At 41.8% G+C, this 72,089-nt stretch overlaps 1 protein-coding gene across 1 annotated transcript; it reads right to left on the bottom strand.

The window, feature by feature from the left end:
- Positions 1–3,881: 3,881 nt before the first annotated feature.
- On the bottom strand, positions 3,882–47,833 carry SI (sucrase-isomaltase). The gene is made up of 48 exons (XM_056498585.1): positions 47,739–47,833; positions 46,170–46,290; positions 44,894–44,967; positions 40,888–41,008; positions 40,128–40,237; positions 38,895–39,046; positions 37,481–37,652; positions 35,964–36,063; positions 35,243–35,355; positions 34,135–34,260; positions 32,990–33,121; positions 32,708–32,827; positions 31,996–32,109; positions 31,678–31,762; positions 30,965–31,082; positions 30,432–30,603; positions 29,794–29,910; positions 29,227–29,381; positions 28,858–28,942; positions 28,101–28,157; positions 27,608–27,732; positions 27,155–27,243; positions 25,855–25,904; positions 24,463–24,633; positions 23,868–24,011; positions 22,425–22,631; positions 21,506–21,657; positions 19,739–19,907; positions 18,999–19,095; positions 18,481–18,593; positions 18,268–18,393; positions 17,444–17,572; positions 17,229–17,339; positions 17,069–17,131; positions 16,689–16,820; positions 15,985–16,069; positions 14,969–15,107; positions 11,710–11,843; positions 10,801–10,835; positions 10,593–10,709; positions 9,240–9,388; positions 8,654–8,738; positions 8,507–8,563; positions 7,778–7,902; positions 7,501–7,589; positions 6,763–6,812; positions 5,422–5,592; positions 3,882–4,520 (listed from the first exon to the last, which is right to left on the bottom strand). Exons 2-48 carry the CDS (start codon positions 46,288–46,290, stop codon positions 4,458–4,460), a joined length of 5,421 nt encoding a protein of 1,806 aa, XP_056354560.1. The 5' UTR covers positions 47,739–47,833; the 3' UTR covers positions 3,882–4,457.
- Positions 47,834–72,089: the final 24,256 nt, after the last annotated feature.

The raw sequence follows: 72,089 nt of genomic DNA on the forward strand, positions 1-72,089 counted from the left end.
TGGTGCTTACATTAAAAAAACAAAAGAACAAAGTGAAGCCATCCTTGTGAACAAAAAAAAAAAAAAAAAAAAAGTTATTTCAGCAAAGAGAGAATTTTATTTTGATTTCTGAGGTTATGCAAGAGCTGCAGGAGAAGTGGGACAAGGATAACAAGGAGGGGATCGATATCCAGAGTTCAAAGGTAGGCAGCTGATCAAAGGTTAAATACAAGAAAAGAAATTATTCCATTCAAGTTAAATATAGGACATTGTAACCCAAATAGGTGCTTGGCTTCAATTAAAACCCTTGGAAAAGGCTTTTGTGCTCAGGGGAAGTTCTCAAAGTCAGGCAAACTTTGTTTTTCTTGCTTGGAAAGATGTGTGGGAAGAGATTAGGCTCTCCAAAGGATGAGATATTTCCATTTTCACTCCAAAACGTTTCTGGTTATAAGGGGCAGAAGTGGCATGGAAATATTTCCTGTTCTAATGTAGGGATGGAATAGCAGAGCCTGGAAAAGCATTTTCTGCAGCTCAGAGCACAGAGCAGAGCCAAAGGGGGCAGGAAAAGTGGAAAAGGGAGAGCTGAGGGGAAAGGGATTCCAGGAAAGGAATATTGAGGAAGGAGGAGCTGCCTGGGTGGAAAACAGCAAGATGCCCTTCCCAGCATCCCTGCACTGGAGCGTGGGTGGGGAGATGGGATGGCACAGAGTAACTGGAGAGGGTGGCTGTGCAGGGCAGGAAATTCTGGTTTTCTTCATTCCTGAATATGAGAAAAATGTGGGAGGAATTCTGTGTGGATCAAAAATGGAGACATTTGATCCACATGTTTTTTGTGTGGATCAAAACAGAAGATTTTGTCTTCAAGGGATACCCAGAGTTGTGCTGTTCTAGAAGTGTCACTACAGAGAGCATTCATTATTTATCTGGCAGTGCAAACACTGATAAAACTGCTTTTAGTTTCTCATTCATTTGTTAAAAGTAATAACCAATAGAATTAAATCTATTAGTGAAAGCAATAACAAGAAATTAGACTTGAAGCAGAGCCCAATTCTCTGCAGGTTTCCCTTTGGTAACTTTATTCAAACACATCCCAGTTTGTTAATCTCCAGTACCTTCTAATTCAGGAGAAAATGACACAAAACTGCCAAGTTCTGTCACTTTGAGGCTGCAGCTCTTTGGGATTCCACCCAAATCCAAAACTCCCCAGTCCTAGACTTTTATCCAGTTATCAAAACTAAAATCCCAAGGCTGGACAGGGCTTGGAGCACCCTGGGATGGTGGAAGGTGGAACAAAATGAGCTTTAAATTCCCTCCCAACCCAAACCATGATTCTACAAAACCACTAGGAGGATATTTTACTCCATGGATGCAGGATGTCCATTGGAAAGCTGTTACCTCAGCTCCTGGGCACACCTGATTTATGTCCAGTAGCTGTGTCCTGATGAGGTGGTTTGGATTTCTGAATATTTTCTCTTTTACACAGAAGCTTCTTCCAGTTGTTCCCATGCAGGCAAAGAAAACAGATCTGGAGGGATCCTCTTACCAGATTCTTTGTTCTTCTCCATCCCTGTGGTACTTTCAAGACTCAGTTAATGGCAAATAATGTTTTTAACAGGTACTTTTTGGCACATTCTGCTTAAATGTCACTTTTATTTGCCTGTCGTGCACTGGGTACTCAATGCAAATTATATCCATTTTTATAAAGAGCTGGAATATTTCAGTATCAGCTGCTTTCTGGGCTGACCCCAAGTGTGGGTTTTATCTCAGGGGGAGGAAATGGGGCTCTGCATCCACCCAAAAGGTCTCCTGAGATTATTAAAAAGGCCCCAATGGTCAGGGAGCATTTCTGAATCTCTTATTCCATAATTATTATAATGTGCACAATGCCTCATATGCATTAAACATTCAACTGAAATGACTCTGAATGTGAGAGCAACCATATAATAAAGGAAAAAAAGCCCTTATTTTACATAACAGAGTTTGAAATATTAATAATGTAAGTAATATACATAGTGTATGGAAGTGTGTACACTTAACTATGCAGTTATGAATTATATATGTAAATACAGCACATACCAAAAGTGTATTTAAACACTCAAACTTTCCACGTGGGCTAACTTGAAGTGCATTGCATTGGATTAATTTTTAACATTTTACTTGCAAATAATCATAATTCAAAAATTCATATTGCAATGAATTTGTATTGGTGGTTGGAAACATCACCAAACTTGGCTGAATCCTTGGAATGACAGGAGATTGGTATTTCCAGGAAATGCAAAGAGGAATTTCCAGCTCTGCATCATTTATCAAAGATTTCCTGGTTTAGCTGAAAAAAAACCCCAAAAGTTCCTCAGCTGAGAGGACAAAATCACAAAAGTGATTTTTTTATTTGGAAAGGGAAAGAGAAAGGGAAAAAAAGGAAAAATCCCCAGAGGTGCCAAACCCTCTCTCTTCCCAGCCCACCATGCTCCAGCTGTGCTGCCAGATGTTGCCATCCAGCTGCTCCTTCCAGCTCCAAGGAAAAATCCAATTATCTGTGCAAGTGTGGCAGCTTCATTAGAAGAAGCACAGCCAAGTGTGACAGGGTTTCATCTTTTCCATGGGTGGAATTGTAATTCCAGAGCCATCCACGGCCCTGGTGCAGCAATACCTGCTCCTGTTCTGCACAGCTGCCCCACCCCACCCAGTCACTCCCAAATTTGGGTCCAGGAGGAGCCTTTTCAGGGCAGGGAGCATCTGGAACCTTCTGGAATGTCACTGATGGAATGAAAGCTGATTTTTCATTTTTCCTCCCCACACCAGTTAGCTGCCACAAGTGGGCATTTCTCTTCAGCTGCTCTCAAACCTCAAGAGTTCCAATGAAGTTCCAAGAGTTCCAAAAAGTTAAGCTCAGAAAAAAAAATATGGGAATGCAGAATTTTATGGTTTTTTGCCTTCAGTGAGGGTTTTGTGGTGGGATGCACAGCAGGACTGTGTCAAACCTCTGGGTGTTGTTATTTTACAAGTGCTGGAAAGTCAAACCATGAGGAAAGTTAAAAAATCCCATCCCAGCCCAAGCAGGATGTTTAATTCTGTTGGAAACTTCCCCACTGCCCAGGATGATGGGTTTTAATGGGATTTCCTGGGCTGGATCCAGGGTGGCTGAGGGAATGTGGGGTGGGACAGAGCCAAGGGAACAACCCCAGGAGTGGCCAAGTGAGTTTGAAGCTGGGATTTCTCAGCCTGGGTGATTTCCTCAAGAATTCTTGTCCTGGGAAATCAGTAAAACTTTCCCCTAGGGCTGAAACACAGGACTCTCAGTGCTGAAAAACAGGAATGAGATTCCCCACATTAATAAGGAAAAAAAAAATTTTTTTTTGAAGGTTTTCAAAAAAGCTGAAAAAAAACCAATACCAAGGTTCCCCAAATAAATAAGGAAAAATTGGTTTTTTGGAAGCCTTTGGCTGTCCCTGATGTTTCCAATGTAAGATGAGAGGTGCAGAATGGTGGGACAAAGAGGGAGTGGGTTGAAATTTCTGTGCCTCCTCACCCTCACAAAGTATAAGATGACTCCTAAATAATAATTTTCTTTGCCAACTTCATTATCATTTCACAGTGAAATCTCAATAAATTCACCCCATAATTACATTAACTCACGTGTGAGATGTTGGTTATTGAGTTTTGTACCCCAAAGTTTTAAAGCAAAGAACAATCCTTTAAATGAATGTAAAGCACTAGAGATTGCCACTACCTCCTGCAGCAGCTTATTCCCATCAAATTTAATTGTAAATATGTTTTCCCAGCCTCTTAATACACTCTTGGGATAAAAAAGAGGTTTTAAGGTGAATTATTATTATTATTATGGTAAACACACAACAACAACATTTCTTTCAGTGAAAGAAACAGAGACCAACATTCATTAATTAACCTTAAAATTTCAGGTTTAATTTTACAACTTCAGGTTAAAACACAAGAAACACAAATGTGGCTGAAGTCATACAACAGCCCCACCCCCCCCAAAAACTTCAAATTATTTTTTCAAGTATCTGAATATTTTATAGACCAACAGCTTGAAACATTATTTCATGCTAAATCAGTCATCTGAACACATTTGCATCTATTTTATCTGGCCTTAAATTCTTCTCCATAATAATGGCTTGCATGGGTGTAATTAAAATTAAAATGGAAGTTAAACATGGGCTAAATTATGGCTTCAACTCCACTTCAGCGCATCTTTTTTACAAAATGTATCAGATATGAAGTCAGACAGGAATTCTACTCTGAAAAAACAGAGTTTTCCCCTCCACTTCTCAGATTTGAAAGATGAATTTATCCTAAAGTGCCATTGCTGGAATGGCAAAATACCTGGGTGTGAACTGACTGCACTGGGGTGGCTGGAAGGGAAAAAGAATTCCAGGTGGCAAAAATCCCTTTGGAAATTGAAACCTAGTTCTAAAGCAGGAGGAGATGCAGGGGAGTGGCTGATGCTGTTTTCCATCTCAGCTCCACTGCACGGTGTAGTTCTGGCCCAGGTTCAGCTGGAGACTGGAGATTGTCAGGAGCTGCCATAAAACACAAAATGCACATTTAGTAACTGGGCCCTGAAGAGTCACAGGGTTTTCTGTGTTCCTTGGGAGAAACTGGCTTCTCATTTGAAACTGCAAGAATTTATTCCTCTGTTTTCCTAAGTTTGTGTTTGTATCACTCCAAGCAGTTTAACCAGCACAGATTTGGGAGTCTGACCATGACTCTGATCCCTTCCTTCATCCACAGGCTCTTCTAGAGCTGAGGCTCCTTTGGTTTCAAAAATAAAAGAATTTTTAAGAGGCAGCAAAACTTGGAATAAGCTACAATTCAACAGTGGATGTGAATTTTTTTCCCATCAAAAAGTCAACAGCAGAAACTCAGAATGCTCAGAGATGCTTTTGCTCCTGTCACACCTCCCAGGTTGCAAGGAAGCTGAACAAAAAGTGGCATTAAATGGTATTAAAGAGTCATTTTCTGATGATGCTTGTGGCATCTTTCTCAAATATGGTATATTTTAAATATGGTAAATATATGAATGTTTTAAATATGGCAAATATGCTAATATAATTTTTAATATACTAAATGTATAGATATTTTAAATGTGACATCTTTCTGAAATATGGTATATTTTAAATATGGTAAATATATAAAATACTGTAAATATGCTAATATAATTTTTAATATACTAAATATATAGATAATTTAAATATTGTAAATATACAAATATTTAAAATATGCTAATATAAAAATTTTAAATATAGTAAATATCTATTTATTTTAAATGTGGTAAATATACACATATTTTAAATATGATAAATATAAACATTCTAAAAATATAATTATTTTAAACACAGTATCACAGCTGAATCTCCACAGGTTTAAGAGCACAAATGTGGTGGGAAACCTTTTTTTTTAACTCTTCAAGCAGCATCTCACCTTTGTTTCAGGGTCATAATTTAGGGTGGGGTTTGATGGGATTGTTTGCCCATCCTGTGTCACTGTCACCCGAGTGTAGTTGGTGGGAGCTCCCAGGACTTTGATGACAGTAAACATCAGGTTGTTTGGGTCAGTGTAATTCTGGTGAGTCACTGTGATCTCCAGAACAGTCTGAAAGGAAAAGACAAATATCAGAGACTGGGGTTGGTGCAAATGCAGAGCTGGGGCTGCCCCTGGATCCCTGGCAGTGTCCAGGGCTGGGAGCACCTGGGACAGTGGGAGGTGTCCCTGCCATGGAATGACATTTTTAATGTCCCTCTCAACCCAAACCATTCTGTAATTCTCTGAAATCCACTTGAGCTTTTCATTTGCTGTCTTCACTCCAGGTTGGTTATTTTTCCCAATTTTTTTTTCCTAATACCTGAGTGTTGTTACTTATTTTTCAAATACTGAAAGCTTTTCTCTGCTTTTTTTACCCTGGCCAAATCCTGGGCTCTGCTGTGCCTTTCATTGCCACTGAGCTGCTTGATGTGAGGAGTGAAAAAACAAGAAATTCTCAGCCCCAGGAATGGCAGCAAGAGCTGCAGGAGCAGCCCTGCCCAGCCTCACCTTCCAGTGCTGTGAGAGCTGCTCCAGGCTCTTCTCCTGCTGCTTTTTGCCCTCCCAGAACAGCTCCTGCCTCCCCATCACAGCCCCCTCTCATTCACTTACTCTGGTTTTAAGTAGATTTTGGATTTTTTAGGATGTACCCAGATCCCCCACAAATGCTGTGACACAATTCCACGTATTCAGTGCTCCCAGGGTGAGTGTTTCCCATTGTTGGTTGATTCAAGACCTCTTTAATTAGGCTTTTCCTTACTCAGTTTTTGTAAGAGCAGGGAAAGGTGCTTTTATTTTATAATCTCCTTACAACTGCAAATATTGAGTGTTAGCAAAACAAACTCCCTTCCTTAGCAATTAACACCCTTTTATTTGACAAAGACAGAATTAAATGAGAAGAAAGAATAGTGTGGATAAAATTAGAAGACATTGTGGCACACTGGAAAATAATGAAATAAGAAAGTGTGTTTTCTCCTACAATAGAAAGAGCTTTTCTTTTAAGCCAAAAGTCCCTATAATTAGAGACTAATTTATTTCCACATATTCCAGTGGTTATGGCAAGAAGTGAAATCTGACTATTGTACTTAACAATACTCTTCAGATTCACTCCTAAATTCATTCTTAGCCCAGTTTAATCACATGTAAGGTTGGGATATGTAGACAAATTAAAATACCCAGAGCTAAAAATACAAAAAAATCACCTGAAGTGACTATTAAATAAATATGAGCTAATGTGATTACCTGATTAACAGTAAATGATGTCAGCAGGTAAACACCATCTTCATATGCATCTGTTAAAAAAAAAAGAATGAAATTGAATAAAATGTCTTTGCTATCCACCTTATTTAACACATAATCAAAATTTCTGCTCAAGGGTTGTGTCTATGGACAACTTACAAATATAAGAGATGTATTTATATGTAAATAAAGAGAAATACCAGGGTAGTGCACTCTGGGTGGGGAGGAGAAATGACAACTCCATGTCTCTTATCTCAGACAATTTAAATTTAGCCATGTTGAGGGGATTAGTGAGAGCTCTCACATGATGTCTGGTCATGGTTCCCATCAGTTTGAGGAGGAATCTTTGTTATCTGCCTTGCCTCTGGCCCAGGGCAGGATTTCATTTATACAATATATTAGTTCTATAAATCCAGCGTGGTGTGGCTTCAGTCAGGAAGAATCGTGTTTCTGTAATGTTGGTGTGCAGGTTTAATGTCAGTTTTGCCTCTGAAGGTGAGTTCAGGTCTGTCCCCCAGAAATGGGGTGGCTTTGGCACAGGTCCACCCCTTTCCTCTGCTCCTCCTCTGACACCCCAGAGTTTGTTCCCTCTCTCCCCAGCTCACATCCTTGGGTTTGCTTTTGTCTGCTTGAATTTGGGCTTTGAGGATCCCCAGGGATGGAGCCTCACTTGGCAATACCCAACCAGTCTCAGAGCAGAAGATAAAAGGGTTTTAGGAAGGGCAGAAGCCCTGGACATACCAATGTGAACCCCATCATCCCAGTAAAGGTGTCCCTCTGCAGACAGGGCATCATCCAGGGCCACCGTCAGTCCCATCGGGTTTTTCCGGCTGTGGAAAACACAATTTTCTCTCCATTTCCTCACCTAATCACATTCCACACTCCCCAAATTGTAATTCCCTTACAGAAAAGTTGTGTACCTCCCAAGTGAATAGCCGTCTTCCCATCCCATGCTACTAAAGACCCGAAAAAACCACCAAAAAGCCAAATTAAAATGAAAATTTTCACTTCTTCCTACCTGTAGGCAGTTGTGTTAGCAGGTGTTTGCCAAGGCAGGATGTATCCACCTCGGATGTGCAGGTTGATGTGCTCCAAAGGAGCTGATAAATTTTGGAATTGTCCCCTAAAGCCAGTGTCTATGTTCTATGTACAAAAAAAATAGGGATTTTTACAGGGTTTTCCTTCAGAATGAAATGATAATATTTCTCTAGACAGGTTAATTAGGAGTTGTTACTGCAAGAGTAACTATTAATTAAGAGGAGCCCTGAAATTTTGGCTTCATGAAAGCCTGGCCTGATGGGTGATGGCAGCTGAACCAAAGGGCCAAGAGGGTGAAACACAAACCTGTGATGAATGAAGGGAGTTTTGATCCTGCTCTTCCTAGTTCCAAATCTGCTATTATTTTCCAGATTTAATTATGCAGCTAAACTTGTTTTTTTTTCTCTCTCTTTATTAGAGCATTCCATTGCAAAAACTTTCTGTGTATCATTTGAGGGTTACAAAAAATGAAAAGAAGTCTAAATTAAAGGTATTACTTCACCTTTTCATTTATTATAACTCTGCTCATGTTATTATTCATTATTATAAAGGAATCGAGGAATTTTATTATTTCTTTAATCAGCTGGGTAGATTTTGTTTCTAAGAAATTATATTAAATGCAAATTAGGAGGAGAGTGTTCCCACCTCCCTGTCTGTAAAAAAGGCAGAAAACACAAGTTTTAAAATACAATTTTTTAGGATGACTTACTGTGTGGTAATCATACCAGCGGGCATTGGGGAAATAAGCGTTCACAGTCCGATCATTCTGCAATTAAACACACAAATTTCAGGCACCCCAAGTCAAAAAGTGAAGCTTAGTTGAACTGACTTTAGTCAGAAATGCTGAAAAGCTCACCTGTTTCAACACAGGGCTGATGAGCAGGGCGGCGCCCCAGAGGAACTGCTCGTCGATGTCCCACGTTACCCTGTCTTCCACAAACCTGTCAGGAGGAGAGCCAGAGCTGAACTTCCCCAAAGAGTTCCTCCTGAAAACCCTGCTGTCACTCCTTTCACCCCTCCATCTAGCCTCTATTTCCTCGTTATTGCTGTTAATAATGCAGAGATCAATTAATGGTTGCACAAAGATCCTGATGTGACGCTCATTAGAGAATTGCAAGTTACTGCTTAGCTTTAGGGCTTTTTGTCCCTTTCTTTGCTTTTGCTTTTCAGTACATTGGGACAACAAAACTCTGAAGGTCTTATGATTAATATTTACAATAATAAAATTTTGGACAGACTTTTTAATTCGAGCCACTGCTTTATGAATTTCTTTGAAAAAAGCAAATCGCAAACTTCGTTTTCCCAGCCAAGACTTTTTTTTTTTTTTTTTTTAATTGAACTAGGAAATGCTGCAACAAAGAGAACTCTGTTGTTAGGGGGTGGCAGCTGTAGGAGTTTTATTTGGGAATTCTTGGTGAGGAGAGCAGGGGAATTGCACTTACTCGTGGAGAAGAGGGCGGACCACGGTGCTGCCGTGGGCGTGGGCATCGTGCAGCAAGGTGTAGAGGTAAGGCAACAGGGTGTATCTGATGTTCAGCACATGCCTGGAAATGTCATGAAAAGTTGTATTCCAGAAAGCAGGATCTTGCCTCTGAAAGAGAAGAGGGTGTTGTTAGAGAAGCTGGGCTGGACTGCCTAAGAAAGCTGAAAACACAAAATCAACACAGCAAAACAAACCAAGGAAATTTCTCCTCTGAAGCAGAGCATCTTCATTTATTTATTCTTCAACTCAGGGGCAAGTGAAAACTTGTCACTGTCAGCCCCAGGAGGGGAACAAAAAGAGGAAAACTGATAAAAACCCAGGGGAGCACAGTAGAAATGGTGAATGCAGTGTCCCCAGGGCGTGGCACGTCCCAGGTCCATCCCCAGCTGCCCTCTGCTCCCAGACCCAGCAGGAGCCCGAGGCGCCCAGGACTGGCGTCAGGAGAGCCTCAAACCTTTATGAAATGGATGGAACAATACCTTGGTAAATTGGGTGAGACTGGGAGCACCACGATAACCCTGAATCTGCATTTTGGAGGCTTTCACAGGCCTGGGGAAGGTGTGTGCTGCGAGATAAAGCAGCCGCCTTTCAAAAGGAGACTTTAATCCATGAGATATTTGCCATCTAAATAGCTCCACTCTGCTAGACCTGAAGCTTTCCCTGCCACAGAAGTGCTGTTTCCCTCTTTTAAATTTTCCCAGTTATCTTGTTTTACAGCTTTCTCCACTCCACTCCTTAGCCTACATTTAGGCAATTATTTCCCTTTCCTTTTAGCAGAAATACAATATCTGATGGTGACAAACGTGCAGAGCACAGAAATTCCTGAGTCTCACTCCAGCATCTTATTACACTGGCCCATTTTCTCATTTGCTGTATAATTATGGGCAATTAGGGCTGAGAGCACCGAGGTCAGTTCTGTTTCTTGAAGTGTCTTTGCCATAAAACCTCCATTTTAGCCCTGCTGCAGTTCATTGAAATCCAAATGGCACAGAGAGGAAAATATGTAGAGTTTGATTCAGTGAGAGCAAAGTTAGAACTTGCTTCAAGTCCAAATCCCAGAGCACTAAGCTCTGTGGGCACAAAATCTCCCAGGTGATGGGGAGGCAGAGCAGAGCCAGCATAGAAATAATGACAATTTTCATTTGGTAAAGAGCCAAAAGTGTTTTTTTATTTTCTTTTCCATTTTATTTGGAATGTACTTTTTTTTTTTTTTTTTTTTCCAGCCAGGTCAATTGTGCCTTGTTCTGGCTGGTTTTGCCTGTGTGTTTCAAAGGCCTAGCTGCTAAGAACTATTAAAAAAACTGCAACTCACCATTGTTCCTTTCCCATTGTGATTCCTTGAAAATGGGTAAAATGCACCCAGCTGCATCCAGCGGGCACACATCTCATACTCTGCATTTCCAAAGAAGCCACAGATATCAGCTCCTGTCTGAAATTTACAGAATAACCCAAATGGAAAACTGTATTATTGTGTACATCATCACAGTAATTAAATATAAGTTAATAACTCATTAGCTTACATAAGATATTCCAAAGAGACTGAACTCCATCATGCCTGAAAAAAGAAATAAATTGGAATTACTGGCTGGGGTTTTTTTACATTATGGTTACATAGACAATGTTTGTTATACTACTGAATCAGAAGAGAAAAAAACAAATACAAGCCCCACGGTTTCTCTAATGTGTCGTGTTTTCTGCTACAGAAGGAGATGGGATGTGGGTGGACAAGAACAAAGAAAAAGAATGAGTGGCTGGACACAGGGAATGGAAGGGTCTGGTCCCAAGGGAGTTAAAGGAGTTCCCAGCACCTGGTACAGAAGGAAATAAGAAAAAAAGAAGAATTGACCCCAAATTCTGGTTGCCAAACCAGTTTTTTCAGCTAAAAATCACAGGAATACAGAAAGCAAGGAGGTGGAGGAGAAGCAAAGCCAGGTTGGACAAGGCTTGGAAGAACCTGGTCTGTGGAAGGTGCCCCTGCCACGGCAGGGGTGGAACTGGATGAGGTGCTATGGAGGGCTTGACAGCTGGCCTGTAAGCCAAACTGAGTGAGTAGAGGAAACAGCAATTGATGAATTCCTAATGTATCCATAGCAAGGCAGAAGACAAGGCCATTAGCATGGAAACTGATTTTAAAAGATACATGAAGGATTTTTGTAGCTAGACTACGTGCACGTGTAAACGTGTACGTGCCTTATTAACTTCTGCAAAACTTTTGCCAAATATATTGAGCTGATTGCACCAATGAATATAATAATTTATTGTGATGTAGTCTACGACTTAAGATCACACTTTATCAAGAGCACAGAAACTGAGGATCGTGCGGAATAAAGATTCGCCATTGTTCCTCTGTTCAAGTGTGCGTGCTCCCAGCCCAAGCCATCCCATAATCTGACCATCCCAGGAGTGCAAACCCTTTTGCTGGCACCTACCAATGATGGATTTGTGCAGCTGGTCCCAGGCTGCCGTGTTGTCCCCCAGCCAGTGCCCTGCCCATGTCCCGCTGCTGGGGTAGGTGGAGCGGGTGACGACGATCCCGCGCTCGTTGGTGGCAGCCTGCAGAGCCCTGGGTGGAAACAGGCACAGCAACAGTTACAGGAGAAACACTGCACGAGGATTTATTGCACAAGAGCCTCTGGAAAGAAATATATGGGTTTGTATTATCACAGTGAAGGGCTGCATCATATACATCCAATCCATTCTGCTTTTTATGGCAATGCAATATGATCCAGACACAATCCCAGCAAAGCTGCCCAGCTGCAGCTGCAAAGAGAACTGGCAAAAGAGGGATTAAAAAGGAGTTTTCCAGCTCAGGCTAACTCAGGAACGTAGAAAAACTTTCCTAAGCCCATTTTCTAAGGGCTCCACATGGCATGTCATTCCTTAATTAAAGTACCCAAAAACTTGAAGCAACAACTGGAAATAATTTAGCAAAAATCAAAGCAAAAGTCTCACAAGAATGAATCTTTGAGCCTCTCAGGGTAAGCTTAGTTGACTAACAGTGCTGAAGAAATAATAATAATAATAATAATAATAATAATAATAATAATAATAATAATAATAATAATAATAATAATAGTAGTAAAAGGGATTTGTAGTCCCTTCCAAAAGGCCAAGGTGACAGGATATCAATATGAATATTAGTCAGAAGATCACCCTGATTAAATCCCACTGCTCTCCAATGACAGCCCCATAATTGCCTAAACTGCTGCTCCAATAAGACACTATTTCCTTATTTTTCTATAGGATTTGCAGCTTTAGTGACACCACAATTACAGCAGAGACACTTCAATTACTGCAGCAATTAAACCAGACTAATGTGCCACAATTATTTACTCCCAGACAAACAGTAACTTTTCTAGGATCCTTGATTACTTTGGAAGTGGCAGCTAAAATCTCAGAGGTGCAGACAGTGAATGTCACGTGTAGAGCTGCTCAGGACCTGAGTGTGCTGTGGCTGGAGGCTCAGGCCTGCAGCTCCATAGCTCTATCCATGAAAAACAATTATTCAGGTCACAAAGGCTTAATTTACCTCCAAACAGTTCCTGTGTTCACTAATAAGGGCTCTGGCTATGCAGAAACCTCATTACAAAAGAACAGCATCAAGGCAATATCCTGAAGTTCTGTGTCTAATGGATGGAGAACTGAAATGACACCAGGTTACATAAAATGTTGATGTTCACTTTTCAGTTACAGTCTTTTGTGTGTTTTGTGTGCAAATAATCTTTCTGTTTGGATGGTTTAGTATCAAAATAAATTATAGCATTTCTTCAGTTTCACAAGTACCCCTTCAGTTACTGCCAAAAAATAAATTTGATACTGAAATATATGTGTATATATATTTTGTAGATAACATTTGCTCTAAATTTCCAGTGTGAGAATATCTGTGTGAGCTGTGAGATTTACTGCAGTGATTTCTGTTGCAGTGCCTTGCAAAAGAGAGGAGAATATTTCAGTTTGTGCTTAAAACACAGAAATGATGGTGGTACTCCTTTTCCTATCAAATTCTTGTCTGCTCCACTGGGTTTGCACAGAAAGGTTTTGGCAGGGGTGGCTCCAGTGAGAAACTTCTGAAGCTTCCTCCTTTCTGATGGAGCCAAGAGGAACCTGCCCCTGGCTGAGCCCATCAGCAGCACTGAGTGACTTGGGATAACAGGAATAAGAAAGGGAAGATGTAGATCCAAGAGTTGGAGAGAGGAGTGAGGAATGTGGGAGAAGCAGCCCTGCAGAGCCCCAGGTCAGTGCAGGGGGGGCAGGAGATGCTCCAGGCTCCGGGACTGGGGTTTGCCTGCAGCACAGGGAGCAGAGATCCACCTGCAGCCCCTGGAGGAGCCCACAGCTGAGCAGGGGATGCCCAAAGGAAGCTGTGATCCCGTGGGGTGCCTGTGCTGGAGCTGGATCCTGGCAGGAAGCTGTGGAGCCCTGGAGAGAGGAGGAGGGAGGAAAGAGCAGCAGAGACAGCGTGTGATGGACTGACTGCAACCCCTGCTCCATGTTCCCTCTGCCTCTGCTGGGGAGCAGGGAGAAAACAGGGAATGAATGAAAAAAAAAGAAGACTTGGGGGAACTAAGATTTGGGTTTAATTGTCATTATCCTCTCTGATTTCATTGTAAATTAAACTGATCTCCACAACTGAGCTGTTTTGCCCGTGACAGTAATTGGTGAGTGGTCTCTCCCTGTCCTTATCTCAATCCATGAATATTTGTACTTCCCTGCTCTTCCCAGCTGAGGAGGGGAGAGTTGGAGGGGCTTTGATGGGCACAGGGAGCTCAGCCAGGCCCCAACATTTTGTGATGCCCAGATCCCACCAGACTGGGCTGGCAGCACAGGGATCAGACATTCCCTCCTGTCCTGTCACAATTTCACCCTGCCTTGCCTGGCCTGCTGCCAATGCAGCATCCTCTCACAGATGCAAACATGATATTTTCTCTCTTTATGGCAATATCAAAGTTACCAAGGGCGTTAGGGTGGTTAAGACCTGCACAGGAAATCTCTCCTTGCTCACTGCTGAATTGTAAATGAGGAGCCCAGCTCTGTTATCATGAGATCGGGCGTTATCTAAAGCAGCTGGGGACAACTCAGAGGGACAGATAATGGCATTGGCCTTGGAACTGGGAAGAGAAATGCTTCAAAGCAAAGCTTTGCACTCACACTTTGCATTTTGAAAGTCACCATTCCCCCTTTTCACTTCATTTTAAATAGAGAACATAATGGAGTTCTTCTGAAATTCATACGGTTGAAAAACTGTCTTCATTTTCTCTCACTGGATGTGGAGTGTGAGGAAAACCAGAGTAAGCCAGGCAAGCCCAGCAACACCCAGAAACAAGAAGTGAGTGATGTTTTAATGGCAGCAATTCTGTGCAGAAGGGATTTCTTGCTTGGAACCATGGAAGCACAGCCTCAGCTCAGCCCTGCACAGACCCTCCCTCACCTTCTCCTGCAGCTCTGCTCCCACCACCCTTCCTGCACCACAGGAGATCCCTGACTGGAATAACTCCAGCAGCTGCCCAGCCCTTGGAGCATCCACCTGCTCTTGGAGCTGGATTGAAAAACCAGATTGGTCAGAGTGAAGAGAGAGATCACTCAAGCATCTCAAATTAACCAGTGGAAGTTTTGGCCCTAGGAGTGCAGACATGGAATATCCATCTGGAATGCATTTTGGAGGCAGCATGGAATTTGCAAAGCACTTACTCCAGGGTGATTTTGGTTTGGGACCATCCATAAAGGTTGTGGACGTCGTAGTGTCTGACTGGGGTCCCATCTGCAAGGTACTGTTGAGCTTCCATGCATGGAGCTTTGTAGGCTAATCCTTCTGACCTATATGCCAAATCTTGTGGAAAGGGAAGAAATATTTATTATTAATAATAAGCATGTATTAATCACTTGAGTTACTTTTTTTTCTTAATTTTCATAATTTGTTAGGTATTCAGTCTCTTTATACTGTCACTTATTTATTTATAATAATAAAAATAGCATTTCCAAAATAGAATATTTCCAATATTCCTATGCAGGTATCTGTGAATGTTTTAATAGTTCAGTTACAGATTCTTTTACTACAGAGGCTCAAAGAATAAACAGAGTATATCAGAAAAGATCTCAAATCTTTTTAAATGCTGTCACACTAACCACATAAACAGAAAAATGGGTGTGGTGGGGGTATGATCTGTGTCTGAATATTAATTTCCTGGAAATTCCTGAGAAACCACTCATGAAACCTGAATACAACAGTAAGCAGTGAGAGAATGCTAATAAACCATTAATAAATAATTCCTAATTAGTACTACATTACACCAGTACTTCAGGAAAGCTGAGCTAAGAAAGCGAAGCATTTCAAGCACTTAACTGCTCACATAAATGGTAATGAGAGGAGACACATGGATATTTTCTAAATATTTAATTAATTGCATTATTCATCTGAGAAAACTGCAAAACAGAGAGCTCAATTCTCTGCTGTGCCTCAAGCACGGCACTTAGTCACAAAATAGGGATCAAAATCCATATGCAGCAAGGAGCTGGGAAGAACTTTATTTTCACAAAGTGCTGCACAGCTGCTGGAATATCTGGACTTGCAGCGTGTCCATGTTCAGTGAGAAGCTGTGGGTTTATAAACCCATCCTTATTTTGGCTTTTATACCCCTCATACCAGATAAGAATTTATGTAGGAACCAGAAAAACCTAAAAGTGTTTTAAGGAGGGATCAGACTTACTAGGCATGTAGGGGGGATTATTTAGGAGGTCGTTCTTACAGCCACCCATGGCGCCATTTATAAAAGATGCTGGTTCATTCATGTCCTAAAAACAGAACAAAATCCCTTAGGTAGCTACAGAACACCAAAAATTCTGAATTACACACAAGCAGCATGGTAGGGTTCCTCAGGAGCCCCTGAAGCTGCTTTCTCAGTTGGACATCCCATGTTCTTCCATAAAGGGACTGACAAAAAGGCAGGAAAAGGACTTTCCATGAGGGCATGGAGTGATGAAAAAAAGGGGGATGGCTTTGAATTGAAGGAGGGCAAGACTGGATGGGATATTGGGAAGGAATTGTTCTCTTGGAGGGTGGGGAGGCCCTGGCACAGGTGCCCAGAGCAGCTGTGGCTGCTCCTGGATCCCTGGCAGTGTCCAAGGCCAGGGCTTGGAGCAGCCTGGGATGGTGGAAGGTGTCCCTGCCCATGGCAGAGGATGGGAATAGAAGATTATTAAGATCTCTTCCAACCCAGACTATTCTGTGATTCAGCAATTCTTTGTTTCAAGGGAACAACCTCCAAGATCGTCAAATCCAACATTTCCTTGATGGGAATTTTACATGGATACTTCTGCCAGAACAGTGCAGCTACTGGGAATTAGGAATTGAGACCCTCTCCACCAGTGTCAGGCAGAGAAAAACAGTCCAGAAATCAGGTGCATCACTTACAATCCACAGGCCATCAAACTTGAGGCTTTTTGAGGCATTGGGATTGTTGTAGACCTCCAGGATTTCTTTCTTCCACCACTCCGCTGTGGAATTGCGGAAGAAGTCTGGGAAAGCACAGTGTGCTCCAAATCTCTGTAGAAACAGAAGGAAAACAAGACAGATAAGGGGATTGAAGGTATTCAATAGTTAAAATTCTGGAATTAAAAAAAACAAAAACAAAACAAAAAAAAATTGCTTGTTCACTAAAGTTTTTGGCTTTTAGGAAGGCTTAACCAGTTTCTGAAACTTATCCCTGCCATGAGATTATCAGTGAGTTTGCTGCTATTTTAATTGGTTCATGTCTATATTTGAGTCCAGAACCAAACCATGGCATTGTTTACCTCTACTACTTGGTCATGAGGCAGTGACTCATCGATTTCGACATTGGGAAGAAATGGCCAGACCTAATAGAATAAAGAATATTTAAAATAATCAAACCTCAGTAAATACAAACTGAGCATCAACACCACACATGTTTAAATACTCAGCCCTGGACAGTACCTTGTTGTACAAAATTTCATTGCTATCAGGCCACGTTATGAAGACATTGTTTTCCACACCTCTGCGGAAGGCAGGATAAGAATCGGTTTCATTCCCAGAAATGGCTGGATCCTACAGTTAGAAACACTTTTACTCTTATGCTCAAAACTCACATTGAATGTATTTTCCATTTTGTCATGCTATATGGAAATTTAAAAGCAGTATTCCAGACTGACCAGGATAATGATAAATCTCATTCCTTCTGCTTTGATTTTGTTGATAAGAGCCGGTAATCCAGCAAAATGTGGGGAAAGGGTGAAGTCCAGGTTCCTTTCCATGTAGTCAATATCTGAATATTGGACATCCTGCAGTTCAAAAAAAAACTCAATTAGTTTTAAGTTATTTTCGCCCCCTTTTTGCCAAATATTGACAATAGGCCAAAATAACTAAAATAGGGAACTTTTGATGTGTAAAATTGGAAGGAGTGATAACTTCAGGCTGAAGTTGTTAAATGAATATTACACAATCCATGAGCAGGTCCAAATCAAAATAAACCTTTCATTGCTGTATCTAAACTGAGGGGAGAAATTGAAACAAAACAGAGAAAAAAAATAGATTTTTCCATAGGTATGTACTGCACCTATATTTCCACAGCTGTAAGGAAACAATGGAAATAGTTGTTCTCTATTGAAACATTGATATTATTCTATTTAAAATGAAGCCACATTTGATTTATAGCATAATTTTGTTAGATCTAGGTGCTATTCCTACTATCCCAACAGCAACCTGGGCCAAATCACAGCTGACTTGACACAGAGCATTATGGCAATGAAATTATGCTGCTTCATTCTTTTTCCCCTGCTGGTTTTTCTTGACCACTGCTCCTTCCTGTCATTCTTTGGTGGGAATAATAAAGAAAATTAATTAATCAAGAGTCCGTGGCACAAAACCTTCTCTACCACAGTGAGTTTTTTTTGGTTGGTTGCTGCTGCAGTGTTTAAATGGATTTAAGTCAATGCTAGGAAGCCAAAAGCTCAAATGTTGTTTGCCCCCAACGTACGTAGGGAATCCGAGCCTCCTTCATTTCCTCCACCAGCTGGGCGATCTCCGAGTCGTTGGCGTATCCGTAGCGGCACAGCTGGAACCCCAGGGACCAGTAGGCTGGCATGACTGGGCGCCCAACCAGCTGAAAAAAGGGGAAAGGTGCTGGTGGTGAGGAGGGGAAGAGGAACCAGCCCAGCCCAGCAAAGCCCAGCGTTAGTCAGGCTCCTACTTGGGTGTATTCCTGAACCACGAGCTCGGGCGTCGGGCCCAAGACCATGTAGAAGTCGAGGATTCCTCCGGTGGTGCGGTAGGTCAGGGCAGGGGTGGGCTGGAAAGTCACATCTGGAAGGGAAAGGAAGGAAGTGAGAAAAGGAGGACTGGATGTGCCACCAGTGCAAAACACTGGCTGTAAAAATGGAACACGTGGAGGAGGATGGAGAGAGACAATTTACAAAGGGCTAGAGAGACTGGATGGGGGAAATGGCTTCAAACTGAGAGAGAGGAGGCTCAGATGGGATGTTGGGAAGGAATTGTTCTCTGTGAGGGTGGGGATGGAGTTCCCAGAGAAGCTGTGGCTGCCCCTGAATCCCTGGAAGTGTCCAAGGCCAGGTTGGATGGGGTTTGGAGCAGCCTGGGACAGTGGAAGGGGGACTGGAACAGGACGAGCTTTAACGACCCTTCCAGTCCAAACCATTAAATGATTTTATGAGATCTAAGTGAAGAGATTTAAGGGAAGGTTTTTCTTACCCATTGCATTGCTGTTAAGCAAGAGAACTCCGTGGGCATTACCATCTTCTTCAAGGGCCATATAAAATGGATGGAAACCATAGGAATTCATCTTGTACTGCAAATAAAATAAAACACTTTTTACTGGGGAAATATTGCACACGTTTGCTTATTAACATTTAGTAATAAATTTAATAAAATGTGAGACAATTGCCAAACATAGCAAATAAACTCTGTACATCTCAAAATGTGTTCCAGCCTGAACTGGAAGTTAGAGCTAGAATTAGCTGCTGCTATTTTGTTGGCCATTCCCTGATAATTGGAAACTTGCTATCTTGTAGGAATTACGACAAATAAACAGTGATAAGATTTCTGCTTTACCTGTGTAAGTACTAAATTAATCCCCAAGCAACAGGAATTGTTCTGACTCATGTCTAATTTTCAAAACAATGAGCTGAGTAGAATAAAAAAAAAAATGGAGGAACTTGCTGTTACTCCTAAGCCATGTGTCACCTTCCAACCTCTGGCTGAGGGCCTGAGCTCCTCATATTGTTCTTGCAAGTCACAAATAAAGGATTTACAGAAGACCTTTGCCATGGAGACACCATCTAAATTCCAAACTATGATAATTATGGTCAGAATCAATGCCCAGCAACAGCAGACATCCACTGGATTTTAGTATTTCAACATGCTTTCATCCATTTCTCCAGTCATTGGTTCAAAAAAAAAAAATCACATTTTCATCTTCTTTGCCTACTTACACCTGGAGGCTGGTCCCTGGTGAACATTCCCCAGGTTTCCCAGTTCATGTCGTGTCGGAACTTGACGTGCTCAACTTCCCCAAATCCGTAGATGTACTGGGATGGCAGGCGGGTGGAAATCTGAATGAACATGTCGCTGAAGGTGAAGGTGGGCAGGCCTGAATTCCAGCTGAAGTGGGAAGAGGAAAGGGAAAATAAGAATAGAGCATCCTCAGGGCTGTGTTTCTGGCAGATATTTTCTTTTGGGCCACTTTTTCTCTGGAAATCTCACTCCTCAGTAAAAGTGGATGAAAACTGTTGTGGTTGTCAAGGAAAGTTAAAGGACATGAAATGGGGGTGTGTAAGAATTGCTGAAAGATTTAAGGACACCAAGTCCTCTGTGTCTCCCAGAGAGGAATTGCACACAGGCATCAAGCACTGCAAGTTGTGTCCTTTTTCAGCAATTCAGTGAGAAAATGCATTTCAGCACACTACAATCCTATTTTCCTCCCAGACCGAGCACTGGAGCCACATGGAATGTAGTAAATAAAGAGCTTTTTACAGTTCACTGAACATTCTCTGCAGATTACACTAAAACTGCATTCACAGGTCACATTTATTATAAATCAGCATCTTTCCAGTTAGAAATCAAACTGCAGCCTAGTGGGCTCTGCCAGAGAATTTCATTGTTCCAGGAGCTTCAATTGCAGGTTGAATTGTTATTCTGCCTAGGAAAAGGGAACTCGACTTGCAATTAAGTCTTGAGTACTTTAAAAAATTAAATAAAATTGGTTTTTTTTGTATAAAAAACATAACACACTCAACTGTTGTCTGTTTTCTAACTCTGAGTTAATCAAGGAAAAACAAAGCTCCTGCCAGACTCATCTGTTGTGTTACCAAAATCCATCTCATGTTAGTTGGGACACTAGTTTCTTCTATTTTTTTTCCCCCCTAACCATTCCCCCAAACTGACCCAAATGGCCAATCATTAATGAACAGTGCTGTGGTTACCTAAGGAATATTTTTAGGAAGTATGGAAAAATCATTGTGCCTCCCAGAAATTTGGGAGGCTTCAGAGCTGCCAGTGCTCTTCACTCCAACACATGCACAGAAAGAAGTTTTGCAGTGAAAAACAAGCTGCCAAAAATGTGTGAAATAAAATTGTTGGAACCCAGAAACTTGGGAGTTTTGAGCTTTCTGTGCTTTCTGACACTGACCCCAGGAGAACACTGCTTTTGATTTGAGACCTTGGAGAAAGCTCCCAAATTTGAGTAATAGAGTCATGAGTGTGTAATTAGAATAGAAATTAGAATAGAATAGAAATGTGTAATTTGACATGGTGAAAGGTTTGGAATTTGGGATTTTTACAATATAGTAATAGGTATGGGACAAGATAGAAGTTCTTGGGTGTTGTCTCTTTCTGTCTTCTTCATTTTTCATGATTTCAGATAGTAGTTTTTGGTTGGTCAGTTAGTGCTACACTGCAGGTCACAAAGATTTAGTTATTGGGTCGAAAGTATAAATAATAAAGGTGTTAGTTCTCTATTGGACTGTTTAGCTTTAAAATCCCTTGTACTAACTAGATTCACCTCCATTTTTCTCACTTTTAGCTGGTAGCTGGAAGTGTTGCAGAACTCTCTGTACTTTAGATAAGATTTAAAAACACGAAAAACGCGTCTCCTTCGTGTTATTAATCGTAACTCTACAGACAGAAAAAGATGGAGAAGCCCCTGCTGGGTGGTGCAGTTACCCCATGCACACAGAGTGCCAAAGAGGGGCAGTGCTCACATGACTGTGCCCGTGCTGCTGCGGCGGATTTGGATCCCAAAGGGCCGATCCTGGATCGAGACCTCGTAGAGCCGCTCCTGGCCCGAGCTGGGGGAGCTGGGGAGGTTCAGGGGCACTGGCACTTCATAACGTGGGTTCTGGGCATCAGAGATCTGGGAAGAAAAGTCAGTTCATCAAAACAAGTCAGCTGTTTGAAATCTGAATCTAAAAGTTTTAAAACGTTCACTGTGGTATTTTCATTCAAATGTGTATTCTTGAACCACAGGATTTTGTTTTGGGGGGAAGAGAATCCCAACCAATGAACATTAAAATTTATTTTGGACCAATAATGGCTCATCTAATTATCTACATAAATTTAAAGAACATACTTATATTTAAAATACAGGTGTATATACTTTGCAAATGTGATAAATAATTTTCTAGTTCATCTTTTACTCAAGCTTTGGGATTCTTTTCCAGGTTTTCCATATTTTGAAAGCTGATAGAAGTTAGTTTTTGATGTCTGATCACTTAGCTCAATATTATTAAACACATGGCAATAAATTACAGTTAAACAACAGTGCATAGAGAGTTTTAGAACAGAAGTGCAATGATGAATGTTAAAATAAACTGTAGAATTGTGAGATCACTTACAGATAAATTTACCTGAATATTAACAAAATACTTTCAGTTTCAAAGTTCCTGATTGACATTACACACATACACTGACATTAAACATTTGATTAATGTAATTTCTTTGTAAAATTGATTGCTAGGATTCTAGGACAAAAAAAAGATGCAAGCTAAGAGCAACAATAATTGGCTAGAAGGAGAAACATTTACACGAGGCTGCTTCTGTCTGTGAAATATAAATTTGGCTATAAAAAGCCCATTGAATCTCCATAAATAAAACAATTGAGGAATTCTGGGATGGAGTTACCTTGAACTGCAGCATGTTGTTGAGATGATATTTCACCTCCAGGCGCAGGGTGCTGATGGGGGCAGTGTAATTATCATTAGCTCTGACCTTGGAGCTGTCCACCCTGAGGGTGGCTTCAATTCCAGAGGGGGAATAACTGATATTCTCTGCAGAGTAAGGATTGCTGGAGGTGTAGTAGCAGGCAGGAACTTTCCAATTTTCTGCCAGCTGGTGCAAACAGAAAGGAGTTTCAGGTCAGGAGTCAGCTGGAATTTTTATTAGGTATTAGCATGGAATCCTGTTTTTATCAGGTCTGTGTCAAATGTAGAATTTGGGGGGGAAGGAAATTAATGGAATCCTGAATAAAGAACTAAAGCAGAATTATCTCTCCACTGACTCAGGTGTAATAAAGCCATCCAGTGAAGGTTGTACAAATAGTTCAGTCAGGAAAGCGAATCCTTGTGCAATGAACAAGGATTTAATTCCCTCCTCGCTGTGATCTTCAGATCAATCCCTCAACATGGTTTAATCTTGGCTTGTGGAAATTCCTAAAACCTTGTCCCCTTTAATCCCATTGCTCTCTGCCCACCTTCAAGATGTGCCCAAAACCCATTTCACACTCAGGCAACATCAGAGCAGATCTTTCCACTGGCTTTATTCACATAAATTATCCTTAATGTATCCAGTGAAAATTACATCCTACTAATCTGAGATCTCCTGACATTTCCAAGTGTCTGAAATCATAAAAAATTCTTTTAGTAGTGCAACAAAACCAGAGCAGTCCATCAACTGCTTCAGCAGGTGCTGGTGCAGGAGCAGCCAGCAGAGAATTTTGGATTTCATTCCTATAGGAAAAGCCCAAAACAGGCATTTTAGATTTAGAAGAACAGAAAATAATTTAGTTAGAGGCACCCTCTGAAGTCCAACCCTGCCAGGCCATGTTGCACCCACATGTTTATTAATAATTAATAATGCTAATAAATAAAACCATGTGTTAAAGAACTTCATGTTGGAGATTAAGGTTTGGAAATAGCTCCTTGATGTAAACAAGTTTACAAATGAAACACGATTTTTGTGGAACTCAAGGATTTCCTCTCAAACTGAGATCCAGAGGAGTTAGTTTGGCTTAAAATGTCCCTAGGTGACACAAAGGGCTGAGCCTTGCAGGCCATGGTGTCACTGAGGCAGATGAAGATGCTCTTCTACTTTTTCATAACTCTAATATTATTTCTGTTCATCTTTCAAAAAATACCTAATTTTCCCTCAATTCCTGCTACAATTTGGTAGAATTTCAATGGTTGTGAGCTACTGAGGTAAATAAATCCATCAGCACAGGCCAGCTGAGACCCATGCTCCCATTTTATTTGAACCTTACAAATCTCCCAGACCACTTTTATTCTGTAACAACCACGAAGGAAAAATCTTTTATTCTGGATTATTTCTGTCTAATTAGTTATGACTTACTTCCCAGGAGCAGCCAAGTTGTTCACATTTTTCTTGTGTTGCATCTTGGCCGGGATAGCAATCAAATCTTTCATTGACATCTGGAATCCATGTGATTGTGTAAGATTTTCCCAGTTCCAGCTGAAGTCCTCTTATAACAGCAACCTTATAAACATGAAACAATAAACAGTTATTAAATGTCACATCCCATCAGCCAGAAGAGTTGCTAGTCCTTAAGAATAATACACTTAAAAACCGAAAATTCACAAAATCCCATCTAGTAAGATTTGATACAGTCTCACAAACACACACTCATATTTTTACAGATAAAATCTGAAGAATTAAGACTCTAAAAATACAGAGTTAATCCCACAGCTTTCTTGGAAGCAAACAGGAATAAATACATGAAATAAGCTGTCTGCTCCACTGCCAACATAACTTAGATGCACTTTTATGCAGCAGAGTTGAATGCAATTGTACTTTTATTCTGTAATAAAATTTACATTGTATTTCATTGAAACAACATTGGCACTGAGTACTGTCCTTTGCAACCCATAAAATAAAGGTGATGTGATTTTAAATATGTTTACTTTCCATTTTCCTGTTATTGCTTTACCTTTGTCACAAGATCATAGGTGATGTTAGAGATATATTCTTGCACAACATTGTTCTGATACACTGTGACTGATGTTATTGCCTGGGACAACCCCAATATCTTGATTTCCTCAAATTTCAGGTTGTTTGGATCAGTGTAATTGCTGTGTGTAGCAGTCATTTGTAGAGTATTCTGAAAAACAGTGGTCATATTCTCATTTAAAAGATCTGCCAAAAAATCCTCCTGATTTAACAATTCTTTTCTATGAAGATTTTCACGATGTAGCATAAAAACCCAATATATCTCCCCACACATATTAATTATTGCTTTGCTTGTTGTTATGACAATAAAGCTTTTCTACCATGTATAAAATAATCTTCAGAGTTGTGTTTCAGCTTTTATCTCCTTGCTGGGGCGGGTCTGTGGCAGGGCAGATAAACTCCACCTGTCTGGGATCTCACTGGGTTCCAACAACCAAAGGTTCTCACTGCTCTTGATATAAAAACACCACTTCCTATTGATTCTAATCCATCATTTTTAGATTAAGAGTCCAGGCAGAGGAACTGCACCATGGCTGTCACACGTGTGTAGAGTTTCCTTATTGCCCTCCATGGCAGCGTTGAGGTTAATTGTTAATCCAAATGTCATCACAGTCATGATTTGGCTACTGGGGTTTCAAATTCCAGCAGCAGCCAGGCTTAAAAAATTACTAATTCATGTGCTTCACTGGTGCCCCTCTGCATTCTCTGCCTTGGCTTATGCTCTTCCATCATGGCAAAGGAATGAATACCTTTACCCCATATTAAAGTTATTATTGTACAAATAATTTGTTATCAGGCTCTTTGAAATCCTTGTCATGTAACAGCTACTGTAAATATTGGATAAAAACATGATCAGGACTCCACCCTGATGTCAATTGACCCTGCAAAGGCACTTTCAGCTTAAAATAACACAATAAAACCTAACCCTGGAGTAGTTTCTGAGGGTTCAGGCAGGTGTGGGTCTCCCTCACTCATTGGAGATATTCAGCTGTATTTTCACAGTATAAAACATATATTTTTTACAGTGTCACTATTTTGAGAATCACAAACACTCTGTGCTTCTCCTTTTTGACTCTGTTTTAAATGTCTCTTATGCTTTAGAGTTCTCTTGTTTGGTAAATATTGCTGCTGAGTTTATTATATGGAAGGAAATAGGAGTTATTTAAATATTTGTATTAACTAGGAATAAAAAAACCAACAGATTTCATCCCAGTTAAATGAGAGTATTTTGAACTAGATTCCTCTGGGCTTTGGCAAATATTTTGTTTTCCTGCAATTATTACAGAAGAATAAGGAAAGAAAAGAATGCTCTTGAAAGATACTGGATAAAAATCAGAAATGAAAACAAGATCATTTAAAATCAAATACTTACGTTGGAAACTTTAAACTCATAGTAAATGTAGGTTTTAGTCTCAACTGTATCTAAAAGGTAAAGAAAAAATGTTACACTTGGAGAGCAGAAAAAATTAAAATTAAAGGTGAGCTGTGCCACTGCTAGAGACCAATAAACTGTTAATTCTCAGGACTGCATTCAAAGCTGCACTAAGCAACTCAAATATTTACTAATGTTTCTTTGAGGAACTGAAATATCGTTTTTTCTTTTTCCTTTGGCCAGTCTCCCAGGAGATCTAATTTTTTCCACAAAAATTCATTGAAATCAGCTCATCTAAAATAGAGTGCTTTTTTACTTCTATTGTTATTTCTTCTAAGTTTGTCTTAAACATACAAGTTTTGATCAAAGATAATCCTTTAACATAACCTAAATACAGATTCTTCATACAAAAATAATGGTGATGATGATGATAATAATAATGATAAATTCCACGGAACCATAAGAGAGGAAATAAATAGAAAAACAAAAATCCTGAATCAAATATGACCAGGCAAAATAAATGCAAAGTGTGGTCAGTCTGGCTTTTAAAAAAAAAAAAAAATTAATTATTTTCCACAAACAAAAGGACAAATCGTGTAATAACGAGCAAATTGCAAACAGTTCCCCAGTAAAACTGCAACCTGTAAGTTTTGGGCAGGCCATAAAATGGTGAAATGTTTTATTGCTTAGTTTGGCAGCAGCAGTGAGGGCAGTAATGGCTTTGTTATTTTAGGCCAGAGGAGCACAAGGAGATGTCACCCCCCTGCACAGCAGCCACCCAAAGCCTGCTGGATTTATGGCAGCAATAATCAGCTGAATCACTGCTCTATTTCTTTAAAACATCCCAAACTTTCACTAAATTCCAAAAAGCAGAGGTTTGGGAGTTTTCCTGGGAGATATGATTGGCACAGCCCACAAGGAAAAGGAGTTGTGTGGGTGGAATGTAGGAAGTTTTCCAATATATTTTCAGGCACCTCCCTGGATGGGCAGTGCTTTGCCTAAATCCCATGGAAAAACCCTGTCACCTCCTCACATTCTAAAGATTTCTCCTGAAAACCAGAGATTTGATCTTTAAGTAGAGCCTTGTGTCTTTTTTCTTTACTTGTGTTGAATTAAGTTGTGACTTCAAGCCTACATTAACAATAGTCACAGTTTTCTCCTTAGAAGTGATGAAAACCAATTGATTTATGAGCAAGTAGCAGCAGTGTGTTACAACATCTTCTTTTCAGCAGGAGCAGTGAAATTGGAGCATATTCAATCTTTGTTAACTGTATTTATTTCACTGTTGGTGACTGCTCACCTGTAGATTCTCCATCATCCCAGAACAAATCCCCAGAAGCTTCCTGGTTGAGATCCAGGGCAATTATGAGTCCCATTGGATTCAGGCGGCTGTGGAAAGAGATTTGTGTGCACAACAAACATCTGAACATTCTTGGTGCACCCTCCATGTCCATGGAAGAGTGAAACACCCAGCAGGGTCACAATCCTTGGAGAAATGCCTGAATTGAGTTTAATCCTTGGTTTCTTTTTTTTTTTCATGCAAATGGATTAAAATACCCGGTGAGTTTACAAATTTCTATGCAAATAATTCATCAGTGAAGGTGTGGAAGTGAGGTTTGGCTCACAGCTCTTCCCACATTTCAAGGTGAAAATCCTAAATACAATGGGCTGCTATTATTTGTAACCTAGAACTCCTCAGTCCCGTTATGGGGGAAAAAAATAAATGTTAAAAGTGTTCCATTTGGGATCCTACCTTGCCACTGTGGTGCTGTTTGGCTCCTGAGTAGGGAAAATGTATCCTCCTCTCAGGTGCACCCCCATTTTATCTGCTGGGGTTGGTAAATCGTGCCACACTTTCCTAACAGAGGCTGGTGCACCCTGATGGACAGGGATGGAAAAGAGAAAAATTTGGTATTAAGCACTGCTGGCAGTGTGTTTTAAAGTGCTGAGTTTCATCAAATTGTTCCTTATTAAAAAGCTTAAGTGATGTGAATATCTATGGGTTAATGGGCACATAAAATAAAATAATTTCATATAACTGTGATTTAATGTCACAATCTGAGCCACTTCTTGAGGCACCAGTTCTTGTGCTTGTCCCACCACCCTTCATCCCTTGTCTCCCAAAGTCTTTCCTTCTGGTCTCTATCCCCAAATCACATTAATATATATATTAATATGTATTATTTCATCACATTCCCATTTAGAAAATGACGTGATATCCCATAATATGCCCTGCATTTCCTTACCGTGTCATAGTCATACCACTCTGCATCAGGAAAGTACACACGAGTGGACTCCACACCCTGAAAGTGAGTAAAGAAACAACTTTCATATTTCAACTTAATCAGATAAACTCAATTTTCCAATAAAGCTGTAAGAAAATCATTGATATTTCTACACTTTGCTGTTTCCTGGTGTTCAGGATGGTGTCCAGAAGGAAGGGAAACCCAAGCACAATTTCTGCAAAGCTACTGGGCAGTGACTGAATTGCAGCTCTGCAATTTGCAGCTCACTGAAAGCCACCCAAAGCCACTGTGCTTCAAACCCAGTGAACCAGATCCTACCCACAAGTGTCTCTCTATCTTCTTTATTTCCATTTATTTTGGAACTGGCACCTTTCAGACTCTCATTTTCTCTTTGTGTATTTAACAAATTTTGCATTTCTCCATGGCAAACGTGTTGCTGGCAGGAGAAATTATTATTTGCAAGATTCTGCCAGAGAAAAAGCCACAACCTTTTTGTATTTTTGTTGTACCACAGAGAAGCTGAAATGCAGCAAGAGAAGCTGACTCCAAAGGAAATTCAGAGATGATGTGAAGATGAGGTAAAGCAGAATATCAGACCAGATATCCTTGCCTCCAAAGAAGACTGGAAAACAGGAGAAGGATTTAACTGCAACATTTTCCATTTCAGCAGGGGTAAAGATGTGCTGTGGGCTCTCTCCATGGAAGCAATAAATGGAGAGGGAACTGGAGACTCAGATCCCAAACCAGCCAAACCTACCGGCTCAAGAGCAGGGGAGATCAGCAGCCCAGGCCCCCACAGGAACTGCCTGTCGATGTCCCACGTCGTTTCATCAGAGTAGAACCTGAATAAATGTGAAGGATAGAGCAGAAATTGGTTTTTATTTTTTTTGTGTGTGTGTGTGTGATTTATATCAGCAGCAACCCCAAGGTTTGAGGGTACTATTGCCCGCAACCACGACTAAAGGATGCCATATAAAAACCACCTCCTGACGACACCAAAACGGGGTTTCACAGATTGGGAAGCCACCTACAGATACCCCAGCGTGCATTTCCACAGGACAGAGGTTCAGAAAGCCCCCCAGGGGTGTGAAACGAGCCCGGATTTGTGGCTGGGGGCAGCACTCACTCGTGCAGCAGCGGCCGCACCACCGTGTCCCCGCGGGCGTGCGCGCGGTACAGCAGCGAGTACAGGTAGGGCAGCAGCGTGTAGCGGATGCCCAGGTAGTGCTTGGAGCTGTTCACCAGCAAGGAGTCGGGTCCAAAGGCAGCAGGATCTTGATGCTGGAAACAAATAGCCCCTGGTTCTCAAAAACGCTTTTCCAAAGGTGTGAAAAGCTGTTTCAGAGGGGTTGGGGCTCTGTGGGGCAGCTCTGTGCTGGGTTCTCCTTTCTGGTGTCCTGATCCCTCCCTGTCCATCAGGGTTATTCCAGGATTCATCCTGGTTCATGCCAAGGAGCTCCCAGGGGTCAGCCTGGTGTCTCACACAGCGTGGTAGGAGCAACCAGTATTCATAAACCTGCTGCCAAATAACTGTATTCTCAATGAACCCAAGGAAACCCAACCTCTCCCATCTATAATTTCACAAAGAAAGCTTAAGGCTCTGTTTCCAAACCGATGGTGAGGAGCAGAAGTGATGTTGGAGGAAGTGTGGTGGTGTAGCACAAAGCAGTGTTGAACAGAAAGCACAACTTACAATGACATATTCACCATTGTGGTTCCTGGAAAATGGGTAAAATGCTCCCACTTGCATCCATCGTCTGCAAAGTTCTTCTGTGGTATTTTCACTGAAACCACAAATATCTGCTCCAACCTTTAGGAAGAAAAAATAAAAATCAGAATGTGTTGAATGTACAGCGTTCTGCACCTCAAAAGGCACAACACATTTGTAACTTCCCCAAATCCAGTTATGTTGTCCAAAAAATTAAACTGACCCCTCACCAACACTGCCCATCATTCTGCTTCTTCCAAATTTTGCTTTCCTGTTTGGTGATCACATGCACAATATGGGAAAAATTTAAATCACAAAAAGGATTTTGGCTATTTCCCTTCTAAGTGGATGTCTCTAATTTGAAATTATAAGAAAGCCAGGAATTGTTTCACATGCCTCATTAGTGTTTAAAAGTTACTACAATAAGAGGTAGATTGGGATATAAGATAATAAGTTTGTTACCCACTTTTATGTCACCACAGCCACCAAAATCAAAATAAATGGCCTAAATCAAAAATCAATAATTGAAAAGAAAAGGTTAATTTTGAGGTGCCAATGTAAGTGGTTATTTAGAGAGTGCTTGATAATCTGTTTTGGAAGGATGGCAGGAACTGATGTCCTACATAAGGAATTCCAAAGAGGTTAAACTCCAGCATTCCAGGGATTGCCCATCTCAGCTGGTCCCAGGTGGCTGCATTATCCCCCAGCCAGTGGCCCCCGTGCTTTCCTGATCCTGCAAAGGTAGACCTTGAGATGAGGAAGCTTCTCTTCCCTGGAAACACCTTCTCAATGGCTCTGGAAAGGAATGAGACTGGAATTACACTGAGGAAAAGGCAACTCAGACACTGGTAATTCTGAACAAAGCAGATTTATACTGATTTCCACTGATTACTCATCCCAAGGATGGGGACCCCTTTGCAGCTGTGTTTTAGCCAAGGTCAAGATATTAATTTGAAATAATCTCTTCACACAGTTCTGACAATAAATTTGTGGCTTTTCCTACCAACTCCAGGATTTTGCCTTGGCTACATTGGCTCAAACACTAAAACAGCATTTTCCAGGAATTTTGTTCCTTCCAAGTCTCGTGTGCTTTGGAAAACACAGCCCATGCACTGCCCTGAAAGCCTCCTGCAGGATTTTGGGGTGCATTCCTTACTTCCTACTGGCGATGGTCATGGAATATCCATACAGGTTGTGGACATCATATTGCTTCCCCCAGGCCTGCACTGCATCCAGGCAAATTGTCTTGGAATACATCAGCCTGTCCAGAATCCCTTGGGGAGAGGAACACAAATAGCACTGGTAAGGTACATTTTTGTTACTCATATTTCCAGTCTTTAATGCACATTTCTGATATCCAAGCCCCTTTTTTCTCTTTATTCTTTCACTCAGGCAGTTTAATCACTCCACAGCCAAAATGCTGCTCTTGGCTGTTGGTTTGGTTCATCTTTGCTCTCTGATATTTCCACTCCTGAGCTTTGCACCCATCCAAGGGACTGTGCTCTAAATCCCTGAATCACCATCTGACAGCAGGCTGGCAAAGGTTACTTAAATCTGCTGTTAATGGAAGCCATGAACATTTTAGTTCTGCAAATAGCTGAAAAACTACTGACAGTGCAAGAGGATCATTCCATTATTAGACATAATTAAGGCAATGACAACTTCCAGAAATTATTTGACAAGATAAAAGAGGCAGCTCCATAAACCCCATCTGAACTATACAAATACAAGCACATAAATATTATTTTCTGTCTATAGGAATGACCAAATCCCACCCATAAAAACTACTCTAAAATCACATTGTGTCCTTGAAGGAAATTAACATTTTATTTGATACTTTATTATTCTGATTAAAGTAGCTGGACTTACTGGGAGTGTAAGGAGGGTAATTTAAATCATTCTGTGCACAACCACGTTTTGAGCCTTGAACAAAGTTGCACACTTCATTCATATCCTGGAAAGGAAAGGTGCAGGATGTAATAAAGTTGCCTAAAGTACATTTTTCTTAAAGTTTTCCACTCTGTTCTGTCATCCTTTAAGGAATCATTAGCAGCTATTCTTCAGCATCTCCTTTCTGATTGCAAAAATACCTTTCAATCCAATAAAATTCAACATAATAAACATCTGCTATCACCTATATTTCAAAAATTAAAATTAAATTAAATATATAAATCCTGGATTACTCACAATCCATATTCCATCATAGGGCACCTCACCATGGAACAATCTGCACTCCTCTGCCCACCAATCTATGCCCTTGGAGCTGGTGAAGTCTGGGAACACAGTTTCCCCTGGCCACACCTGGAATATTCAAAAGAAAATAATTAATGAAACTTTGAATAAGATTGAAAAGGGTTCACAGGATCCCAGATCTGCTCAGGTTGGATGTTCAAGAACACAAAGAGTATGAATTTCTTAGCTTTGAATGTTTCAATTGCTTTTCTTGTGAGTCCTACAAAGAACAATGCATGGCTGAGAAAATTCTCCATAGAAGTTAAGATTATAAATTAAAGAGATAATGTGGGATCTGGCTCTTCAGTTGCTACATGAAATGTCCCTTGAGCCTTCAAGCTGCCCTTTAATGTAAAAAAAAAATTTAGTGTTAATGTAAAAAAATTAGGGTTAATGTGAGCAGGTGTAATTTTAATTGCTATTCTAGTTGTATTTTTCTTTAAAAAAAATAAAATTTAAAAAAATATTCATTTTGATGTAGAATTAATTTTAAAAACCCCTTTTTAATATATACAATTGAAATAAAAAAGTTAAGAAAGGTTGAGAGTTACCATAGCCTACAGGAGACCTTACAAATTTTGCTCTCCCTGGTAGGCAAATCCTCTGTGCTGAATTAAATCATAACAGTGACAACAGATCAAATTTAAATGTGGAAATCCACACTTACCTCCCCATACAGTGGTGTTATTCCATCTGACTCATTCACCCAGATGTTTTTCTCTGATCCCCTGATGTAGGTTCCATAGTCACTTCCATCAAGCATTTTTTGGGTGCTAATAGCAGCATCCTAAAGAAATGAGAAAACAACAACAAAAAAAAGAAGAAATCAGGATATTCCATCCATTATTACATGTGTAAATGCAGTAATTACCTAGAATAAGTAAAGAATAGTAATAAATAACTGTAATCAAAGTGAAAAAAGGGAAAAAAAGAGTAATGAAATGCTTACCAATATGATGATATATTTTTTTCCATATTCATGCAAATAATTTGCAAATTGAGGGAGATCTTTAAACTTCTCTTTGTCATAAGTGAAATCTTTCCTTTGCTCCATGCAATCAATATCAATGACTTGGGCATCCTGAAAGAGAAGGGAGTTCAGTTTTTCCATGAGAAGTGATGGATAAAGATTGTTATTAGTCCATTTTCTTCCCAAAAATTAGCTTAATATTATTTTTTTTCTATTGAAGACATCAGGTTCATGTCTTCTAAAACCTAGTTTTGAAAGTAAGTGTACTTTGCCTTTGACTGTCAATTAAGAACAATATATGGTTCCATAACTGTCCATAGGACAATAAAAAAAAAAAAAAGCTTCAAGAGATGAAAAATGGATAGATAGATATGGAAAGAATAAAAGAAAAAATATTACAATAAAGTATTTGAGTAAATCTAAGTGCAGTTAACCCACCCAACATTCTGACAACGGGTTCAACATCAAAATGCTCAACGTGTCAAATGCTTTGACACCAGAGGTTTCCTAACCCAAGCCCCCCAGAGCAGGATCTGTGTCCCCAGATAAGGGTCTGTGTGCAGGATCTGTGCCCCCAGAGCAGGAGCTGTGCCCCCCAGAGCAGGAGCTGTGTGCAGGATCTGTGCCCCCAGAGCAGGATCTGTGCCCCCCAGAGCAGGATCTGTGCCCCCCAGAGCAGGATCTGTGCCCCCAGAGCAGGAGCTGTGTGCAGGATCTGTGTCCCCAGAGCAGGATCTGTGCCCCCCAGAGCAGGATCTGTGCCCCCCAGAGCAGGATCTGTGCCCCACAGAGCAGGAGCTGTGCCCCCCCAGAGCAGGAGCTGTGCCCCCCCCAGAGCAGGAGCTGTGTGCAGGATCTGTGCCCCACAGAGCAGGAGCTGTGCCCCCCAGAGAAGGGGCTGTGTGCAGGATCTGTGCCCCCAGAGCAGGATCTGTGCCCCCCAGAGAAGGGGCTGTGTGCAGGATCTGTGTCCCCCAGAGCAGGAGCTGTGTGCAGGATCTGTGAGCAGGAGCTGTGTGCAGGATCTGTGCCCCCAGAGCAGGATCTGTGCCCCCAGAGCAGGATCTGTGCCCCCCAGAGCAGGATCTCTGCCCCCCAGAGCAGGATCTCTGCCCCATACTCACGTAGGGCAGCCCTATGGCTCTGTTCCTCTCCACGATCTCCTTCACCTCGTCCAGCGAGCTGTACCCGTAGCGGCTGAGCTGGAACCCCAGGCTCCAGTAGGAGGGCAGTGCTGGCAGTCCCACGAGCTGCCAGGGGAAAAGAAAAACCCCAAGTGCTGTTGGACACCCTCTGCCACCTCAGCCCCTTTCCTTGTGTCCATTGATGCCTTAGGATTTTCGTTTTTATATTTCCATCCATTTTTAACCCTGCAGTTCTTTAGTGTGTAACTCCAAACCCCATCCAGTGGCAGCTGCTGCTTTCCCATTTTGCTCAGACACAACAATTCCTCTCCAGGCTGGGAATCAAGGACACCTCACTGCCCCAGGCCCAGAGATGGAAACAAAAGTGAGTTGGGGGAGCAAACCTGGGGTAAATGACTTCATTAGCTGGAGCTGTAATTGGGAGATTAACCCCCAGTGTGCCAATGGACCAAACTTATCAAAGTGTGAAACCTGTGACCCCTGGTCCATTTTGGGTGCAGCCCCTGGGGGGTTTTTTTGCCATAAGTGTACCTGAATAATTCAATAAATAGAACTGCTTTTATTCCCTTAATTTTGGCTGGCTTCTGTTTTCAGGTAGTCCCAATAAGGCATCACCACATTTCTCAAATGTACTCCAACAGCACACACTAAATTGCAGCCCACTCCTAAATACAATCTTTTTTCAATATTACTTATTGATTTAAATAAATTCTGATATTTTGGGACAATGCCCATTCTTTAAGGTATCCCTAGAACCAAGGCAGATTTCAAGAAGTGCAACAGACACTCAGTGACCTCTCATGATCATAAAATCCACACATCCTGTAAACACACTCTTGCTATCCCATAATATTGCCATATGAATGGGAATTTGTTCTCATGACAGGAGCAAGGAAACATAAATTATTCTAAAGACCATCCCTAGCCCTAATGACCACAGTGTAAATCACAGATTAATGAATTTTGGAGCTCCTGGGTCTCGAGCATGGTTTCCACTCCAGCACCCAGAGAAAAAGGGTATTATAAAATAAATCCCCAGCACTTTGAAAAAATCTGTTGAATGCATAATCCCTGTAGGTGAAGGTACCTGCAGGTACTCCTGGACTACTTGCTCTGGAGTGTCCCCCAGGAAGATGTAGAAATCCAGGATGCCTCCAATGGTTCTGTAGGTCACTGCTGGAGCAGGCTGCACCACAAACTCTGCCAGACAAGAGTGCACAAAACAGTTCTGAAGGGTGGGAATTCTAAAATAACTTTGCCATTTTCTTATTGATGAGCAGAGAATTTTCTGAATTAAAAACCACAAAATGCCTAAAGAATGCTAAATCATTAATTGAACTTGCAAAGAAGGGGAAATCAGACAACTCTTTGTGTGTCCCTAATTCCATTCCTTTCCATCCTACAGAGAACAGACTCAGAAGAAATCCAATGGTTGCACCTTTTATCTATGAATTTTTAGTACAATTCCCAGCCCAAAGAGGTGCAGAACTCAGTAAACATAAATATAAATATGCTTATCTGAAGGGACTAAAGGACATTTAATTCCAAGTGTTGTTCGCTGCAAATTTAATCTCTTATTCCAGTGCAGCCTTTGGATAACTCCTGACCCTCAGATTTCCATCAAAATCCTCCAGTTAACTGGGAGCTGCTCTCTGCTTGTATTTGAAATATTATTAGACACAAGGTAATGACTGCCCTCAGATACTGGGGGTGTTTTTAAGAAGGCACACTCACATCAGCTCAGTTTTTTTTGCAATCCAAAAGATCATTTCAAAAGAAATCCAGAGCCACAGAGAAAGGTTTCTTACCCATGGCATTGCTGTTCATCAGGAACACACCAAAGGAGGCCCCAGTGTTGTCTTCCAAACACAGGAAGAAAGTTTGGGCTCCATATAAGTTATCCATTGCCTAAAAAATAAATGGAACAGGCAAGCTGATTAACATCTATTAACAGGATCTCTTCTGGAATATTTCAAAATATATCACAGGTAGAACTCAAAACCTCTCAAAATGGAGCAAACAGCAGAAATGTCCTTGAAACCACTTCCCATTTTTCCTGGTGTTATTTTCCTTTATTTTCCATTAAAACAAGAATTTACCCAATAAATAGGTAACAGATCTGATGGATCTCCAGGAAAGCTGGCAGCTATTACAGCTCTATTTCTGGGGAATAAATGTGCTCATCAAGGAGAACTGGAGAGGTGCTTCCATCCCCTTTCACCATAGATTAGGTTTTAAATGCAATCTATATTTCTATTCATCCTACAAGGCAATAATTTTGATGTCTATGGAAATAGGAGAGTGCTTTGCTGCTTTTTAATTTCCTTTTTCATTCCTTTTTTATTTCTGTTGTTATTATTAGCAACATAACCCCTCAGAAATGCTAACAATTGTTGCAGCAGTTGTGGTTTTTCTCCCAAAAAAGCAAATTCAACTTAAATGAAAAAGAACCAGAACCTGAGCAGTTTGAAACCAGCCTAACTTGGTGCTGTTCAGTTGTTTTATCTTCATGAGTCTACACTCAGTTCTGAACTGAATGGTTCCACTATCTTCAAACCAGAGAAAATGGTGAGAAGGAATCTCAAGGCAATGGGTACAAATTCCAGATTATTAATTAACCACATGCAGCCAGCTCACCCTCAGGTTTCAGTTCATTTATCTCCTATTGCAGCAGAACAAAAGTTCTCTCTCAAAGAAGGGAGTTGCTTTATGAAGGTGATGTAATAGTGAAAATAATCTTATCAAAACAATGACTGTCATAGAAATTGTCTCATAAAAGGACAGCCAGAAAACTCTAGAAACAAATAACAGCTGACAGACGTATTTTTATCTTGGAAAGAAACAGTAGTTAAGGAGAATTTGTCCATAATTTGAGCTCCAAGGATGTTGTGGAGCCACCTGAACTGACCCCTGCATGCAGCAGAGCACATTGTTATTTATCAGGATGCTGTTTATTCTGATTATCAGCATGAAGACTCATCTATCAAGGTTTATCCACTGGCTCTCCAGTGCACAAAAATCAGGGAGCACCATCAGTACCAAGGAGCTTCCAGCAAAACCTGCAGTGCCTGGGAAAGGAAACCTCAGCAATGTGCTCACTGCCCCAGAGGTCTGGGGCACAGAAATGGGCAGGATGAGGGGACAGCAGCCCAGACTCACAGCAGAGGGGCCAGTGTCCCTGCTGAAGATGGGCCAGGTTTTACAGAAATGGGAAGGATGAGGGGACAGCAGCCCAGACTCACAGCAGAGGGGCCAGTGTCCCTGCTGAAGATGGGCCAGGTTTTACAGAAATGGGAAGGATGAGGGGACAGCAGCCCAGACTCACAGCAGAGGGGCCAGTGTCCCTGCTGAAGATGGGCCAGGTTTTCCAGTTGACGTCGTGCCTGTACTGCTTGTGCACGTGCTCCCCCACGCCGTAGATGTTGCTGCTGGGCAGTTTGATGGAGAGCTGCAGGAACTGCTCAGCATACTGCAGGGGCCCTATGCTCGTGTCAAACCTGGGGAAAGACGGCCAAAAATAAGATAAAAAAAGGAAGAATTTTAGCAAGGATTGTTTCTGCTCCTTTCAGCTGGAGCTGGATGGCACAGCCAGGTCTGCACCCAGATCTTTCAGGTTTTCTTCCAGTTGTTGTTGGGATCAGAACTCTATTTTGGGGCCTCAAGTGGAACAAATGATGGTGGACATTATCAGAATAATCAGGATTTTAGTAATGAACTGTAATACATTGTCCTTTCATAAAGAGGTCTCTGTTTTGTTGGACTGTTTAAGAGTGGGGAAAATGATAAATCCCTGATAAATTTATTTGCACAAGATCATCTCTGAGGGGCTGCCCTTATCCCATAGTAGCAACAGCTTCCTTTGAGATCTCAGAGTCCAACATCACTCACCTTTTCTTTAGAGACCTAAATGCAAATACTTTTATGAAATTAAAAAAGGCCTAAGGAAATGCAGACAATATTCCAGAGAATGGTTCCAATGTGGCCCCACAGGTGTCTGATCCCCTCCCTGTACCTGTTTAATCACTCAGGCACTGCTGGCTGCCAGGTCCATCTCCTGTGCCCTCTCTAATTGCAAATCAATCATTACAGAGGACTCCAAGCAAGAAAACAGAACTAATAAGAGCAAAAAGCAACCCTTAATTAATGAAACTCAAGCCTTGCTAATCCAATGGCCCAGCCCTGTGACAGGTAATCATTCCTGGCTGATTTAATGAGCACCTTCATCCTGGCACTGCCCCTCTCTGGGGGCTCTTGGACACCTGTGGGCTGGTGGGTTTGGTTTTATTTATTTTTAGAACATAAATGGGTAAGATAATTCAATATTTAAGTCTATTAAATGTTTCACACACAGCCTCACACAACCAGCTGCCCTTGGATATCACAGGTCTAAAGTGCAGCCTGGTCCTGGTGGTTCAGCACCAGTGTAGTAAAGAAGATAAAAGGTGCAATCAGGAGTTTTCCCACATGGTTTGAAGCACTGGCAGAGTCCCTCAGATAATAAAAAACTCCTGCTATTGAGATTTCCCCAGCAGTGGGGAACATGATCAGAGAGCCACACCTGAAACCTTCCAGACAGAGCTGCCCATCTCAGACTTTGCTCCCAAAACCATCCCAAGAGTCCCCAAGGGACACCCATCAGTGCAGAAAAGCAGAATCTACACCCAGGGGGACACAGCTGAGAGGTGGCAGCAGGAGTGGCTTTGGGGACACCTGTGCCACGGGGAGCCCCCAGGACTTACAGCACTCTGCCATTGCTGCTCCTGGTCACCAGGAGGCTGAAGGGGTCCTGCCTCAGCTCCACCCTGTAGCTGGGCTCGGTGGCTGCCGAGCCCTGGAAGGGCTGCACGTGCTCGTGGGGCACCTGGAACCTCTGTGCCTTGGGGTCAGTGATCTGCACACAGAGACACAGTGTTGGCCCTCTGCACTTCAATCCCTGTACAGACATTTTCCAGCATCATCCATGCTCTGGCTCGGTTCTATCCCAGTCTCCCCTTCTGCTTTTGTTGTTATTCACTTCCAAGTTTGATTACTCACTTTCATTCTCAGAATGTTTGACTCTGTGCTCCCCTGGCTCAGCAGGAATCCCCCACAGGACAAAGCCTCCCACAGAAGGTTCTCAATCCCACGAGCCACTGACACCCCACATCCATGGCACAGACTCCTGAGCTCTCCACAGGAAACACAAACCATTGGAAAAGCTAATACTGTCTGTCAAAGTGATTGAGAGATCTGACTGAGCCATAAACAAAATGTAAGTAAATACACTTATCCCCCAAATCTTCCTGTGATGAGGACAAATGGTAGATAGCAGAAAAGCTGAGCTTTTCAAAGGTCTCAGTGATTTTTCCTGCAGAATTCCCACCGTGCCTGTTAAGCTGAGGCATTGCAACAGCAGGCAGGACAAAGAAAGAACTTCAGTGGGAACCATGAGATTGCTCCAGAGGCACCAATCCTGCACTCCCTGCACAGGCTGTCGGGTTTTGCCTTTTTCTGACCCAGACATGGGGCAATGAGAGGCATTTTAAAAAACTTCTATTCCATTTTCTGCCTGATATGAAGGGTGAGACAATACAGATGTTGCAATTCACGCCAGCACAATCAGAAGCCAATTATTTCCTAATTACAGTTCATTATAGGTGTTTTTTGGCCTATCAGCTTTTGCCACATCGTGCTGTAAAATGCCTTAAAGCCAATCAACTAAAATCACCCCTCTTGGGTTCTATACAATGCATCTTTCATAGTTCTGTCTCCAAAATATCCAGTGTGATTTGCAAGGCCATCCTTTGAAACTTTTTCCCAGCTCCATTTCTCTCTCAACAACATCTGTCCTATCCCATGGCATTCCTAACTCAGCATTTCTTCCCACCATTGCATACAGATGTGTGAGCCTTCTGTCAGGCCCTGAGAAGTCTCTACAGACATTTCCCACAGCAGCCCCATGACAGAGAAAGCAGAGGAGCACCAAGGCTGACCTTGAATCGGAAGCGGTTCCGCGTCTGGTACTCTGCCGTGAGCAGCACGGTCTGGAGGTCGTTCCCAAAGAGGGAAGGGGATGGCAGCCTCTTCAAGGTGGCCTCAAACCCTTGGGAGACAAGCAGGAGGTGTGGTGGGATGAATGGGACACCAGGGGGTGGGAATGGGGGCCCAGGGGTAAGGGACAGGGTCAGGGATAAATGACATGGACAGGGATAAGTGACAGGGAGAGGGAAAAAAAGGCAGAGGGGAAAAAAGGCAGAGGGGAAAAAAGGCAGAGGGGGAAAAAGGCAGAGGGGGAAAAAGGCAGAGGGGGAAAAAGGCAGAGGGGGAAAAAGGCAGAGGGGGAAAAAGGCAGAGGGGGAAAAAGGCAGAGGGGGAAAAAGGCAGAGGGGAAAGTCCATGTACCTCTCCCTGTTCCTTACCCCTGTCTATGTCCCTTATCCCTTATCCCCCCAAAAGTCCCATAAATCCCCAACCCCCCTGCCAAAATACAATAAAACACCCATTTTTCCAATCCCACTTTTCCCATTCCCATCCTCCCAAAAATTCCCCCCAAAAATCCTAAAGAAACCCCTCCAAAATCCTGATAAAGTGGACACCACTGAGAAGAGCCTGCCTGCCTCCTCAGCTCCTCTTCACAAAGTTACACACACCATAAGATCTCCCAGCAGTGTGGACCATAACGAGCACAGTGCAGGGTGTCAGGGTGCCCGTTTTCACAGCAGACAATGTGATGTGCCCCTGTAGAGAGCTCACCTGCCTGGGTGTCTCTCTTGGAGCCCTTCACTCTGTAGCCATGCTTGGCAGAGAAGAAGCACCAGGGCACGCTGGTGTCGCTCTGGGGGCTCCAGCAGCAGCCACGGAGGGAGCAGATGCTCTGGGCAAGGACAGCAGGGGCACAGATCAGCTGGGCTGACACAAATCCACCCACACTGCACCAGTGAAAGGGCACACTGCACCCCAAACAACAAAAACCTTGGGAGTTTCTGTGCTCAGGTCAAGCCCTCCCTTGAAAAATTGAGTTTGGTGGCACAGGAAGCACTAAAGAGGATTTTTTTCTGGATTCAGAGTGAACTTGCTTATTGGATGTGCATTCTTTCTTAAGACCACAAGATCCACAGGTAAAATAAGCATTTTAAAAGGATTATTGAAACTTTTGAGCTGTGACAGACACAGCAGAGTCTGACCAAAAGTAGCACACTGGGGAGGGCGTGAAATTCATTGTGGGATTTACATCTAATAAACATCTATATATGCACAATTGAACGTCGTGTATAATAATTTTAATGTAATTTTCCAGTATCAGAAATATCCATATTGCTTCTGCAGGACCTTAAATTGAGGCAATTAAAAAAAAAAACCAAAAAAACAAATATTGTTTCAAGCCACTGTCTCAGTGTAGTGGCACCAACCTTTACACACACATTCACTAAAAATCTGAAAATCCTTTGCTTTGCTGTTAGAAATTAACTTGCACACATGCTGTGTGTGTGAGGTTTATGTTGGGAGATAAGATTGGAGCAATCAATCACTAAGTTTCCACCCATTTTCTCTTCCTAAACTCCCATTCATTACTTAGGGCAAAGGACAGTGGCAAAACAACTCTCACTGAGGGCAAAGGGTCCATCAGTGATCTCAGGCATCCAATCCCAAAAGGGACACCTTCAAAACCTCACTTTTCACCTGCCCACCACCAGAAGCTCTTTCTGCCTTCTTCTCATTGTGCTCAAATGCTTTTGGTGTTTGTAATCCATATTTAAATTATTCTGCAGTTGAAATAGGCAGACATGACCCCAAACCTTCATTGCTGCTCTTCTTGTTTTGGGGTCAGAGAGCCCAAACTGGTCAGTGCAGGTCAAATTCTTTTCAGAGGCTCTGGACTGATAAAAGATAAATCAGCTCCAGCCCAGCAATCAGGCAGGTGCTGAAGGAAGCTCTGAGGGAGCTCACAAAGTCTCAGGGCATTCATCTGATATGGTTTTACAGAAATCACTCAAAACCACCCAAAATCAACCCCACATTCAACACACACAGAATGGTTTTTCTCTCTGTTGTGGATCCATCCCATCAGAAAACATTTGCTGTCATTTCCATCAGGTTCCAAGCTAAAAAAAGGGTTGGAGGAGAGATGCAGGGATTCATTTCCCCCCTTTGACAAACAAAGTTTTTAAGGCTGTGAAAAGCCCAGGCTCACCTCCCACCCCCAGATCCCAGCAGGAGAACTCCCCATTCCCATTTAGGAACTATTGCAGAGTGAAGGAGAGGGGGCACCAAGCCCTCCAAGGCTGCAGAGATCACAGCTTTAGTCCCTCACTTCATTTCCTTCACATATAGGGGAATATCCTAAATGTAAGAACACATCTGCTACTTCCATCTTCTTATCCCTTCCCAGAGCAGTGACCAGCCCATAAAAAGCAGAATAAACTGAACTGATTTTCCTAAAACCTGGCAGCTCCACCATCCACATTCCCAGCTTCCTTTTTCTTTTCCCAGCTATTTCTCCTGAATACTTCTCTACTATTTCCAGCAGTCCCTTCACAGTCCAGTGATATTTTTCCAGCTGGACCTTATCCTGGCAGATTTGTATTTTTGTGGCATATTGAGCTTTCTGCACAAGGAAGTAAACACAGGATTGAGGGTTGGTTGCTCCTGGCACAGGGGAAGTTCAGAGTTCAGCAGGGACACTGGGGAGCTGCTGTAAAAGCGATCATCTGCTATAAATAAAGATGTGATGCCAGCTGTAAAAGCAGCACAATAGACACCAGCATCCAAAGCTTGATTAGGAATGGGGCTGGATGTGAGGCTGGCACTGGGTACAGCATGAGCTGAGCACCAAGGGCTCCAAGAGGAGCGTGGCCACGTGCTGAACTGAGATGTGCTGCCCTGAGCACCCACAGGCCTCCACAGCAGGGTGGTTTGGGAAGAAAAGCACAGAAATCCAGCCCAAACCAACAATTCCTCCTCCTCTGAGCTCCCAGAGGTGTCAGCCTGGCCTACATGAGCTCTGCTCAGTGGAATTCTGGTTTTACTGGGGTGTTCTGCTTGTCTGATCAGAGCTCCTGGCAGTTTTCTACAGCAGTGAATAGTTCCTAAATACCTTCTTTCTTCCATCATCTCTTTCTTCACCAACCACATGATCAGACTAAAAAATATCTATTTATTTTCTTTCTTCTTTTCTTCCTTTCTCCTTCATGCGTTTCTTCCTTCCTCTTCCTTTCTTCTTTTCTCTTTTCATTTCTTCCTGCCTTCCTCTTTTTTTTTTTTTTTCTTTTTTTTTCTTCTTTCCTCCTTTTTCTTTCATTTTCTTTCTTCCATTTACTTCTATTTTCTGCCATTCTGCTAATTTTCTGGCTCCATCCTGGACATCTTCAGTAATTAATCAAGGCAGATACTAAACCTTCTAGACCAGCTTAGCCAAATCATGTTTCCCAGCTGCTGTTTGTTCTGAAAACCTTTAGCACAAACCACTGCAGAAGAGTGGTGCAGGTTCCTGCAGTTTTACAGCCTGACACAACCAAATCACTTCCAGGGAGAAACGTGCACAGGAGTGATGGAAGCACTGGGGTGGGATTCTGGCTTTCCTCGTGGAGTACAGGTGATATTTATCTCTGACCCTGTCAAATCTGCTGCCTGGTCTTCACTAATATTCAAGAACCATTTCTTTAACCTCTAATTCCAGATCAGGTACCCTCAGTGCTGCAACCTGCATTTGCTTTTCTGCTGGGAGCTGTGAATCTCAAATATAATGATTGTCCTTAATTCCCTCCCAGCTGCAAGCAGAGCAGCACTGCTCCCCTCCCTCCACGTGGGGTGATGGTTCAAAGGAGGCAATTACAGATTTAAATGGTCTGCATGGCTCCTCCTGCAGTGCTGTGCCTGCTCCTGAGGAGTGGAGGAGCAGGCTGTGATCTGAACCTTTCCTAACCCATCCCCTGCAGGACTTTATTGAACTACAAATCATAACAAATCCCAGGGCCTGAGAGGCTTTAACAGCAGCCAGCTCTGGAATTAGGTGGGAATTTCCTCCGAGGTTCAGACAGCTGGTTCACAATTTTTATACCTCTGAAAAAGGCAGAAGTAACCCACATCACACTGGTTTGGTTTTTTATTTTCTAAGCTGCCCCTCTCCAGATCAAGTAAAGATATCAGGCTTCCACCAGAAAACAAGAAAATCCATAATAAAAATGAAAAATAATAATTACAATAAAAATAGTCTTTCAAGAGTGACTATTACAGAAAGGTTCCCAATGTGAAAGCACTGAAAAATAAAGAACATCATAAAATCATGGAAGGGATCTCAAAGCTTCTCTCATTCCAATTCCTTCCATGGGCAGGGAACCTTCCACCATCCAAGCCTGACATGATGCTTTTCACTGGGAATTTTAACTCAGAGATTCTTAAACCAAAAGGTTTTTTCCATACTCTGCTATCTCAGACACCTCAGCCAGGGGTGAGATCCAAACTGGGTCTGAAAGGAAACTCTGACCACACCTTGTACATTGTAAAACTGCACATCTCAGTAAAGCCCATCATTTCTGAATTGTTATAAACACCAGTTTTTGGAGTGACTCTTTGAACTGCTTGATTTGCCACCTCTGAAATGGTTGTGCAGGAGTTGAACTCCCCTGCAAACATTGAGGCAATCACAGATTTAAACAGGTTGAGGAAATACCTGATCTAGTAGAGACAAATTACATTTATATAAATAAGCAGGAGGTTTTATGGGATGAAATTGATTCTCCAATATTTTCCAGAACGTTACCTTTGTTGCTAATTTATCTGGGATGCAGTCAATTCTCTCTGCTATTGGTATCTTCTGACATTGTGGGTAAAAGTCTGTCAGGAAATAAAAGAATGGGTGAGCACCAGGATCTCTAAACTGCAGGAAGAACTTGATTCCCTCTGAACTCAGCACCTGCTTCCTAAACAATAACAGGGATTCAAATCACTAGCAACCATTGCTTCTGTGATTTATTTTTTACCCTTGCAAAATGACAATTATTTCAGACATCAGAATTACCTACATATTCAAAAATTTGCAGTGAAATTTCCATAATTTTATTTCATTAGTCCACTTTTCAGTGACTCCTGTGGGTCAATGTGCTGCTTCATTGAAAATAAGTGAAAAATTAAAACTGGAAGAATTTTCTTTTCCTAAACTGGGCTGTCATGGTGCTCCTCCCCCTGACCCAGAGTTTTCCACAGGAGCTGGAACTGGGAATCAGGGAAAAGCACCTTAAAATGATTAAAATGATCTTTTAGATTTCAGGTTTGTGGGACAGAATGTAAGGTGGGCAGCTTTAGCTGATTAAAGGAGCACTGCAGGTTAATTTCTGTTTTTGGGAACATTGTTTATGTCTGGAACAAGGACTGTGCAGTGCAGGGATGTGCCCTGGGCTGGGATGGACACACCCCCAGATTTTCTTCTTTTGCTCAAGAAAACTCCTACTCTTAACAGGAACAGGAAGAAAAAATTGCAGATATGAGGCTGGAGGGGCAGTTTTACTAAAACACCGAGGTGTTTGCCTTGTATAAGCAAGACTTTTTATTTTTCTGCCATTTTCACCTCCAAGCTTTTTGCTTCCCTCAGTAATGGAATTACTCAGACAAAATGGAAGTCAAGCAGGTGCTCTGCATCACATCCTTGGAACACAAGGGTTTCCTGATTTATCAGTTCATTTGCAAGAAATGCTCTGGGATTTTAGGATTATAACAATGTTCCACACAATTTGGCCACTCCCACTTAGGGATCTGGAAGATTTTTTTCAGTGTTATCATTTTTTATACATAGAAAATGGTAATTATCTGAGCTCTATGTTCCTAAAGAAAGTCCAATCAGAGGAAGGAGAGATAAAAGATTTTCCACAACAATAAACCCCAATTCATGCCATTTATTGCATTCATAACTGGTAACTTCCACAGGAAGGGCTGGCCATGATTCAGCTTTGGATAATGATAAGAGCACTCAGATAAGAGCAGGAGCCCTGGCTCAGAGCTGAGGGATCCTCTGCCCCTCCAGCAGAGGGAGAAGCACTCACCTGGAGATTTCACTCCTGGCTCTCCCGTGGCCAGCAGCCCGATGAGGACACAGGCCACCACAGTCAGCACAGTGACCAGGGCAATCAGGCTGAGCTCCAGCCCACTGAACTTCCTGCCCATCTGGAAACCCAGAGAAACTCCATCAGGCAGAGTAAAACACGAAAAAACTGCTATAAATTACATTTACAGTTTATTAAACTAGTAACATTTATGAATTATTCTGGTTTTAAACCACATCACCTAATCCTGAGGCTTAAATAAAATGCTCCTTAAAGACTACAAGCAATAAATCTCTAGTTCAGGATAATTCACCTAGTGCAGATTATGAAATTATTATACTATTATAATAGTAGTAGATATAGTATAACAGTAGTAGATACAGTATAGTATAATAGTAGTATATATAGTATAGTATAATAGTAGTCTAATAGTACTATATAGTGTATATATGCTACTATTATAATAATTAATGAGAAATGTAATTTTCTCCCTGAAAATCACTTAACACAGAAAAATTTAGTCCTGTGATTAACCGTGGAGTTTCCCACAGATTATTAAAATTCCTGAAATAGAAAACAAATACAATTTTCTTCCCCTTTTTTCCTTTTCTAAACTCCCTTTTCTCCTTTAGAGCAAACACAAGTCTATTCGTTTAAAAAAGGAGGAAATTGATTTGTCAAAAATATAACTAAGAAAAGCTGAGGGTGTCCAGGGCACGTGGGGAAGGCAAAGCAGAGATAAATTGCCTATTTGTACAGAGAGAGAACAGGTTGTGTACAAGCTCCTGGCACAGTGGCTGCTGCTGGAATCACAACTGAAATATGGGAAATAACTCAATGGAGTCAGTGCCTTAAAAACCTGGGAAAAACACGAGGTTTTCCCAAATTCCGTTTGAATTTTTTTGGTAAGAAAGGCACACTGTGCTGGCTCAATGCAGAGCCATCAACACTGAACTGTGCACCAACAATCAAACTGATTAAAACTAATTAAAACTAATTAAAACGAATCCTAGCAGCCAGATCAATACACACTGGCAGCTACCACTGCATTTAGCTTGTGGTGAAGGGCATTTCACCTCAGAAAATAAAGTTAAACTCAGAGAAATGGGTTCTGTTCAGTTAAGGAAGGGTGGGAGCACATGTGCAATGCACTGGCACATCAGAACTCTTCTGCATGTTTTAGTGATGATCCACAGGACTGAAAAATATTTTAAAACAAACTATTCTGTGTGGGAAATAACAGTTTAAGTTGTTGCATGCTCCTGCTGCCATTTTTAATCCATCATAATCTAAAATCTCCTTTTGCTATTGCCCCAAATGATATAATCCTAAAACTTAAAAAAGCTAATCTTCATTTTCCCAAAAAGTAGGATTTTATTCAAGTTCTGGTCATTAAAACCTCCTATCTCATTGAATTTCAGTTCTTTCTTCTCCTGGTTTTCCTCCAAACCCTAAAACATTGGAAATAAACCCTTATAATTTATAAATCTAAATTCTGCTGTGTGATGAGCATTCACCAGCAAGGCAAAGCTCTCCAGAGCCTCAGATGCAATAAAATGAAAACCTTACCTTAAAATTTCTGTGGCTCCTTCATCTGCTGTTCCTGACCTGAAGTTCAGCATCAAACCTGGGGCTTTATGAGCTGCTGTTATCAGTTCTCAGCTGTGTTTGCAAAGCCCTGGGCCAATGGCAGAACTGCAGGCAGATTACAGACACTCTTTGGACTAAACACTGGGATTATTGCAGTCCAGGGATTGCTGCTTCATTGATAATATTTTGCTTCAATATGAAGCATCAGGTTCTGCAAATGAGAGAAAAGCAGCTATGAAATGCCCAGTCAGTTGCATGACTGGAGTTTTTTAATCTCTGCTTTCTCCATATCTCTGTTACTTTAACCTTCAAGGAACCCTCATATTCCTTGTGTATTATTTCTGTATTATTAATCATCACAAGAAGTCATTAAACACTCCCAAATGAGGGAAAGAGCTGTTGAACACATTGCAGGGGAGAATCAAATTTATGACCATTAAAATTTTTATTGGAATTAACTATAAAATATTAATCTTAAATCAATATAAACAGATTTCAGAGGCTATTACTAATAAATGTCAAAAGCAGATGAAAAAGATGAATGATTAACACAGAAATGTTAAAATTTTATAGCAAAGAGGCTTCAAACATAACCTTCAAAAGAATCCTTCACACCTAGCTGGTTTTTGTCTTTTTCTCACAAATGATAGATGGGATTCTAACATTAAATCTGTATTTTCCAAAGGAAAGCTTTCAATTCTTGTTATTAAAGCAATTACAAGTTTTTTTTTTTCAATAATAAAGAAATGGCTGAGAAGTGCCACTTGTATTTTTTGTAGTTCTCATGAATTTACTCCAATTGCTCCATCCCTCAGCTCTGCCTGTGGAGCCCCAGGAATGAGAAATGTGGAATATTTCCTGATGAATCACAGAGGGGATGGGCCCCTTTTCCTCAGTCAGCACTTTAAGGAAAGAAAATCAATAACACACACAGAGCACTTGGGCACTCCCTTCCTTCCTTCCTTCCTTCCTTCCTTCCTTCCTTCCTTCCTTCCTTCCTTCCTTCCTTCCTTCCTTCCTTCCTTCCTTCCTTCCTTCCTCCCTCCCTCCCTCCCTCCCTCCCCTTTATCCATCCATCCATCCATCCATCCATCCATCCATCCATCCATCCATCCATCTCCCCTGGACTCAGGTGAACAACAGGCAGAGTTTCCAAACAAACCTAACCCCTCATTTCCATGGGAACAATGTCCATGTCCAAAATACTTCAAAAAAATTGCTAAAAATTCTAAAAATGCTTCTTTATAAGTGTCTGTTAACAACCAGAATGGTCTGGTGTGGATTATGAGGATGACAATGGCTGGGGAAGCCTGAAGGCTTTGTTTGATGGATATTTGTTTTCCAAAGTTTATTTCTTTCATTTGACTGTTCCAGGAAAGCCCTGGGCCCAGCACAGCGTATTCCATGGGTTCCATTTAACAATCTCCCAGCCATCAATAAAACCATTTGCTTAAGTGCTTCCCCGAGCTGGCAGTGCCACAGAGCTCTGTTATCCATCACCCAGGGAACGCTCTCCTCTGCTCCAGAGCACAAAGGCAGGCAGCACAAAGCTCTCCAGGGAGGCTTTCCCTGCAGGATTCCCAGCTGAGTGTGCTTTCATTGCCCCACAAAGATCAGACCTCCCAGGGCAAGGGCTGAGATCAAACTCCAAGGAGGAGGAACAGGGAAGGCTCCTCATCAGGGCCACTGGGAGGCCATAAAAACAACAAGAATTCCATTAAGGGAAGAGCTGGAGCAGCGTGGTCTCTGCTGGCTCCTGCTTTGGTTTCCAGGAATTCAGAGCTGATTCTTTTCTGACAAAAAGCTGGGATGAAGAATTGTTAGAGCCCCAGGGGTACAGGCTAGGCTGGAGAGAATGGCACAGGAAAGCAATCTAGGAAATGAGGTACTGTTAAAAATGCAGTAATTGAAAAAGAGACATTTCTCTCTTTGCTTTGAACAGGTTCATTTTTAATTAAATCACACACAACTTGCAAAGCTCGTTAGCTGGGCAGAGCGAGCTCCCTGGCATTCCTTCAGTCAGCTGGGTAAAAATTGGGGTTTCAGCTACAGGACCATGCTAGGAAACAGAAATGGATTATGCTTTGTCTACAGTTTAATAACATTTGTTTTTTCACTGTTTGGGTGTCACACTTTTAATATAAATTAGAGTTACAGCCCTTAATTTCTGTAAGAATCTGTTGGCACATCACCAATCCAGCCAGGAACAGAATTGTTGTTATGGAAGGATGTCTGGCACAGATCCAGTGGGAACACACTCCTGTAATCCCCACAAAATTCCTCCTTTGCACGGCCAGATCCGCCCCGCAATCCCAGCGCTCCAAACTGGGAGCTCTCCAAGGTACCTCTGGCCACAGCCAAGGAAAAAGCCTGAGCTGTTCTCATCTCCTCCAGACATTCAACGAGCCAGGCAAGGAGCTGTGAAAGCCTCACCAATGCATTGAAAATAGATTTTCCCCCAAAGAGACTCTGGAGAGAAGGAATTTGGATTCATCCCATGTTGTGTCATTTTCCCAAAGCACATCACAATTCAAGATCAGATGCTGTGAGCTCTGTCTCAGACAAAAGCAGTTTTCATTTTATAGTAATTGACAACCAAAATATTTTGATTTTGTTTACCAAACAGACGGAGAAATAATATCAACTGAGTCATTTCGCTGCAGTGGAAAAGCAGAACATATTTGAAGTTCATTTTTGAAGTATATGCAGCTCTCAAAGAAATGCAAATAGACATTTATAGAAACTATTTTTCTAGATAAATATGTTCCTTTACATTCTAACAATGGATCTTTATCCTCATTCCAATACTACTTTTGATCCAACAAAGTATGGCAGAGGCAATGAACATTCAAATTGAATGGCAGTGTTATTTATGAATTTTTATTAGGTCAAATTAGAGACCAATGATAATTAGAGATCAGTGATCATGATAATAATGACAAAGATGAGAATTCCAATGGATCTGTGGCACACAGAAAGAGGAATACATTTTGCAATTCTCAGTGCAAATGAAGAAATGACTTGCTGGGAGTCTCTAAAACACAAAAATAATTACAGAGAGTCTGTGCAGAACACTCTGCTCAGGTGATGACTCAGTGGGCAAGACCTGAAATCAGAGGAGAAATGTTCTAACAATACTGAAAAACCCCAAACCATCTCATTCTTATTTTAATCGCTGCTGAACACAAAAAGCACGAAGCGAGAAGGATTCTGATGTAGAAGGAACAAGTGTCAGGATGGTTTGAACCATAATCATGAATATAAATCACTTGATTATGTCTGAAAATTAATAACTGCTGCTGCTCAAGGCAGCAAAGGGTAGCTCTTAGTAGAGCCAAGTCTTATGTATTGCCAATATTTATTATCTACCTTCTCAACTGACAAAGAAATTACAAGATTGCACACAAAAAGAGAATATTTTTCCTTTGGCTATTCATGCATAAATATGTGGAAATATCAAAACGTGCCTGACATTATTACTTGATTGAAATCTATCATTGCTTTTTGATTTTTTTTAAGCTGTAATAAGAGAACATCAGGGATATTCCAAAATGGAAATATCCTACAAGCAAGAGATTTGAACCTGGAATCTGTAGCTGACAATGTTCACTCCAGGATAGAGTTCACTGCCTGGAAATGAAGGGGAAAAGGACAATTAATATTTGCTTCCAGCTAATTGCTGCCTCCAGCTGATGCACTAAGTTGAAAGTGACTCTCAGCTGCATCCCCCCAGCTCTGCTTTGGGGAAAATGGAGAGAAAGGAATTCTTCATTTGCAGTTGGATGAAAACATCAATCACACAAAAGATGCAAAAAAATCCCAAACAAGAAGTTTAATCTATTAAACTTCCTCCTCAAATATCTGAACTCACAATTTGTTGATTTTTCAGACCAAGCCTGCTATAGGTGCTGGTTTTGGGGTCCTTTTTCTGGGAACAACTGTCAGGTTTTACTCTCAAATCTTCTTTTCTCAGCTTCTTCAGCTTTATGTGATTTTTTTTACATGTCCCTTCCTACCTGGAATGTACCAGCAGAAAGGAATTTTCACTCCTGCTGGCAGAGCTAGAAACATCAGAGATGTTTTCTGCATGGGGACACACCAAGGATAATATGCAAGTTAAATTTGAATAAAGTTTTGAATAAAAATTTGGGTATTAATTCCTATGAAAACTAACTGGTGAAAAGTTGAAGAACTGGTTAAGAAAGGATGTATGAGGTTTTAAATTCCCTTTAAAAACTGTCCTTCCTCTCCTCTGATTCTTTAAAAACAGGGAAAACTCTTAAACCTCCCAAGGCACATCACTAATTTTGTGCCTTCTAGAAAAGGATAAATTCAAATGTGAAGTGCTTAAGTAAAGCAGATACTTTTCAATAATTCAAATATGGACAAAGGGATTTAAGAGCCCAAATCACCCCTCTGTATTTAGGCTGGCCAAAGAGTCCTTAACATAAAATAAATATTGACACAGCCACCTCTTCATGCCAGTTTGGAGACACATATGCACAGACCACCAGGACACCCAGGAGTCTGCCAGCTCCAAAGATCCTTGTGTCATACATCAGGCACGTCCAAAACAGCCTTGGATGGATTTTGTAATGCTAGCTAAGAAAAAAAAAACAATAAATTGGGGACTGTTATTTTCCTGGCTTATAAAATGCATATTTTTGCCACCAGAAAAACCAGAAATTTTAGTTGTTGTTTTTTTTAATGAAGGTTAATATCTAGGTTAATAATTAAAATAATAATGATAATTAAAAGAAAGCATTCTAAGGTGAAATTACAGATCTGCAATACTGACAAGACCCTAAAAGGAATAAAAACCTCCAGTTAAAATAACACTCAAAATGTACCTTATGAAGTGCTAACTTCATTATCCACCATTCCTACCCGATTCCATTGGGATTTTTCATGTTTTTACTGAACAAAAGCTGAAATGACAGACTATGCCCCAGCTTTTGGAGAGAGGAAAAGATAATTCTGAAAGGAGCTGCTTAATGAAATCAGGGCTTTGACCCTTTGCAGTTTTTTTTGTCAGAGCTTTTCTGCTTCTCCCATGACTTTGCCTGTCCTTGCTGCAGATGGTCCAACAGCCAATTCCTGTGTTCCTTGCTGCTCCTGAGCAGGAAACAAAGCAAAGCCACCGTTAGCATCTCTTGATTCCTCGCCAGCTTTTTTGCTTATTTAGACATGATACTGCTAGATATTATTCAGCTTTGCATTTCTTACCAGTAAAAAAATAAAAAGAATAGGTGGCTGTTGTAGGAAAACAAAAGGATTAAAGGCTTAGGAGCTTTGGGTGCATGTTTAATATTCAGATATTTGTAATAACAACTGAGAGATGCAAACAGCATCAGTGCCAAGAAAGTGGTTTGCTTACACCTGTTTGTGTAAGCACTGCCCAGGAGGCTGCTCTGGGTAAGGACACTCCTGAGGCAGAACCCAGCAGCTCATCCCAAAACCATCCAAAATGTGAGGAAACCTCTGAACTTGCACCCAGGGGTAAATTTTGTATCACTGGGATGAAGGATTCCAGCCCTTCATGAAAAAGTGTGAATCCGTGCCATTAGATGCCTCTGTTTTACACAAATCCTCACAGATTCTGACCACAGTGGTTCCAAGCTTTTCTCTCCAAACACAACAGCTGCAAGGTGTATTTGTTTGGGGGGTTTAATGATATTTTTACTTGTAATCCAAGTGGGAGTGGGAATGAAAGCAGCAAACAGTGCCAGAATGAACAAAGCCTTGGGGGCAAGTTCCTAACTGGAAGATTCTCCATAGGAGTGACACCTCCTCAATATTTGCACACATTCATTTATATAAAACCAGTTATATACATTTATTTCAGCTGCCTTTAGGAATCCTTGATCATGGAGATGCCCTGCTGAAGCTCAAACCATGAGAGTGGAAATCCATGCAGAGATTTGGGACTGAGACCACGGAAATGTCACTTCAACAAATTATTGAAATACCTCCATTTATTGATTATTCCATCATGGAGAGAGCAGCACTAAAAACAATAAGAAGGGAATGAAAATGGAAAAAGCTGATAAAAACCCAGGGGAGCACAGTAGAAATGGTGAATGCAGTGTCCCCAGGGCGTGGCACGTCCCAGGTCCATCCCCAGCTGCCCTCTGCTCACAGACCCAGCAGGAGCCCGAGGAGCCCAGGACTGGTGTCAGGAGAGCCTCAAACCTTTATGAAATGGATGGAACAATACCTTGGTAAATTGGGTGAGACTGGGAGCACCATGATAACCCTGAATCTGCATTTTGGAGGCTTTCACAGGCCTGGGGAAGGTGTGTGCTGCGAGATAAAGCAGCCGCCTTTCAAAAGGAGACTTTAATCCATGAGATATTTGCCATCTAAATAGCTCCACTCTGCTAGACCTGAAGCTTTCCCTGCCACAGAAGTGCTGTTTCCCTCTTTTAAATTTTCCCAGTTATCTTGTTTTACAGCTTTCTCCACTCCACTCCTTAGCCTACATTTAGGCAATTATTTCCCTTTCCTTTTAGCAGAAATACAATATCTGATGGTGACAAACGTGCAGAGCACAGAAATTCCTGAGTCTCACTCCAGCATCTTATTACACTGGCCCATTTTCTCATTTGCTGTATAATTATGGGCAATTAGGGCTGAGAGCACCGAGGTCAGTTCTGTTTCTTGAAGTGTCTTTGCCATAAAATCTCCATTTTAGCCCTGCTGCAGCTCATTGAAATCCAAATGGCACAGAGAGGAAAATATGTAGAGTTTGATTCAGTGAGAGCAAAGTTAGAACTTGCTTCAAGTCCAAATCCCAGAGCAGCCCCTCTGTGGGCACAGAGCCTTAATTTGGACTCACCCTTGTTCCTTTCTGGTTGTGACTCCTGGAATATGGGTGAAACACATCCAGGGAAGACACAGCTCACACTCTGAGTCTTTGAAGAAACCAAGATACCAATTCCTCTGTGAAAGTTTTAAAATTGTCTGATTGGAATAAAATCATGTACAGAATCAAGGTAAATCAGTGGCAGGTAATAACTCATTAGCTATTCCAGATATTCCAGAGAGACTGAACTCCCTCACACCTGGAAGGAAAAATAATTCCCTGTATTTTCCCTCCCTTTGTTGTGCTGATGGTCACATAGATAATGCACATTCAACAATTACCTCAATTTCTCAAATTATTAAGTATATCACTCAATTCATGGGAGTTCATGTTTCCCAGTTGCACCACCAGGTATACAAACACCTTTTTCTGACTGGTGTGGATGCACTTCTGCTCCACTTCCTCAGAACAATCCCTTTGCCCTGAATCACTACAGCAAAAACCAAACACAAAACATGTCAGAAACTTGCCCTGATTAAATCCCACTGCTCTCCAATGTGAGCACCACCATAATTGCCTAAACTGCTGCTTCAATAAGACACTATTTCCTTATTTTTCTATAGGATTTGCAGCTTTAGTGACACCACAATTACAGCAAAGACACACAAGTCACTTCAATTACCGCAGCAATTAAACCAGACTAATGTGCCACAATTATTTCCTCCCAGACAAACAGTAACTTTTCTAGGATCCTTGATTCCTGTGTAAGATGCCATCCAGCATTTCCAGCCTCTGTTTGCTTTGCCTGTGTCAATAATGCTTTGGAAGTGGCAGCTAAAATTTCAGAAATGAAGAAAAAAAGAGTCACATGCAGAATTGCTCAGGAGTGAGCATGGCTCAAGTGTTCTGCTGTTGAGGTGGCAGCTCTCTGCTCTAGGGCTGAACCAAAATATTCATGAAAAACAATTATTCATGTTAAAAACCTTGAATTTACCTCCAAATGGTTCCTGTATTCAAAGTTCTGGCCATGCAAAAACCTCCTTACAAAAGAAGAGCATCAAGGCAATATCCCAAAGTTTCTGTGCCTAAAGGACAGAGGAATGAAGTGACACCAGGTTACATAAAATATTGATGCTCACTTTTCAGTTGCAGGGTTTTATGTGTTTTGCATACAGAAGGTCTCCCTGCTTGGAAGGTTTACTACCAGAATAAATTATTATTACAACGTGTCTTCGTTTGCACAAGTGCTTCTTCAGCTGGCAGCAAAGAATAACTTGGGAGCTGGCACACAGACATTTTTTCAAAACTCATATTTTTCTTGAAAATTTAAGTGCAGGGATATCTGTACAAGCTGTGTAATCCATCACAGTGATTTCTGTTAGGGTACCTCTGCAAACAGGAGGTTTTTCACTGCATTTCAGTTCACACATAACATGCAGCAAAGGTGGTAATATTCCTCTTAGTGTTAAATTATTTCCCACTTGAAATGCCCAGATCCCATCAGACTGGGCTGGCAGCACAGGGATCAGACATTCCCTCCTGTCCTGTCACAATTTCACCCTGCCTTGCCTGGCCTGCTGCCAATGCAGCATCCTCTCACAGATGCAAACAGCCCTGATATTTTCTCTTTATGGCAATATCAAAGTTACCAAGGGCGTTAGGGTGGTTAAGACCTGCACAGGAAATCTCTCCTTGCTCACTGCTGAATTGTAAATGAGGAGCCCAGCTCTGTTATCATGAGATCGGGCGTTATCTAAAGCAGCTGGGGACAACTCAGAGGGACAGATAATGGCATTGGCCTTGGAACTGGGAAGAGAAATGCTTCAAAGCAAAGCTTTGCACTCACACTCTGCATTTAAAAAGTCTTCAAACCTCATTGATAAGATGAGCCAGTTGATTGGAGGAATAATCAGTAAAGGCAGGAAATAAATGTGATTATTTCTACAACAGACCTTGTTTACCGGGAGAAAAATGTGAGCTAAGTCAGATTTTAGTCCTGAAAATCAAATTAACTTCATGATGTTTCACTGGGCCAAATCATGCTTTGCATTGCCTTCTTTAGTAATTATATCCTGACAGTGCATAATTAGTGTCTCAAGTCGAATTCCCCCACAGCTATCAAATGTGCAAAGAAAATAAAAAATAAAACAAGGCACAGGTAGAAGGAGACACGAGGAGTGGGGTGTGTGGGATGTGTGTGTTTAGTGCAGTCACACATGGGACTAATTTAGAAGCACAATTTTCCTGACTCCAGCTGGATCTAGACAAGAACCAGGAGCTCAGATCCTGTGGAGAGTCCACCAGCAGAGCCAGGAATATCCATTTTCCAGAGGGGGAGGCTGAGCACAGCAATTTTTATCTTATTCCTGCTCTTCCAGCACAAACTTTCCAATCAAAACACTGCACTTCACTCCTTTTGTAATTAATAATCTTCATTTTCCTCTTAGATTTTGATTTTTTCTACTTGGCAAAGGCATCAGACTTGGAAGTGGCTCGAGTTTCCATCAGCCATCACTTTTAGAATGAAACAATCCTAAATAGGATGCAATCGTGAGTTAAAGCAGATTTAAAGCAGGGAGCAACTGCAATGAGGCTGATCCTCAGATTTGAAGGTTATTTTCAGCTTCATTAAACCCAGAGCTTACAGGGATCTGCAGGAATGCAGCCTTGCCCTGAAAGCACAGAAAATTGCTTACTTTGAGATGCCAAAATACCTCAGTGTTTATAAACACCACACACAGTTTCCAAGGAATAGCATTTTATCCACTCACTCGATGGAGTTTTAAGTAGAAACTCTTTTTTTGCCTTATTTATGTGTGGTATTTGTGACATTTAACAGACATGATACTCACAGAGAATAGAACAACTTTTTCTCAACTTTACACAGACATTAATTTTAAGGGTCTTTATCACTTCAGGTGCTATAACTGCAGATAACTATTAATAAAGTTATAATAGTTATAATATAATATATGATTATTTGTTCATTGTAGAAATATTAATCACTACATCATCTCATCACCACTAAAACTTTTATGCCTAAAGAGGTCCTTAAACAAATAAACACACAGAGAATTACACTGACTCTCTTTTGGGGGCTCAAGTGTGACAAATAAAGATGGAAGATTTTCTAATTACCTGGATAACAAAGAGGTTTGGTGCAGCATTGTAATTTTTTCTCTAGAGACCACAATGTCCTTTTATGAAATTAAAAAAGGCCTAAGGAAATGCAGACAATATTCCAGAGAATGGTTCCAATGTGGCCCCACAGGTGTCTGATCCCCTCCCTGTACCTGTTTAATCACTCAGGCACTGCTGGCTGCCAGGTCCATCTCCTGTGCCCTCTCTAATTGCAAATCAATCATTACAGAGGACTCCAAGCAAGAAAACAGAACTAATAAGAGCAAAAAGCAACCCTTAATTAATGAAACTCAAGCCTTGCTAATCCAATGGCCCAGCCCTGTGACAGGTAATCATTCCTGGCTGATTTAATGAGCACCTTCATCCTGGCACTGCCCCTCTCTGGGGGCTCTTGGACACCTGTGGGCTGGTGGGTTTGGTTTTAATTATTTATCTTTAGACCCTAAATGTGGTGAAATAATTTTTCTATGTTCAACCCATTGAATATTTTACATACAGAGTCACTTAGAGTGGAAGTTGCTTTCAGTATTTGGGAGCTGTTCATGTCTGGAGCTGTGCAGTGCAGGGATGTGCCCTGGGCTGGGATGGACACACACCCCCAGATTTGCCTCTTTGCATCATCTGCACTTGTGCTTTTTGCTCAGGGAAACTCCAGCTCTTGACAGGAAACAGGAAAAAAATATTCAGATATGGGTCTGGATGGGCAGTTTTACTAAAACACTGAGGTGTTTGCCTTGTATAAGCAATAACTTTTATTTTTCTGCCATTTCACCTCCAAGCATTTTGCTTCTGTCCCTGTGTGTGAGTGGAATTTCAGCAGATGGGGCTGGAAGTAAAGCAGGTGCTCTGCATCACATCCCTGGGCTGCAGTGGTGTCTGAGGCACCAGGAAATGCTTTCATGGTTACAGGGATTTTTCCACACAGTTTTTCTGCTCCCACAGTCTCCTGATCCCTGCCCAGGGGTGTCCCAGTGCTAAAATCCAGTAAGGACACATCCTGTGACTGCCACCAGGCAGAAGAGGATGATCAGGGTGAACTCCAGCCCCCTAAATTTTTCTTGCCCATCCAGCCCCAGAAAAACCCCACTGGCAAAAGGAAAAGAAAAGTGACAGCCTAGAAAGCTCTATAAATTACATCACTAAATTATTATATATAATAAATCATTATCATAAATTATTTATTAGTAAGAAATAAATACATAAATAAACAATTCAGCTTTTAAATCCTGCACCTCAATCTCGGGGTTGAAATCAAACACTCTTTAAGGACTCTGTGAAATAAATCTCCAATTCAGGACAATTCACCCAGCACAGATTACAGCATTATTACACCAGTGGGCAAGCACTGAGAAATGCATTTTATTCCTTGCAAAGCACTTTACACACAGAGAACAATTTTCTCCTGAGATGAGCTACAGGTTTCTAAAATTCCTGAAAAGGAAAAGAAATTAAATTAATTTTTTTTTTTTTAATTTTTTCTCCACTTTTAGAAGTAAGGTCTAACTGAGCTTGTTGATTTGTTAAAAATTAATTTGGTTTTCCCAAATTCACTTTTTAATTTTTTTTTTTTTTTTTTTTTTTTTGAGGCAGAGTGGAACAAGGAGTGCTGAGCCAAGGGGGCTGTGCTGGCTCAGAGAACAGCCCTGAACCATCAACACTGAACTGTGCACCAACAATCAAACTGATTAAAACTAATTAAAACTAATTAAAACGAATCTCAGCAGCCAGATCAATACACACTGGCAGCTACCACTGCATTTAGCTTGTGGTTAAGGGCATTTAACCTCAGAAACCAGAGTTAAACACAGAGAAATTGGTTCTGTTTAGTTAAGGAAGGGTGGGAGTGTCTGTGCCCAGAGCAGCTGTGGCATCCCTGGAAGTGCCCAGGGCTAGGCTGGATGGGGCTGGGAGCAGCATGGGGAAGTGTTGGGGGCAGAAAAAGATGAGTTTTAAAGTCCCTTTTCCAGCCCAAACTGTTCCATGATCTTCTTAAGAAACAGGTGAAAAGAAGTATTTAATATTTCTTTTGGCTACTTTCTGAGCTGTTGGTACAAAACTATTGGGAGTTAAAAATGCTCCATTCAAGGCAGCAACCAGGAGTGGAAATCTCATCAGAAATGAGATTATTTCTTGGGCTCCTGTGCTTGCATGTCCCCTCCTCCTGGGAAGAGGAGAAGCTAAGTGGTTCCTGTCACCTGTGCAGCCACACCCTGCCCTTGCTCCATGGATTCTTGATTTCTTGACTTCCAGGGCTGTGTCACAGCTTTCTGTGGCCTCTCTGCTGGGTGTGTGCAGCCACAGCCCAGTGTCAGAACCCTCCTGCTGTGCCTCAGATAAATGAGAGATGTCACAACCTCCTGTTCCTGTGCCTGTCCCTGCCCCTGTCCCTGCCCCTGTCCCTGTCCCTGCCCCTGCCCCTGCCCCTGTCCCTGTTCCTGTCCCTGTCCCTGCCCCTGCCCCTGTCCCTGCCCCTGCCCCTGTCCCTGTTCCTGTCCCTGTCCCTGCCCCTGTCCCTGTTCCTGTCCCTGCCCCTGTGCCTGTCCCTGTCCCTGTTCCTGTGCCTGTCCCTGTTCCTGTCCCTGTCCCTGCCCCTGCCCCTGCCCCTGTCCCTGTCCCTGTCCCTGTCCCTGTTCCTGTGCCTGTCCCTGTCCCTGCCCCTGTGTCCCTGTTCCTGTGCCTGTCCCTGTCCCTGTCCCTGCCCCTGCCCCTGCCCCTGTCCCTGTCCCTGTTCCTGTCCCTGCCCCTGCCCCTGTCCCTGTCCCTGTCCCTGTCCCTGTCCCTGTCCCTGTCCCTGTCCCTGTTCCTGTCCCTGCCCCTGCCCCTGCCCCTGTCCCTGTCCCTGTCCCTGTCCCTGCTCCTTTTCCTGTCCCTGTTCCTGTCCCTGTCCCTGTCCCTGCCCCTGGCCCTGTTCCTGTCCCTGTTCCTGTCCCTGCCCCTGTTCCTGTCCCTGTCCCTGCTCCTGTCCCTGCCCCTGTCCCTGTCCCTGCCCCTGTCCCTGTCCCTGTCCCTGTCCCTGTCCCTGTCCCTGTCCCTGTCCCTGCCCCTGCCCCTGTCCCTGCCCCTGCCTCTCACACACAGGGCTCAGCCTATTTCCCATCAGCTCCAGGTAAGGGTTCAGACACTTCTCCCCTGTTCAGCTCTCAGGCTGGAGCTCCCAGCTGCCTGACAGCTTTCACAAAGCTGCTTTTCACTGCCCCAGTTTGTAGAGCCACGCTGAGTGCAGTGACCTGGCCCTGCCACGGTGACATTGATGGATCTCTTCTTTTGCTGCTTTCTCTTCCCTTTCTTCCATCCACTGTCAAGGGAGTGAGTGAAAAATTGGCTTCCTCAGGGTGAGGGGGAATCAGCACATGGAATTTCCTGCTGGTTTGCTCAGCTCAAACCTCACATTGTGTCCAGCCCTGGGACTAAAAGGATTCACAGCCTGTCCTGACGTCCTCCCTGAGCACTCTGGCTGCTGGGGGAACTGCACAACCTCAGCAGTTCCAAAGGGAATTACAAACACTTTAAAATATCTGAATATTCAGCAATTTGTCCCAAAACTACTTTAGTGAAACAAATGGATGTACATGTGGCAGAAAGCACAGCAGAGGGACCACGTGCCTGGCCCCTGCTTGGGAAGGCTGGCTTGGAAATGCAGGGAAAGTTCAGGAGCTGTTTCCACCTCCAGCTGGGCAATCCCTCCCCAAAGGCACCAGCTGCCTCCAAGGGATGATGACATTCCAGGTACTGGGATGGAAGGAATTTGATCCAGGCCACCTCTTCAAATCACATAGACAAAGAACCAGAACAACTTTCTGACCAATCCATAACTAAATTTAAACTAAAAAAAACCCAACTGCTAACAAGCCTAATTAACATGAATCTTGCTCTGAAAGAGGAAAGCATTATGTAATTGTAAATTATTTTTAGACAATGAATTGTTGGTTCTTAACATGTAATTTTTCCTGTCTGAAGAATAACAAAGACTTTTTTTTTTCTAGTTTTCTAAAATAAATCCTACCCCAAGACTGAAAGTCAAAGCTGGTTAGATGCACTGTCAGAGAGGTGAGGGACCAAGCCTGATTCATTTAAATTAATTTCATTTACCCTCCATGTACCAAGAGCTGAGTTGGAGAATCACTGGGATGATGAAAAAAAATTGTTGTTTTTCTCAAGTGACATCCAGGAGGCAACAACAAACTTTTCAATTTGACATTATTCCTTCTCCTTGCTCTTGAAATTTCCGTCACCTGACTAAAGCAGCCACTGTCATCCACATGGGGCAGGGTGGGATTTTTATCTGCACCTGCCAATCCCATAACTTGAAACTGTGTCTATTCTCCTTCATCAGGAATATGCCGGGACCTCCCCAAGGGTGGTGGCTGTCACAACACCCAGGGGCCAGTCCTGGCTCACCCAGCTCTGGTGGCACGGATGTTTTAAGTTCAGCTTTTATATTTTCCAGACTCTGCACTGCATTGGTGTGTGACTCTGAACTTCATATAAAGTGTCACAAGTTCTCCTCCCAGCTCAGCCACACACAACAATCCTTGTCCAGCCCAAAAAGTGCAGAGAGAATGGAGGAGAGAATCTGGGAGGGTGGGACTGCAGAGCCTGGAGCTGGGATTGGACAGAGAACCCCAAGATGGAAATGGAACAAAACTGATAAAAGTGTGAAAAATTGTGACTTGGGTGCAGGCACGTTGGGCTCTCGCACTGCCCAAGGTGAATCCCTGGAAGGTGTTTAATAAATCCCTGCTTTGTTCCTGTGACTCTGCCCAGGGAGGAGGAAGCGTTTCCCGGTGCCTTGGGAAGGATCCCGGCTCTTCCCCCGCAGGAATCGCTGCTGGGAGCGAGCTGAGAGCCGAGCTTGCTTGGAGGCTTGGAGCAGGATCAGGGCTGCTCCCAGCTGGGATCTGAAGAATTTGGAAATCAGGGGAGCAGCAGATGCAAACAGCAGCACAGTCTGCAGCCCGGGGTGGGAGAGTTATTTCTGCTGGTTTAATAAGAGGCTGCTTGGTCAGCTCCTGCTCTGAATGAGGAGCCAGTTCCATTTTTCAGGTGGGCACTGTTAATGTTCAGAAAATCATCTGCAGTTTAGCTGGAACATTGCTGGAGATCTACTCTGTAAATTGCCATAACTCCTGGCTGTCTGTTAGGGATGTTTGCCCCTGCCAGAATGAATAAAATAATTCAGAAAAATACAAATAGTTGGGTCTTATGTTAGTAAAAAAAAAGCTCTAAAAGGATTAAGTTCTTGATATCTCTTCAAAAAACTTACATATTTCATCTTCTGATTAAAAAGGAAGAAGAAGGAATGTTTGCAATATGGAGATATCATAAATATCATTCAGTTTTTGTTGTCAGGAGCACTCTCTGTGTCATCCCTGCACAACCAGCCCTGACTGAGACACTGGAGATTCAACTTTGGCAGAATTTCACTGTCTGCCCTGACATTTTACAGTTCCCTGTCCAGATCCACACCTTCAGTCTGAAACTGGGAACTGTAGAAATCTTTCAGGCTTAGCTTCTGTGTGTTGTTTTTGGGGTCCCCCAAAAATCATGACTGCAGCTGGAAAAGCCCCACACAGACCCCTGTCTCAGTCCACCTGTACTTGCACAACTTCTGCCCCCCAGGAGTGTTTTATTGAATGAAATATCTGATCCTTGTGCTTTAGAACCTCATTTACATTCATTTTTTGTGCTTGTGTGGCACTTACACAAAATTCAGAGAGTTCTCAAGCAAATGACTGTTGGTACTTAAATACAGAATATGCTTTTTAAACATATAATTAAACCCAAGATATCTCCACCAAATGCACTGAAATCCATGTGCCCAAATTCAAGGCTAAAGCCCCTGTCACATTTTAAATCCAATTTTTAATTTAAAATCTGGTGTTTTTTCTGGTATGTTCTAGGCATGCTTATCTTGCATAAAAGGTGGAGCTTTTGGGGGGGGTTCCTCGGTATCATTTTCATGTTGGGGATCAGATTTCCTCCCAACTCCTTTCTGTTTCTGGCTAACCACAGCTGAACATCTGTTTGTTTCCCAGGAAAAATGTTAAACAACAATGCGAGGTTGTAAATGGAGTGAGCATCTGATGGAACAAATTCTTGTTTATAACCCAGACCTGTACATTGGGAATTTTCTCCTGGCAGCTCAGAGCTCTGCATCCAAGCCACACCTCCTGACAATGAACATCAAAGTAACTCAGCTCATTAGGGTGGTGTTTCAGCAAAGGCTGCAACATCTCTATAAATTAAAATGGAATTACTGTTTTTCACCTTTATCGACTGTATCATTATTCTATTCCATAGAATGCAACCCGATGGAGAGAAGGACTTAAAAATAAATCTATTTTTAAAAGAAATTAATTTGGTTTGACTTGCCTATTGTGATATTTAAGAAAGAATAAAGCCACCATAAGCATTTTCCTTTAAGGAAAATACAGAGTGCACAGTGTGGTTCTGAAGGCAATAAAATAGGACATGATCAGCCCTAGACAGGATTTTATTTAGATTTTATCCTCAGTCAGGGAGTTCATGTAACAATGACAAATCTCATCAGAGGCCAACGAGCAGAATTTGTGTCTCTGTGGTAACGATGAGCCCGACAATATTTTTAACAGATTTTGATCATCCTGGAGAAGAGTTCAAGAGCCACAGATCTCTGGGAGTCCTGAGGACATCTCACAAATGATTGCAGTGTGTTTTACATCTAATAATAGTCATGTGTACATAAATGAAATTACTGGGGTTTGTATACACTGTTCACATGTTAAAATGAGTTACTTCGGTGAGGTGACATTTTATTTTTAAGCTGCTGTGATATGGTGTGGAGTTTATGTTTCTTTTCCTGAAATAAGTGATTCTTTTTTTTTTTTTTTTTTTTTTTTTTTTTTGTTGAGTTTCACCAATAACCAAGAGTTATCCATCAGCCCTGGTGGAGATTCTCATCCCTAGGTCAGCAAGATCCTCTCCACTCAGATTTGTGACCTCCCAGTGAGATTTGGCCATTTTTGGAACCTTGTGCTTATTTTATGATTCCAAAACCAATTTCAAACTGTAGACAGAAGCATGAGTCATTTTATAGGCACTTTCTCCAAAAGATGCTTACCCAGGGTTTTTAAATGCTCGCTAGTTTATGCTTCTGTTTCCTGGAGATATTTAGAGAAGTAATTATAACTGGGGAGATGCAAAGCTCCAACTTTTATTAATAATGCACAAACTCGTGACATCCAACAACTTGTACACAGTTAGAGCTTCCAAATGCTCCAAAGGACTCCATAGATTTTACATTTGATATTATTTTCTTGGAAGCTTTGTAGTTTTTCAAGTCAAGGTCAAGTCAATCAAGTTGTCTCAATTTATTGTTAAAACTCAGACGAAAATATCAACAAATGTAGGGATTTTGCATTAACTAAAATTTTTATTTTTCTTCCCTATTTTGTATATGTTTATACATTTTTCTGTTGAATGCATGCCTTGAATCACAACATATTTTCTATTCTAGCTGCAGAAATAAAACCTTCATGATGGATGCAGCATCAGCCCTTCCTCTGACTGTAGTTACCCTCATTGGAATTTCAGATTTCTGATCAGACCCAAATCCACCTCCTCTACTGAGATTTTCCAGCCCAGCAGTTGGGAAAGTCTATTGAATAATACTAAATACTCTTACAAAAGAGACAAACCCAACTGAAACCTGAATTTTTTGACTTTTAGCTTTTAAAAGACAGCGAGGAATTTGGAGGATTTTTTGCCTACATAACTTTTGGGAGCTTTTTTGCTTTTCATCAGCAACATGCACAATCTGACACAACATGATAAAATGGTGAGAGAGTCCACCAGGAAATCATTTCAGTGCTTTTTCTGAGCATTGCAAACTGCTTTAGTAGCTGGAAAGAAACTTCTTTCATTGAAAGGATCTTTCTGTTTCCATGAATTTCTTGCAGCAGCCAGCTTGCTTTGCTGGGCTGAGTGTCCACAGGGATGTGCCCACACAAAGTCATGGGAGAAACCATGCCCTGGAAAAGCAATCAGAATTCTTTCCCAACCTTAGGTGGTTATTTTTTCCCAAATAAACACAAAAAGAGGCAATGAATTATGGTTTTGTTCCTCTTGTTACAGGCTATTCTTGTGATTTTTCAGTTCAGATTTGTCTGGATAAAATATTCAAAATAAAACATATTATCCATAATCCCTTCTGGCCTAATTCCATTCTGAGTTTCCTGATGATGCAAGCTGACATTCCCAGTAACTGAGGACTAAGTTTAGCCTCCAAACATGCATGCTGCACTCAGCTTGAGCAGTGTTCCCTGCAGACATGGATCTGCCCTGACTCACAGGGATGGAATTTGCTCACTCCCAGATGAGCAGCAGCTTGCACCATGCTGGAGCAAAGCAGATCATCCATGGCAGCACCCCCAGGCCATGAGGCACATCCTGTGTCCAGCCTTGGGGCACATCCCTGTGCCCATCCTTGTCCCCAAGTCCTGGGGCACATCCCTGTGCCCATCCTTGGAGCACATCCCTGTGTCCATCCTTGGAGCACATCTCTGTGTCCATCCTTGTCCCCAAACCCTGGGGCACATCCCTGTGTCCATCCTTGTCCCCAAACCCTGGAGCACATCTCTGTGTCCATCCTTGTCCCCAAACCCTGAGGCACATCCCTGTGTCCATCCTTGTCCCCAAACCCTGGAGCACATCCCTGTGCCCATCCTTGTCCCTGTGCCTTGGCTCTTGGCCTTGTGCTGGCCCAGTCCTTCTCTTTAACAATAAAAACCACTCAGCTGCTGAACAAATAAATCCCATAGGATGGGATAAGTTGGGAAAGCTGATGCAGAAGTATTTGCCCAAATAAAACCTGCTCCTGAGGTGGGAGGAAATATTTTCACCTTTATTTAATTTTAGGCTGGAGAACATGGATTTTTCATGTCTGACCATTGCACCCCACCACATACCAACCCCAAAAGAGAGGCAAAGAATTAGATCCAGAACATTGCTCCCTGTTTATTTCCCAGTCCAGCTGGTTTGAAGAGAAACCCTCATCCTCTTCCTCACCACCTTTACTGGGGGACATTTCCCAGCATTTCAGCAGAGCCACCACAGCCCTGGTGTCACCTGTCCCTGCTCAGGTTTCTCCCTCTCTGCTCCCCACTGCTGTTCCTGCTCTTTGGCAGCACTCAGGACCATGGGATTCCTGGGTCTGGCTCTTGGGAACCTGTGTGTCCCCTTTAGGGAAAATGAGACTAATTCCCAGCTTTCACATTGTGCTTTCCATACATTAATTGGTGTTTTTCTTGTGCTAATAGATAAGGAGAGGGAGATGTGCAAACACTACAGAGTTTTCCCAACTGGCTGGTGCAGAGTGAGACCTGGAGCTCCAAAATTCCAGTAACTCACCCCAGAGGTCAAACAGCTCTGCTGTCTTTTGTTTTCCTTCTTGCAAAACATCTTTATTCCTATTTGCAGACTAAAAGTGACGAGCTATTGACTGCCAAAAAGCCAGTGGCTGGAATAGTAAATAAATCTTGCCTGCCACAGTGCTGCCTCCGCAGTGAGAAACTCGAGCTGACACGTCTCTCATTACTCTGTGTTGTTTCCTGTATAATTTATGACTCTCCATTGCATGTGTTTGGAGTTGTAAATGTGATCTGCAGCTGCAGCTGACATCAGGCATGCACAGGACAGCTCCCAATAATGCTGTTAGTTCTTTATGGGCAGAGTTACAGTAAATAACACTTAATGTGAAATATGTAGAGCCATAATAAACATGACAGTGGCTAAGGCTGCTTCTGCTGAGGATGCTGAGATTGCTGGCAAGGAAGGGAAGGAGCTGCATCAAGGACAGGGCCCACAGGTTCTTTGCAGACTCCTCCCTTCAGTTGCTGAGGTAAAGCACTACAAGAAATGAGCTTTGATACTTCTGTTACAACAAATTCTAAGAGCTCTGTCTGGATAAAAGAATATCTGGTCTTCAGTCTATTAAGGCAGCTCCAGGTGATCCAAGGAAATTGATCCAATGGATTGTGGATGTTTCTCATGCATTACTAAATATCAACTCAATGTCCCCATCCACAGCAATTTTTCACCAGATTCTTGGACTGGTCTCAGCATTCTCCCTGTCTGCTTAAAGCCAAACAGGAGCACTAAAAAACAGCCTGATTTTTTCTGTTAGAGTGCTCTTCTGGATGGAATTCTGTGGGGTACCTGCCACTGTAGATTCTTGAACTGGAGAAACCACTGTAGAAACAGCCTTTGTTATTTCCCTTGTATTGCTGACTGTGATTAATTTTCACTCTTAAAGCAGAACTCAAATGCTGCTTTTTAATTTCAGGAAACTATTGTAGGTAAATTCTGCTTTAAATTACACTGACCTGAACCTATAGAAACTCAAGGGCTGATCTTGCAGTTTGTGATATTAGGAAGAAGTGCTTTATTCAGAGGGTCTTCCTGAATATTGGAGTTTTCTTTCTTCCTTACAAGGTGCTACAAAATTAAGACCTGGAAACACAAGCAAGTGTAAAATTTCAGGATCAAACATCAGTTCATCTCCAGAAGTTCATCTCCCTGTTTGGGCTCTCTCCAACCAACTCCCCACCAGGAAACTTGGAAAAAGAGAATCTTAATTTTAAGTTTTTCTCCTGCTCTGATTAAGCTGTGAAAAGAAACAGGCGAATGTAAAGAGATCCACCCACTCCAGGCACGTTAATTACAGGGACTAAAGCCAGCCGGTAATGAAGGTAAGACAGAAATTCGGCGCATTAACAAGTGAACAATGGCCATTGTTCTCTGGTTTGCCCACAGCTGCAGGTGTGTACAGCACAGCCTTTGTCTTCCCGGGGGCCAATCTGAGCATTCTGACATTGCCAGGGAGAATTCCTTTACCCACCGACATCGTGCTGCCAGCCCTGTCCTAGGCACACACACAGTTTCAGCCTCTCTGCACATCTTTTGTTTCGTGCACAAATAAACAGATAAAAACCTGTTTGTCTGCCCTCCTTCAAGGACCATTGGGTTATTCAGGATAAGAGTTGTGGCACAAAAGCTAAAATAAATATAAATTAGGCCATTGAGACCATCCTCTTCATATTGCAGTGACATTTTTCTGTGGAAAAAAAAGTAGGAAGTGTAAAAGGGTCAGAAAAAAAATCTGATTTTTGGTGTTAACCACTCAAGGACCTGCCCATTGAGCTGAGTGCCAACTAAAGACACATTTGGCTCTTTCCCCATTCTCTTCATAATTAATAATTCAATTTTACAGTTATTTCATTTATTTGATTATACACAGAACAGCTTTTGGGTGTGGTGTTGCCTGTCACTGAAAATAAAAAGTAATTGCAATTTTTCTCTGGGTTCTCCTCAGTTATTCAGCTGCTACAAATATAAATATTACTTTTAGTAATGACAAGGTGGCAGCAATAAAGATCATGAACTCAGACATAGTTTGCATTTGGATTAATGTAATACCAGAAGTGAGAAAATTATTAGATATTAATTCCAAAGGATTAGGCATTCCCAAGCTCCTGTTGATTACACCCACATTTCACAGTGGAAACCCATTTTTTTTTTAAAATTTTAAGCCCTTTGCACCAATACTTTAATTATTCTTCCCTTCAATACTTCATTCCTGTGTTTATTCTTAATATCAGAGAATCCCAGGATGGTTTGGATTGGAAGGGACCTTAGAGCTCATCCCCTGCCATGCCAGGGACACCTTTCACTGTCCCAAGTGCTCCAAGCCTGGCCTTGGACACTTCCAGGGATACAACATTTATTTATCTCTTAAAGCAATCAATTACTGAAGTTTAAGCTTTTAGGAAAACATTTTTGAGTCCAAAAACCAAAACCTTCCTGTGCCTGAGAAGGTTTTTTCCCACAGTAGCATTTTTTCCCTACAGACAAAACTGACACAAACCAAAGCACATAAAAGTTTAGTAATAAAAGAGAGAAAAAAAATTGCTCTTTCTATGAATAGAAAGGTTTGTTAAAAATATACTATCTTCTAAATTAGTATTATTTTCAGAAAGCTTCTCTATGCTTCAAAAGAGTTTCCTTCAGATGAAAAATGTGGGGTTTTTCTTAAGATGAAAACAACATTGAAAATGTTTTTGTTTGAAGTTACATTCAAGGAGTCACATTTTTTTTAGCTACCAAATAATCACAAAAAAGTCAGCTTGAGGATTTTGTCCAATTAAAAGCAGACATTTTTCAATGGAGAATTTTTGAAGATGAAAAATCTTCAGGAACTTAATCACAGCCTTAAGTGTTCAGAATTTAATCCTAACACATCTCTATCCAGATTTGTCAGTGATTTATTACCATAGTGCACTATTTTGTTATGGTAATAATTATTTTGATATTAATAATGTAATTTCTTGTTTGTTTAATTTTTACTTAATTCCTAAAATCCCTTCCTATAGAAAGAAATACCAAACTTTTCCCCTTTTTTGGTGTATATACAAAGTTCCATTAAATAGAGGATCTGGATATCAAATAACACGTTACAATATTTTTGTGAGAAAAGAAGTTTTCACTGTCTTCCCCATGGAGACAGGAAACTGGGAACAGAAGTTTAATTCCAGTTAAACTCTAATTAATTTTAAATATCTTAGTGTTTAGATATAACACAATCCCCCAAAGCTCCAGGTAGGATTAGTGGGTGGAGAGGCCTCTCCCTGGAAATGTTTTGCTCTCCTCCAGACAAAAACCTCTTAAGAGCCCTTTCCTTTCCCATGTGCTACTTTGGGAATAAATTATATCTCATCAAAGTTGGATGAGTCTGCACCAAAGAGATTCACAAAGGGAGGAGGAGGAAAATATTTTGTCAGAGGAAGAACTGGGAACTGTGTCTTATACTCCAGACCTTGATGGTCAATACCTGCTTATTTATTAATAAAATGTGTTATATAGAGCTTTATCCTTATTATTACTGGGAAGTATCTTTATTTGGTTTAAGCAGGATTTGGTAAAGGGAGATTTCCTTAGAGATGTTTTTTCCAGCACACAAGGACAGGAGCAGTTTTAGGTGGGTGTAGAAGCTCGAGCAGGGATTGAACAGGAGCCTGAAAACCCCTTGAAAATGAACAGCCTGTGCAGGGGCCTGGGGACACTTCTGCCACCCAAGGCCATCCCACAGCAGGGACTTCTTTACATTCCCATGAGTGAAAGGCAGCAAAATGCCTCTGACAGAGTGGAGCAGCCCAAGAACTCTGCTGGCTGAAGCCAGCTGACAGGAGTGAGAAGCTGGGCAGATTAACCTTAATTATTTCAAGAAATTCTAATGGCTGTTTGGAAAGGTCCAGCAGCAGGTACCAAACATCTCAGTCACCTCAGCAGCACTGCTGTGCTGGGAGCACTGGAGCTCCAAGGATTTCCACCAGGCACCTACAGGCTTTGGTCACAGAATTTCTTTGGCTGTCCACCTCCAGAATCCACTTGGTTTGTAACTCCAATCCCAAAATCCACTGTTTTTCTCCCAAATACAAAGTGGCACGGAAAATTCAACTTTCCAGAGGCAGGGTGGGTTTGTTGTTTCTTTTGAGCAGCAGTGCCAGGAGCTCAGGTTCATTTTAGATGAAATTCATCCTGCAGAGTGCAAGGAGATTTGCAAAGCTCATCACTCCCCTGCTGGCTTCAGCCTGTGGGCTCCTGTGTGAATGGCTGCTCCCCTGAGGACATGGACATCCAGGCATCTTCTTTAACAGACATCAGAAAAAATTCTTGCCCCAAGTCTCCAGGCTCTGAGCTTTGTGGTGCATTCTGCTCAAAAAGAAAAATTAGCCATGGGAGGATGATATTCCTGTGTGTGCCTCAGAGACACTGCATTCAAGTGCTTAGTCTGACATTAGGCCTGCATGAGTTAATTAAAAAATAATCATTTTTTCTTCTCTTCTGGTTGTCTCCAGTCAGGCAAATATGCTGAAATCACAAAACCAGCAGAGGGATTGCTTTAACTAGGAGATAGGGTATGAATTCAGCATATTTTCTGCATAGAAATATGACATTTGTATGGAAATGACCCATTTTTTTGAACAGACAGCTATACATCACAGAAGTTTCACTGTAACGTTTATGCAAAAGAGATTGGGAAGCACTTTTCCATAAAGTGCTGATTTCTCCCAGATGAAATAATAAGGCAAAGCACAATCCAGAAGCTCAGGAGAAACATTTCCCTCAATGCCATATGTTCTGGGTGTTTGTTTTGATTTCCAGGATGAGTTCATGTTTGTCTGTCTGTCTCTCCCCTGAAGAAGTAAAGGGCTTAGGAAGGAATAATCCATTATCCCTTTTTTCTTTCCTAACCACATCCCAGCTTCCAAATGATGGCAGAAGAGCAGCAGGACATTTCCAGCCTGCTCCAAGCACCAGACAGCCTGGGAATGGTCAGGGTGGAGGCA

This window comes from Oenanthe melanoleuca, chromosome 9, assembly GCF_029582105.1.
Source record: "Oenanthe melanoleuca isolate GR-GAL-2019-014 chromosome 9, OMel1.0, whole genome shotgun sequence".
In the NCBI taxonomy this organism is placed as follows: Eukaryota; Metazoa; Chordata; class Aves; order Passeriformes; family Muscicapidae; genus Oenanthe; species Oenanthe melanoleuca.

Coding starts and splice junctions, on each gene's coding strand:
- SI (XM_056498585.1), bottom strand. CDS start 46,290: ATGGGCAGGAAGTTCAGTGGGCTGGAGCTCAGCCTGATTGCCCTGGTC. Junction 44,968..46,169: donor GCCAGGAGTGAAATCTCCAG/GTGAGTGCTTCT, acceptor ATTTCCTGACAG/ACTTTTACCCACAATGTCAG. Junction 10,710..10,800: donor GTCTCTTTGGAATATCTTAT/GTAAGCTAATGA, acceptor TGTAAATTTCAG/ACAGGAGCTGATATCTGTGG.